The 68,880-nt window shown below is 55.0% G+C and overlaps 3 protein-coding genes and 1 pseudogene across 3 annotated transcripts in view; 3 read left to right on the forward strand and 1 right to left on the reverse strand.

Annotated features, from left to right (window-relative positions):
• The first annotated feature begins 2,366 nt into the window (after positions 1 to 2,366).
• Positions 2,367 to 27,188, forward strand: GSPT1 (G1 to S phase transition 1). The gene is made up of 15 exons (XM_056107417.1): positions 2,367 to 2,657; positions 12,105 to 12,146; positions 12,235 to 12,276; positions 13,967 to 14,191; positions 15,227 to 15,260; positions 15,997 to 16,074; positions 17,047 to 17,227; positions 19,002 to 19,156; positions 19,277 to 19,417; positions 21,356 to 21,449; positions 22,149 to 22,229; positions 24,002 to 24,175; positions 24,893 to 24,982; positions 25,282 to 25,450; positions 26,681 to 27,188. Exons 3-15 carry the CDS (start codon positions 12,255 to 12,257, stop codon positions 26,731 to 26,733), a joined length of 1,497 nt encoding a protein of 498 aa, XP_055963392.1. The 5' UTR covers positions 2,367 to 2,657; positions 12,105 to 12,146; positions 12,235 to 12,254; the 3' UTR covers positions 26,734 to 27,188.
• LOC130016709 (uncharacterized) lies at positions 25,801 to 25,914 on the reverse strand (annotated as a pseudogene).
• A 6,173-nt stretch (positions 27,189 to 33,361) lies between the features above and the next one.
• RSL1D1 (ribosomal L1 domain containing 1) lies at positions 33,362 to 39,671 on the forward strand. Its single transcript, XM_056107418.1, has 9 exons — positions 33,362 to 33,487; positions 33,872 to 34,011; positions 35,428 to 35,566; positions 36,077 to 36,225; positions 36,309 to 36,410; positions 36,950 to 37,043; positions 37,154 to 37,279; positions 37,718 to 38,395; positions 39,313 to 39,671. The coding sequence occupies exons 1-9, from the start codon at positions 33,392 to 33,394 to the stop codon at positions 39,631 to 39,633; spliced, it is 1,845 nt and encodes a 614-aa protein (XP_055963393.1). The 5' UTR covers positions 33,362 to 33,391; the 3' UTR covers positions 39,634 to 39,671.
• A 25,851-nt stretch (positions 39,672 to 65,522) lies between these two features.
• Positions 65,523 to 68,880, forward strand: part of ZC3H7A (zinc finger CCCH-type containing 7A) — a 36,450-nt gene continuing 33,092 nt past the window's right edge. Inside the window, exon 1 of the mRNA XM_056107408.1 lies at positions 65,523 to 65,542. The gene's annotated coding sequence lies outside the window, so the exon portion shown is untranslated. The remainder of the gene's footprint in view (positions 65,543 to 68,880) is intronic.

Genomic DNA, 68,880 nt, shown 5'->3' on the forward strand with positions numbered 1-68,880 from the left:
TTGATAGTTAAGTTTTAGGCATAATGTTCTGACTCTCTAAATGTGGTCAAAACAAACAGCTCCTATTTAGAACTAGATTTTAGACCTCAGCATGAGGTTGGTTAAGCAGCATTTTATGTTCTGTGAATTCATGCCAATAACCCAGTAATCTAGCAAGTTAGTCACCCTTTGTAGGCACCTTGGCAGGGTAAAAAAAAAAAATGAGATGTTTTGTCTGTCACGGGCTCCTCCTGGGTGAGTTACAGGAAAAAGTGACAGACTCAGGGCAACTTCGCTTTCCCTCTCCTTTTTCTTATTTTTCCTTGGGCGTCGGTTGGGGCCACACCAGTGATGCTCAGGGCTTATTCCTGACTCTGCACTACAGGGATCACTCCTGTTGGGGTTCTAGGGACCCGATGAGGTGCCAGGCATGTAGGTCAGATGGCAGCGGCCCTCTTCTGGGCATGCTTTCAAGACTTTTAGGGTGGTTCTAAAAACAGCGAAATTCTACTTTCTCTACAGAAACTCTAGATGCAAAGATAGAAGGAACGCTTTGCTTTAGTGACTAAATAAGTAGTTGGATTCTTAGAACCTTAGGACTAGGGGCTGGAGCGACAGCATAGCAGCTAGGGCATTTGCCTTGCACACGGCTGACCCAGGTTCGATTCCCAGCATCCCATAGGGTCCCCCGAGCGCCGCCAGGAGTAATTCCTGAGTGCAGAGCCAGGAATAACCCCTGTGCATTGCCGGGTGTGACCCAAAAAGCAAAATCACAGATCACAGATCACAAATCATCCTGTTATTCGTCGATTGCCTCGAGCAGGCCCCAGTAACGTCTCCTTCATTCTAGCCCTGAGATTATATTCAAGGCTCTTTAGGAGAATGAGACCCATCATTGTTACTGGTATTTGGCATATTGGGTACGCCACGGGGAGTTTGCCAGACTCTGCCAGGTGGGCAGGCTACATTCAGGAGCCTGCCAGTCTGTCAAAGTAGGAATGAGATGTCATAATAAATGCCATTTTATTATGACATCTCATTCCGAAAAAGCAAAATAAATAAATAAATAAATAAATAGACAGAACCTTAGGACTAGAAATGACCTTAGAACTGTGACAATCTCATTTTTCAGGGGGGGAAAAAAAAAAAGAGTCTAGAGATGCTAAGGACCGCCCAAGGCAGCTGCTGAGAGCGAATGACCACTGGACACAGAATCCAAATTTTTGCGGACTGCCTGGTTTTATTTTGCGTGGATCTTTTTTTTTCCTTCCCTTCCGCTCCCAATGGGACACCAGGAGAAGAGTGCACCAAGACAACCACCCCCACCCCTTCACCTCGGGAGGAAGCTGGCTGCACCCCCTGCAAGCATCGCCCCCCGGGGTGGGCCTGGGTGCACGTGGGCGCCCGCGGGCGGTCCCGCTGCATCCTGCGAGGGCCTGGCCGGCTCGGGAGGGGCGCAGGGATGGCAGAGTCTGGACCCGGCCTTTTCCAGAGACGAGCCGGGCAGTGGGTCATTGCAACGCGGCCGCCGGCCGGTGCCCCGGGCCCGAGCCGCGCACTGCGGGGTTTCCGGTCCGGCCGCCCCCTGGGCCCGGGGCGTGCCGGGCGCCGGGCGTCGGTGCAGGGGAGGCGGCGGGTGGGCGGCATCGGGCCCGGGGCGGGGAGCGGGAAGGCGCCCAAGGGAGACGCACCAGGTGGGGCCCGCGGGGCGCCGAGGAGGAGGGGGCGGCCCCGAGCGGGGCGTGCGCCCTCCGCGGCCTCCCGCGCCCCCGCGCCCACCCGCCGCCGCCCGCCGAGGCCCTGCGGGGCCGGCCCCGCCCCCGAGCGAGCCGGTGACAGGTGGGGGCCGCCCCGGGGCGCCGCCGCCGCCGGCCGCCTCCGCGTGCGCGCGCGCGCGGCCTGCCGGGAGCGGGCGCCACTTCCGGCCGCCGCCGCCCGAACTCGGACTCCCGTCGGCCCCCGGGGCCGCGCGGGGGCTGCCGGGACTCGTAGTTCTCCCGGCCGGGGCTGCGGCTGGCCGGAAACGGGCCGGGCCGGGGCCGAGAACTACCGCGGCGCGGGTACGGGTGGCCGCGAGGGGCCAATCCGCGCCGGGCGTGGGGCCGGCGCGGCCGGAGGTGGTTGGGTGGGCGGAGATCCGCGCGCACCGACACGCGGAGGGTTGACGAGGCGCCGCCGCCGCCGTCGCCGTCGCCCTCGTCGCCCTCGTCCCCGTCGTCGCGAGCGGCCGGCGGAGCCCGAGCGAGGGCCGCGACGCCGCCGGGGCCCGAGTCGCCGCCGCCGCCGCCTCCGTGCCCGGCCCGCCCGGCGCGGCCTGCCCCGCGCCCGCCCCGGCCTCCCGCCCCGCGCGCACGCCCGGACCCGCGCACCCGCCCGCGCCCCGACCATGGACCCGGGCAGCGGCGGCGGCGGCAGCGGCAGCAGCGACTCGGCGCCCGACTGCTGGGACCAGGCGGAGCCGGAGGCGCCCGGCGCGGGCCCGGCGGCGCCCGAGGCCCCGCGGGAGCCCCTGAGCGCGGCCTTCGGCCGGCAGCTCAACGTCAACGCCAAGCCCTTCGTGCCCAACGTCCACGCCGCCGAGTTCGTGCCCGCCTTCCTGCGCGGCCCGGGCCCCGCGCCCCCGCCCGCCGCCGACCCCCAGCACGGAGCCGGCGGCGGCGGCGAGGGGGGCCCCGCGGGTAAGGGGCGCGCCGGGGCGGGCGCGGGGAGGCCGGGGGACCTGGACGCAAGTACCAGCGCCGGGTCGGGGCACGTGGCGGGCCGGGGGTGCGGGGTGGGGGGGCGCGGGGAGCGCGGGGAGCGCGGGGACCACCCCCCAGCCGTCCCCTCGGCCCCTGGACGCTGGCACTGCGCTCAGCCGTCCGGAAGGAATGAAGCCCGACGTGCCTCGCAACGCGCCCGCGGTGCAATTTTGGAAGAGGAAAAGGGGCCTGGTTCGGTCCGCCACGGCCTTATTATTATCATCATCATCATTATTATTATTTTTTTGATATGCATCTTCTTGGGAGGCTTGCAGAGGGTCGTGTGCGCCCCCCCCCCCCCCCGCTTCCTACCCCCACCAGTGTCGAGGCCAGGCTGGGGAAGGCTTTTCTTTTTTTCCTTTTTTTTTTTCCCTTTTTCTCCTTTACGGGGGACTCCGTTCCATTCTCGACGCGTGAAGTTCGCCCCCCTCCCCCCCATCTCCCCCCCTTATTTTCAGCTCTTTGGGGAGGGGCGCGTGCTCGCGCGCTCTGCTCCTCCTGCTCTGCCCCTGCGCCCAGGGACGCGGAGCGGTAATTTCTGTGGCCACCGGGCGCCTCTCACCTGCTGTCCTGCCCGCGGACGTGCTGTCCCCCGTCTCGGGGTCCCTCGGGATCCCCTGGGATCGCAGGCCCCAGCTCCGGCTGCTGCCCGGGGCCGAGTTTTTTTGCAGGGCCGTCGCTGCCCCTTGGCCCCGGTGGATGATGATGATGCGTGGACTTGGGGGTCGCAGAGGCAGAGGTCCGAGCCCACCCCGGGATCCCTGGACCTGGCAGGCCCCAGCTGCTCTTCTGGCGATGGACAATCTCTTTTCAAGACCCCGTGCCAGGGTCGCCAGGGTCGGAGGGGCTGGAGGTCTCTGCGGCTGTGGCTGGCTTTTGCGTCTGAGCGGTTTGGATTTGGTTGTTTATTGGTGGGTCATCTCCTAGGGGGCCCGAGTCTCTTCCTTGTGGACCGGGAACTTGGGAGCTTGTATTCACGAGCCTGGATCCAGCCCTTTTGGCTGCCCAAGCAGGTTCCCCGGCAGATCCTGAAAGCGCCTGCCCCCAGCCGTTTCCTTCCTGGCTACCCAGGAGCCCTGGACTCCGTGTCCAGCCAGGCCACAGCCTGGTACCCCACTGGGGGACCAGGCTTGCCTCTTACCAAGAGGACCGTCGGCTCTGGTCCTGGTACTTGCTGAAGCAGATTTTACTCTCCCCCCTGCCCCCTGTTGCTCTACTCGCTGGAGGCCTCAAAATGTGTAAGGGAGTGGTCCGGCAGGGACCGGAGCATAGTCCAGCGCGGAGAGGGCCTGCCTTGCATGCAACTAGCCAGCTTCCACCCCCAAATGTCCCGTGTGATCCCAGGTGTGACCCCAAAACAAAAAAAAAATCACCCAATTTTTTTTCTTTTTTAGTAAAAGTCTATTTTCAATGTCGCTGGCTTTTCCAGCTGTTTCTCAAAAATGCTGGGTAACTTTGCTTGGATTTTTTTTTTCCACTCATGGTGGTGCCTGGGTTTGAACTCCAGCCCCTGGCACTGCATGTCTCCCTAGCCCACGGGAGGGAAGAAACAAGGAAAAAACACCCACGGTTTGTAAAAAGAATGGGGTTTCCCACGTGGAGTCCCCTTGTACGTGGCTCTCGCTTCTGTTAGTGTTGCAGTGCCCTCTTGTCTGTAAAATTCTGCCTGTCGGACAATATTTGGAAGTAACACTGAGGTTAAAGTTTAGAAAATGGGAACGACCGTCTCTCCAGCTGTTCTATGCCGCCTGGGATCACTGCTGGTGACACTGGCCAGGGGACCAGGTGCCGCTCTGGGCCTGCCCCAGGGCCACCTCTGTTCTGTCAGGGAATTGAACTCAAAGCTTCATGCATTCTGCCCCTTTGTGGTTGCCCCACTCTTTTTTTTTTTTTAATAATAATGAGGTAAATGACAGAAACCAAATTTCTTTATTGTTAAGCCATTGCTGAAATGGTGCCAGGTGTGTATTGAACCGGGCTACTGTCATTTTTCATGGAAAAGGGCTGCTTATCGCCTCATTTGAGGGCCCACACCCAGTGGTGCGCAGGGGCTTGAACCCGCAGCCCTCTCTGAAGCGCCTTTGTTTAAAAACCGTCTCTCGTGCCACCATAGAGCAAAGCACTTCTACCCGCGTGGTTCACCTTCACGGATCGGCAGCCCTTCCCGTCGGCTTCCAGAATTTGGGATCCAGTTGATCTTGGTCTCTGGAAATTTAGTGCCCGTTTCCAAGGAGATGGTGTAGGCAGGCCTTGTTGAAGTGTAATTAAGTGTAAGTGGTTTGAGTACATTTTCTTCAGAACCAAATTGACTCGAGTGATGACCTGCAAAGTGTAGTGGCCCTGAAATGAATGGAAGACAGGAGGGATACGTGTACGGGGCAGACGGTTCCTTTCCTGGGCAGGAGAGTTGATATTGGGCGTAAGGCACTTGATTTGGCTGATCCGGTGCGTGACCCCTGAGCACAGAGCCAGGAGGAAGCCAGGCACTGCCAGGTGTCCATGTACCCCACCCCCCAAAAAAGACCAGTTTATTTTTTTCCTTTTCTTTTTGGGTCACACCCCAGCTATGCTCGGGGGTTACTCCTGGCTCTGCACTCAGGAATTACTCCTGGCGGTGCTCAAAGGACCATACGGGATGTCGGAGATTGAACTTGGGTCAGCTGCGTGCAGGGCAAACATGCTGCCCACTAGAAGACCACAGTTCCTTTGAACACTTTCTGTGACACACGCTTAGACCGTGCCTGGTGTTCAAGGGCTGTTCCCAACTTTTCGCGTGAGACCACTTCCCGCAGGGACTGCCGGGACCGTCGCGTGGCCGTTCTGTGCTCCGACCCACTGAGCCGTTTCCCTGGCCCCGGTCTTGTCGTGAGCTGAGAAACAGGTTTAGCCATGTCCCTTTGGTGCGCGGTGTCTTTGTCTGTGTGGACTGCTGCGTCGAAGGCAGAAACTGCCTCATAAGCCGAACTTGACTGCTTGTGGGTTGTAAACAGAACATCGCCACTCGTGTTTCTCGAAGCAGAAGGTTGGGCCTTACGGAGCCTGGGTAGGCTGGGGACCCTGGTTCAGGTGGCCCGCTGCTGTCTCAGCAAGGGGCAGCACCGACTCCGGCTTCTTTCCTAAAGATACTGACCCGCAGATACTCGCCCTCAGTGCCCCCCAAGCCCACGGCAGACACTGTTCCTAGAGCCTAGGGTTTTGGCATGTGACTGGGTGGGGGCACACACATTGGGGTCGGGGTTTGCTCCCCCCACCCGCCCCAGCGCTTCCTGCCAAACCCGCACCCTTAGGACGCCTGAGGGGAGGACTGGGCCCCAACACCGCGGCTTGTTTTGTGTGGGGGGGGCCTCCCTGGGCAGTCCTGGGGCTGGCTTCAGCCCGCCCTTTTTATTCTGTCTCTGTTCATCTTTTTGCTCTGGGGGCCACACCCAGCGATCCTGGTGCTGGGAGAAGCGTCTTGGGCGATTCTGTGTATATTAGTTTCAGTCTTCTGCTTTTCTGGATTCCTCATGTGGAGAAGACCCGGGCGATACATTGTTCAGTCTTTGAGCTGCTCTGGCTCCATGGGGAAGTGGCTTTTGGTGGGAGGTGGCGGTGAGCGCGGTGCTTGAGGACCCTAGATGAGTTGCCAGGATTCAGCCAATGTTAAGCCCTATCCCATCTCCCGGGTGGCATATAACCAGAACCTGACGGTGGCCCAAGGACCCTCGCAGAAAGGGGCCAGGACCTGGGCTTCTTTCCTCAAGCCGCTGATCCCCTTGGGGGAGGGGGGGTACATCGCACCCTGCCCTCTACCCTCAGCTCCTACCCCAGTAGAATTAATTACTTTTTTTTTTTTTTTCAGTTTTTCTTGTTTTGTTACTGTCTGGGGGCCAGGCCCGACAGTGCTCAGGGGTTACTCCTGGCTCTGCACTCAGGCATGGAACCCGGGTTACTGCGTGCCAGTCAAGCGTCCTCCCTGCTGTACCATGGCTGTGGCTGGCCCCTTCCATTCATGGGGGTTTTCTTTCATTTTGTTTTTTGTTTTCTTTCTGGGTCCCACCCAGCGATGCTCAGGGGTTCCTCCTGGCTCTGCACTCGGGAATCACTCCCGGCGGTGCTCGGGACCATCTGGGATGCTGGGAATCGACCCCGGATCTGCCACTTGCAAGGCGAACGCCCTGCCCGCTGTGCCATGGCTCCAGCCCCTCCCTCCATGTTTTCAGTTCCCCTTCCCGTCCCCCCTTTCTGCTGCTGGGAGCTGATTGAGGCTTTCCTGCACACTTGGCGGCTGTGCTTCCCGGGGCCACCAGCTCCCCTGCACGGGCGGGAGAGGGCACGCTCTGAGGATGCCAGGGTCCCAGACGGCCGTCGGTGAGTGGGCTTGAGAATCAGGCTTCCGGCCCCATGCTTGCCGGGCAGGCTTGTGCCACTGAGCCCGCCCTGGCCCACCGCGCTACCTTAGTTCTGATTTGTTTGGGGGCCACGCGTTGTGGTGTTCAAGGGGGTTCGAGGCTCCACCGGCCTTGGTGCTGTGCACCCAGCCCAGAGCCCCCACATCCCCTCGAGTGCTCCCTCTGCACGCCGAGAGCCCGGTGCTACTGTCGCTTTCCAGCAAGCTTAGCACCAGTCGGCCCGGTTACCTCTTGGGCGCTTGAATTCAGGATTTCATCATTCTCCGAATTTTTTGGCTTTTTAAAAATCTGGGGCCTGAGAGGTAATGCAGCAGCTAAGGGGCTCGCCTTGTGCACGGCTAATGCAGGTTAGGGTTCCAGCGTCGCTTGTGGTCCCCTTCGTCCTCCGAGAGGGACTCCTGGTGCAGAGCCAGGAGCAAGCCCTAAGCACTGCTGGGTGTGGCCCCAGCCCAAAATAATAATAACCCTTTGGAGGCAGAATCTGGCCGCCAGTGGGGCTGGGATGATAGTGTGGCCGGGAAGTCACTTGCCTTGTGTGCAGATGACCCGGATTCAATCCCTGGCATCGGAGATGGTTTGCCAGACCCTGCCAGGAGTAATTGCTAAGCGCCTAGCTAGAGTGACCCAAGTATCAGATGCGACCCATAAACCAAAGACTAAATAAAAGGATTCGGTCACGAGTTGAAAGTCGACTGTTCTGGGGTCCTCACATTCCTCTCACCCCACAGTTACTTAAAAGTTGAGTCGTGGGAGCTCGTGCCATAGCACAGTGGATGGGGCGTCTGCTGAGCATGTGGCTGGCCTGGGTGTGCCCCCCCTTGCCGTTTTTGTTTGTTTGTTTTTAATTCAGGTTTTGTCCTGGTTTTCAGTAGATTTTGACAAAGATTGGCCATAGATTTATTTTTCTAGAGTGGTTCTGTTTTAAGAAGGGAATTCAGGTTTATCCGGCCCTTGTTTCAGTGCCCCCATTTGGACCAGTTCCCTTTTTGATCTCAGTGTGTAAAACCAGTTCACCTGCTTTGAAGGCGAGAGAAATGCTTAGTAAGGACTCGGTGAGGATCTTCACTTGCCCGAGTGGTGACTCCAGATTCCAAACCCTGTTTCGCCTGGGTCACGGGAACGAGCTGGCTTGAGAAGCTCGGCACTGGGGCCACAGCTGTGGGCCAGCCTCACACGCAGTCAACCCAGGTTGGATCCCCAGCACCACCAGGAGTGACCCGTGAGCATCGCTGGGTGTGACCCAGAAAGCCGAGGGGCGGGGAGAGGCGGCAGCAGCAGCTGCTCGGGGTCCGTCTTGTGCTCGGTGGCTTCTTGCTCTCGGGTTCCCGGGGTCACCAGGCCACCCAGCGCTCTGTGGGCTGCCTGCATCAGGCTATGGCTCAGTCAGCAGGGACCGTCCCCTTACCTTCCTGTGTGTTACTGGAAGCGTCAGGGATGCTTCCTAAATAAGAGCACCTTAGGGTTGTTGGGGAAGGAGAGGAGGTTGTTCTTTGTCTACAGAGAGTCCGTTCGGGTTGCTGGAAGGCCCAGCTTTGTAACAGAACGATGGGCCCAGAGAGCACCAGGGCTCAAAGAGACCCTCGCAGTGTTAGTCTCATCTTCACATAAAGAAGCCAAAGCTGGGACTGGAGGCCTGGGGCAGGGGCAGGGTGTTTCCCTTGTGACCAAACCCAGTGCTGCGTATGTTTCCCCCAGCTACCGTATGTTCTCCTGAAATACTGCCAGGAGTGGGCCTGAGTGTCTGCAGGTGTGGCCCAATACCATTGTCCCGTGGTCCGCAAGAATCCAAAGCCCGAGGCGAGTGGCTAGGTGAACACTCCAGAACTGATAATACTGAGGTGACAGATCCTTTCCTTGGATTACATTTCCTTGGATTTGACATTCAAAGATCTAGGGGCATGCCGGAGCAATAGAACAGCAGGGAGGGCTTTGGCCTTGCACACGCCCAACCTGGGTCTCGATCACCAGCATCCCATAGCACTGCCAGCAGTCACTCCTGAGTGCAGAGCCTGGAGTAACCCCTGAGTATGCTGGGTGTGGCCCAAAAAGCAAAAAAATAGATTTCAGGGGCCAGGGAGACAGCCCTGGGGGCTGAGTGGAGACCCTGGATGCCAGAGGCCTGGCTGGACACCCAGAGCACTGCAGGGCATGTCCCTAGAACCTAAACAAACAGAAGCTGAGTTTGACTGAGACAGTCCTGCGGGCATGGACGGGGCACTGCACCATAGCTGACCTGGGTGGTGCAAGTCTCACTGCAGCAGTGCATGGGCTGGAACTTGGCTCCGTGGTGGGGCCCTGGGTTTGATGCCCTGACACCGGAATTATTGACTATTTGTGGTGATGGAGAATTGCTTCTGCATTTTAGGAAAGACTTCCTGAAGTACCCTAAAGTGAATACGTGTGACAGCTCTGTTTCCCAGTACCTGTCAGGTGCCCTTCTATTTGTAGAGTGTTAGGTCACGGGGGGTGGCACTCCGCGCGGCCCCTAGAGGACGCGGACTGCAGGTAGAACCCGGGCTCCTGCCTGCAGCGTGTGCGCTTGGCCCCGGGGGCTGGCGCTCGGGCTCCTGGAGTGGCAGGTCATCCAAGGCGGAGGCGGGGGTCACCTCTCTCGTGTCTGCGGAGCGTGCCAGGGACCTGCTCTTCCCGGTCCTAATTGGTGCATATTTTGTATGCCCCCGCAATTTTTGGTGGATGGTACGGTCATGTGACCTCATCGAAGGGCGGACTTCAGTGCTGGGGGGTGCGGGCACTTGGGATGTCTGGGGCCAAGCCTGCTTTGGCTTTGTGCAAGGCTGGTGCCCTGCCCGCTGCACTCTCTCTCTGCACCTCCTCCCCATTTCTTTTTTGCTTGGGGGGACGCTCAGCAGAGCTCAGAGCTTACCCTTGGCTCTGCACTCCGGGATCACTCCTGGTGGGGCTCAGGGGATTGTCTGGGGTGTCGGGATTGAACCCAGGTCTGTGTGCTAGGCAAGAACCTTGCCCACTGTGCTCTCTTGCCAGCACCCGCATTTTAACAACTTCGCTGTCTAGGCCATCCTCTGTGCCCAGGATCTCTGGTGCCGCGTCATTGACGGCTCATTCACCTCCCTTGATTGCCAAGTCTGCAGGACCAGATAATCCTGCAGGACCAGGGAATCGGTGGCACACTGGGGTAACTGCCCCCTGAAGTGATTGCTCGAGGTGAGGGCGTGGTTCTGAGAACGGAGGACGCCTTTGAAAGAAGATGCTTCAGTGATTCCATTCCTGGGGGGCTCGCTCTCTGCCCTGTGCCTAGTAGACTTGACCCCAACAGGCTCACTGGTCTTCAGGTAGCTAACCAGGAACGGGCTGTGGTGTGCACCCCGAGGAGACGGGAGCGGCCTGAGGAATCCCCACCCGCCTGAGCCAAGGCCCTGCTCCGGCCTAGGAAGCTTTCTCCGACTATGGGCGACTCCTCTGGGGAATTGCTTAGTCTTGGATTCTTGGGCAGACAATGTTCGAGGGGCCTGAGGTTGCTCACGGCAATACTCAGCTGACTATGCGGGCTCCGTGATTCAGTGCCCAGCGACACAGCTAGGCTAGGGTCATGTCGTGCCAGCTTAACCCTGGAGTTGAGCATGTGGTCGCGTATCTCCACCATTGCCGCTGCCTCCCGGACCTGGGGGGCTTGAAGGACGGGGGTGACCCTTCTACTAGATGCTGGACCTGGCTTTGGTTTTTTTCCTTTTTTTTTTTTTTTTTTTTTTTTTTTGGTTTTTTGGGTCACGCCTGGCGATGCACAGGGGTTCCTCCTGGTTTTGCACTCACTCCGGAATTAACTCCTGGCGGTGCTCAGGGGACCATATGGGATGTTGGGAATCGAACCTGGGTCGGCCGCGTGCAAGGCAAACGCCCCCCTGCTGTGCTATCATTCTGGTCCCCGAGACTGCGTACGGCCCCTTACCGTGTATTTGTGGGAACTATCATTACATATATATGAAGCATTACCTTCTCTCAGATTCTAACCTTTATTTAGCAAATAAATCTTAAAAGCTGAAGTTGGGGTTTTGTTTGTTTTGCGGTTTGGGGACTGACCATACTCAGTCCTGCTCGGGGGCTCTTCCTGGCTCTGCACTCCAGAGTGAGCCTGCATTGTTTAGGGGACCGTGTGGGGTGCTGGGGGGTTCAAATCTGAGCCTCAACACATGTATGCAGGGCAGGCGCCTCACCTGCCTGTTGTGTGTCTGGCCCCCGGTTGCCTGTGGAGCACACGAAGGAGGAGTTCGGGAGAGTCAGGATGCTTTGATGATCCATTTCGGTTGCTGAAGATGTTTCATTTATTCGTATTTTGTCTTTCTTTCCAGAACACTCACAGTGTTTTGAGGGTCATTCTCAGTGCTCAGGACCATGTGGTGCCAGGGATTGAACCTGGGACTCCCACACGCAAAGCAGGTGTTCCAGCCCTGTGCTGGAAACATTTCCAAATCGTCAGTAATTAGACAGATCTAGTACAGAGGGAGGTGCTGGCATCACATACGGAGCCCCAAGAATCGTCTGGGGGTCCCTGAGTACAGAACTAAGAAAAGCCCTTTGGGGCACAGCTGGGTGTATCCAAATCCCCACCCCCTCCCAAAATAAAAATAAGAAACAATAAAAGGTTCTATGGTGGTATATTCCTTAAGTAGGCTACATAAGCCAACGTGGCCGACCCGAGTTCGATTCCTCCGCCCCTCTCGGAGAGCCCGGCAAGCTACCGAGAGTATCTCGCCCGCACGGCAGAGCCTGGCAAGCTCCCCGTGGCGTATTCGAGATGCCAGACACAGTAACAACAAGTCTCATGATGGAGACGTTACTGGGCCCGCTCGAGCAAACCGATGAACAACGGGAGGACATGACAGTGACCAGCCACATAGAGACTTTGGACTTTGAAAACCTTTGTGAGTGCCGTTGAAGTTGACTGTTGAAGGTTTCGTTGTGGCACTGAACTCCTTTTTACGCTGCCTTTTAAGTAAAGTTTATTTCCATTACACAGCGCCCGGGGATCCTTCTCAGGAGGAGCCATCGTCGTGTGAAGGTAATTTCCGATCCGCGATCATGGCCTGCCTGTGGTGCCCAAGGCTAGACGCCGCTTTGTAAATATTATGTCTCCATTTCTTGTCTAGGTTCGAACTCAGCTGTTAGCATGGAACTTTCAGAACCTGTTGGTAAGAAAATGTCTGACCCTATTAAACAGTCATGTGAAGCTTTCTCTCTCAAGATTGAAAGTGCAGGGGCCGGAGCGAGGGTACAGTGGGAGGGCGTTTGCCTTGCACACGACCGACCCGGGTTCAATCCCCAGCATCCCATATGTTCCCCTGAGCATCACTGGGTGTGACCCAAAAAGCAAGAAAAAAAGATTGCAAGTACAAATGTTCTGGAGTTCTGGTAATTGCAGGGCCTTCGTTTCAGACCAGTGTTGGGGCCGTTGCCATTCGGGTTGGCATAGGGCTTAGCATTCTGGGATAACCGCATTAATGATGGCAGCGCATGCAAGGAATTGAGTTCCAGAATAACGCTGAAGTCTGCTTTAACAGATGATGTTTGTTCACAGAATTCCCGAACTTCCTCCTAGAGCTTTGTTCTTTCCGTTTTGCACAGGGGTGCATGATCTCAGCCCAGTGGCCGTGTGCAGTGGGATGGCTCTAAAACCTTGCACAGGGGCTGGAGCGATAGCACAGTGGGTAGGGCGTTTGCCTTGCATGCAGCAAACATGGCCGACACAGGTTCGATTCCCAGCGTCCCATATGGTCCCCCGAGCACCGCCAGGAGCAATTCCTGAGTGCATGAGCCAGGAGTAACCCCTGAGCGTCGCCGGGTGTGACCCAAAAAGCAAAAAAAAAACCTTGCACATCGGAGGCTGGTGCTCTGCCAGGTAGGGCACATCTAGCGGGTATTGGGGTCCGTTCCTGGGCTTCCCACGTGCAAAGCCTGTGCTTAACCCTTGGAGCTATCTCTCCAGTCTAATGTGATTATTCTTACAGAGCTTTAAAGGTCCAGGGCAATGGTACAGTAGGGAGGGCGCTTGCCTTGCATGCTGCCGACCTGGGATTGATCCCCGGAACCCCAGGTGGCCCCCTGAGCACTGCCAGGTTTAACCCAAAATTTAAAAAAGCTTTATAGTGCCGTGGCATGAAAGTTGATACCGGGGCTGGACATAAGACAGTGAGCTAGGTGCTTGCCTTGGGTGTAGCCGACCCAGATTTGATCCCTGACAGTGCCGGGTGTGAACCAGAAAACGAGAGGGAAATCGATGTCAGAGTTGTATTCCTTGCCAGAGACACGCACAACGAAACTTCAGGCCAGAGAAACGAGCAGCGGGGTTAAGGTGTCAGTGCCCTGCCTGCGCCTGGCCCAGGGTCCATCTGTGGTCCTGGTGGCCTATGACTGGGACTGAGCAGCGCGTGTCTTCGGCCCTAGCGTTGGACCTTCTGGCCGAGTTGGCCGAGAATCCCCACGAGTGGCCTGAGCCCTTCCCACCCCGCCCCTGCAAGAGAAGAAAAACTCGTGTCTGCCACGTTTTTCTTGTTTCCTGTTGTTTACATATTTTTCATTTTTGTTTCTGTTTGGGAGCCACGCCCGCAGTGCTCAGGGGTCCCTCCCGGCTCTGCACTCGGGAATGACTCCTGACGGTGCTCGGGGGACCCTATGGGATGCTGGGAATCGAACCCGGGTCGGCCGCGTGCAAGGCCAACGCCCTGCCCGCTGTGCTATCGCTCCAGCCCCCACGTGAAAGATGTTTCTGCTTAAGTGTCACACCAGATCTTCTGAAATAGAATGCTGGTTGTCTGAAAGTCTCCGTTGTATCCAGAACGCGTATCCCTTCCAGCACTAAATCCGGTCCTCTGGTCTCGGTAGAAAACGGAGAGACAGAAATGTCCCCAGAAGAATCCTGGGAGCACAAGGAAGAGCTCAGCATGGAGCCCCGGAGCGGGGGATCCTCCGGAGACGCGCGGCCGGCCGAGGAGAGCGCCCAGGAGATGATGGAGGAGGAGGAGGAGATCCCCAAGCCAAAATCGGTGCTCGCGCCTCCGGGGGCCCCGAAGAAAGAGCATGTGAACGTGGTCTTCATCGGGCATGTTGGTGAGCTGCCGTCAGTAGCAGGATGGTGGGCTACGCCAGGGAGTGTCACAGTCTCTGTCTGTGTTGAACAGAAGAGGGTTCGGGGTGGTTTTGTGTTTGTTTTTGCTTTTTTGGTCGCACCTGGCGATGCACGGGGATTACTCCTGGTTGTGCACTCAGAAATTACTCCCTGGCAGTGCTCGGGACCATAGGAGATGCCGGGGATTGAACCTGGGTCGACCGCGTGCAAGGCAGATGTCCTGCCCGCTGTGCTATCGCTCCAGCTCTGGTTTCTTCTTCTTCTTTTTTTTTTTCCTTAGCTGGCAAAAAATTGCCGGTGCTTTAGTTCTTCGAAGTTGAACAGATCAGCAGTTTCATAATGAAAGCTGGGGGTTTATTTGTAAGTCCTGCATGATGAGTCTTGGACCACTTACTGCGTCCTGGAAGAGGCAGGTCTGAGTTTTGTCTGTGTGAGCTCAGTTGCCTGTCGATTTCGTGGCCCTGCCGCCACCGGGGCAGCTGACTCCTGTGTAGTGTAAGGAATGAGCGATTCCGAGTCATTCCTAAGTGGCTTCTCGGGTTACTGGTTTGGTACAGAAAGCGAAACAAGACCTTGTTTAGTTGACTCGGCTTGACCTGACCCCAGATTGCGAGGGTCATGTGCACCTCCCCCCTTTCCCCTCCATTCACTGCATATGATGGAGGGACGCGCCTGAAGGTGTTGAGAGAGAGACAGTGGGCCTGGCCCGAGCCCCCAGCCGCACGCCTCGCTCTCTGGGGCTCCCTCTATCTTTTTCTGGCCCTCCCCTCCCCTAATGCTGAAAGCCAGGGAGTAACAGAATTGAACTGCCGGTGAAGTAGTTCTAATTTAGAACTGAGCTGCAGAGAATTCTAAAAGGCGCGTCTTGTCAAGGGAAGGGCACCGCGTGTCCTGCCCCGTCTTTTCGGTCGCTTTTGCAAGACTTGCGTGCCGGAGGCTGACGTCCAGTGCTGTTGGTGTAGCTGGGAGCTGGTGGTCTGTTTGGTATTGGTTGCTGATGCTGATGTTCCTTTCAGATGCTGGCAAGTCCACCATCGGAGGGCAGATAATGTGAGTATGTTGCTTCTTGGGCATTTTAAACGCGGGATGTGCCGTGATACAGAGGACATGGAGAAGCTGACACGTGCCCTGGTCGACGCTAGAGGGTCTTTCTCCGTTCTCATTTTCCTGGGGCTCATAATAAACTGCTCTTCTGTTTAGCGTGTGGACTTCTCCTCTCTGTTTTTCGGACTTACTCAGAGAGACAGATATCCTCTGGCTGACCTGCCTATACTGAAGAAACCAGGAATGAAAACCCCCGGGTTGGCCTTTAGTTGAGATGTAATCAGTACCAGACTTCTGATGAAAAGGTCTTATATTCCTAACCCTTCCTAATTTTATTTGTGCCATCGGGGCCTCTGGGATAAGATACTCAGGCCACAGTGCTCTTCCCAGAGTGTCCTGTCAGGGACCCGCCTTCTTAATATAGGCGGGGTTACATGGTAATGTGATCATGACGCTATCTGCCAGCATTCACCGCTGTAGTGACATGTCTCTCTCTCTCTCTCTCTCTCTCTCTCCCCCCCCCCCTTTACATCGGGGGTGAGTCTATAATTGTGATTTTTCACTGCCTTTGTGTGGGGGAGGTGATTTAAGACCATGTAATACCTTTTCAACAGAAAGTCCATGATTATTTTAGGGTCCATTTTGACTTTACAGTGGCTGTTTTCTGGAGTTGAGGCTCCCCTTAGCTCTAGTTTCTGTGGTTTCGCTAATTTGTGAATAATGAAATGTCCAATGTTTTTAGGTATTTGACTGGAATGGTGGATAAAAGGACACTTGAGAAATATGAACGAGAAGCTAAAGAGAAGAACAGAGAGACTTGGTATAGAGCAAACTTCCTGACTTGAAACATCGCTTCTGTGGGAACACTGTCCTCTTTTGTTTTTGGTCACCCCTGGCGACGCACAGGGGCCACTCCTGGCTCTGCACCCAGGAACTACCCATAGCGGTGCTCGGGGATACGGGATGCTGGGGATCAGGGATGCGGGTTGCTGGGAATCGAACCTGGGTTGGCCGTGTGCAGGGCAAACGCCCCACCCACTGTGCTATTGCTCCAGCCCCCAGACACTCCGTTTTAAGGAGGTGCCCATGACCAGCCCACGCCTGCTATTCTGGACTTGCACTGAGATGGCTTTTAATGGCAAAGCAACACAGTTGAAAACTTGATTATTATTATTTTTTTTTTTTCTTAGTTTGGCTCACACCTGGCAATGCACAGGGGACACCTCTGGCTCTGCGCTCAGGAATTACTCCTGACAGTGCTCAGGGGACCCTGTGGGATGCTGGCAGTCGAACCTGGCTCGGCCAAGTGCAAGGCAAATGCTACCTGTTCTTCTGTAGCTCCAGCCCCTAAAATTGAAAACTTTAGCAAGCATCTTTTGTTTCCAAATGGTGACTAGTGGAGCCAGTTTTTTTTTTTAAATGCCCTTTGTCATTTGTATTACACATGTGCCCAGGTGATAAAAGTTAAACATGGGGCTTGGAGAGAGAACACAGCGGTTAAGGCACTTGCCTTTGCATGCGACTGACCCCAGTTTGAATTCCTGGCACCATGTGCCCCCGGAAGCATTGTCTGGTATGAGCCACGCCCCGAACCTCGACCCCCTCTCAGATAAAAGAAACATAAAGGAAATGGATTTTACCCACATTGACATTGGTGCTAGGTATTTTTTCTATCAGAAAGTGTAATTTTGTAAACAGTCTTTACTTATAAAAACACAAAGTTGTGGATATATGTGAAAACTCTGAGTTTGGACTACAGTTATGCTCTTCCCGTTTTATTTTAATATTTCAGGTACTTGTCTTGGGCCTTAGACACAAATCAGGAAGAAAGAGACAAGGGCAAAACAGTAGAAGTTGGTCGTGCCTATTTTGAAACAGAAAAGAAGCATTTCACAATTCTGGATGCCCCTGGCCACAAGAGTTTTGTCCCGAATATGATCGGTGGTGCGTCCCAAGCTGATCTGGCTGTCCTGGTAAGACATTTTTCATTCTCTCGTGCACTATTAGAAGCCCCACTTAAATGATGGATATTTGAAGTTGTGCTTAAAAAACCTGGCAAACATAGTGAACGTAGTCACAGTTCTCTCTGTTTTCGTTTTTTCTCATTGGGGGCATACCTTGCAGTGCTCGCGGCCCATTCCTGACTCTGTGCCCAAAGGTCGCCCCTGGCTTGGTTTGGGGGACCGTTTGCAGTGCCGGGGCTTGAACCTGGATCTGGCACATGCAAGGCAACACACACACACACACACACACACACACACACACACACACACGTGCTATTGCTCCAGTCACCCCATTCCCTATTGTCTGTAATCTGCCGGAAGTCTTTGTAATTTATAACGTTTATTAGCTTATGGATGAAAAGGTTTTTCATTCTTATTTTCTATTACTGCGTCAGAACTTAGTGTCCTTTTTTTTTCTGCTTTTTGGGTCACGCCTGGTGGTGCGCAGGGGTTACTCTTGTCTCTGCACTCAGGAATGACTCCTGGCGGTGCTCAGGGGGCCCTATGGGATGCTGGGAATCGAACCCGGGTCGGCCGCGTGCAAGGCAACCGCTCTGCCCGCCGTGCTATCGCTCCAGCCCCAGGACTTAGTGTCTTTTTAAGCAATGATTTTTCATTAGGCATTGTCAGTAAGAAAATGAGTAAGTAAGAAGTTAGTTGCAGGAGAACTTGCTGGGTGCTGAAGTAGGGGAACACAGCGATACATACAACTTTTTTTGTTGTTTCGGTTTGGGGCCACACTTGTCAGCGCTCAGCGCTTATCCTGCCTGCGCAGGGATCGAACCCAGCTCACTCGTGCGTGAGGCAAGAGCCTTTCCCACCGGACTCCCACGCCAGCCGGGCCACACCCAGCGGTGCTCAGGGGTGACCCCTGGCTCTGCCCTGGAGAACTGCTCCTGGTGGTGCTCAGGGGGCCTCATGGGATGCTGGGGATCGAACCTTGGTCAGCCGTGTGCAGGCTAGTGCCCCTCCCACTGGACTGTCCCCCTCAGAGCCTCTTGGCCGAGAACAGTCTGGCCTGATCTGGCCCAGGGTACTATGCGGAGGAAAGGTGACACCAGCCAGGCCAGGCAGATCAGCTCCCTGACCCTGGAGGTCAGGAAATTAGTGTCGCAGCCAATTACTTTGCAGGAGGTGGGGGGTGCGGGGTCAGTTCACAGCCACTAGTTCACATACTTATGTGACCCCTAAAGCATCCAGGCATGCTGGATTGGGGGGGGGGCTGCAAGAAAAACGTAGTGACTGTTAGACATTGAAGCTGTTAGAAAGATTTGGTAGTATTCATTCGTTTCCTTCTGTTTTCTTTCGTAACGCATCTGATCCAACTGAGAGGTATTTTAAATTATAGACGTGTCTTCATGAGGGCCAGAGTGATAGGACCGCAGGGAGGGGGTGCTGGTCTTGCACGAGCTGACCCGGTTCTATCCTCAGCACCCCTGGCCGGTCTCCGAAGCACCGCCAGGAGTAAGTCCTGAGCCCAGCCAGCTGTAACCCCCAGAGAAACAAAAAGGTCTGAAACCGGGACCGGACTGATAAGACAGTAGGGAGGACGTTTGCCGTGCATGTGGTCGACCTGGGTTTGATCCCCGCTGGCACCTGATGTGATCCTAAAGCACCCCCAGGAGGGATTCCCGAGTGCAGAGCCAGGGGTCAGCCCTGAGCATTGCTGGGTGTGGCCCAAAAAGCAGAAAGCCAAAGAAAGGTCTTCCTGAATGTATAGAACTAAACTGCTGCTTTGGAATAGGTGATTTCTGCCAGGAAAGGGGAGTTTGAAACCGGATTCGAGAAAGGGGGCCAGACCAGAGAACACGCGATGCTGGCGAAGACGGCGGGCGTGAAGCACCTGATCGTGCTCATCAATAAGATGGACGACCCCACCGTGAACTGGAGCAATGAGAGGTGGGCCGAGGCGGCCGGCGTGTGTTCTGCGCTTTCTCCCCCCGCCCCCAGACCTAATGTAACGACAGAGCTTGAATGCTTATGCTTTGGATTTTGACGATCATTTATGAATATCCCCAGATACGAAGAATGTAAAGAGAAGCTAGTGCCATTTTTGAAAAAAGTCGGCTTCAACCCCAAAAAGGACATCCACTTCATGCCTTGCTCGGGTCTGACGGGCGCGAACCTCAAGGAGCAGTCCGATTTCTGTCCCTGGTACAGGTGAGTGCTCCTTTGGTCCTGGGGAGGCACTTGGGGGGGGGGGGGGGGACTGTGGCTGCGCTCACAGTGCTCAGGGGTCGTTCACGGCCACAGGGCTTGGAAGGAGACCGTGCAGCGGGTCCCTCAGTTCCTGAGCGTCTCCAGCCCCGAGGCAGGCTCCAGGGGCTGGGGAGATACTCTGATGCTTTCCATGCTGGGGGCCTAGGTATGGCTCAGAAACCGAAAGCCAAACTGAGCCAACAAAGGGCCAGGACTTTTGTCCAGCTTGTCACTGGGTTGGCGTGGTTGCTGAGTTGTGTGTGCTAGGACCCGAGTTCTTGGAGAGTGGACGTGCAGGTGTTTTTTCATTTCATTGCGTGATGCTGGTTTCGTTTCGAGTGTGCGTACAGTGTGATAGCTAGGAATATTTTAATTCACTAATTAAAGGTTAACCCTGGGGCCAGAGCAGTAGTATAGCAGGTAAGGCTTTTGCTTGCACGCAGTTGACCTGGGTTCAATCCCTGGCATCTCAGAGGGTCCCAGGAGTAATTCCTGAGGGCAGAGCCAGGACGAGCATCACTGGGTGTGATCAAGATGCAAGAGAAAAAGGGCTAACCCTGCTATTTCCCCGTGCTGTAATTTTAGTTCTGCGTTTGTTTACTCATGTACTTAATTTAGGGTTTCGTTGTAGGGTGTTGGATTTCTTTGGGTTTTTTCTTTTTTTTACCCTTTGGTGAAGTCTTGATTACCGTAATTTTGCAAGTTTTCAAATTGGGAAGTCATCTGTTTATTCTTAACCCTCCAAGAGTGTTTTTGCTGTCCCTTCAATTTCTTCAATTTTTATTTGAATGTTTAGGGTGTTTTTTGGGAGGGTTTTTTGGGATTTTTTTTTTGCTTTTGGGTCACACCTGGCGATGCACAGGGGTTACTCCTGGCTCTGCACTCAGGAGTGTCCTGGCTGGCAGTGCTGGGAATCAAACCCGGGTTGGCCACGTGCAAGGCAAACGCCCTACCTGCTGTGCTCTCTCTCCAGCCCCTCGGGTTAATTTTTACAGGAGCAATTGGGAGTTAAAATGAGCTTCGTTAACACTATCTGTCACTGGGACACACCGCTGCCTCAACAGTACTACGTTTTCCGGTCCATGGAATGAAGAGGAGGACAGGGGTCGGGGCCATCCCTCTGCTCAGGGTTGCTCCGCGTGGTGTGCAGGGAGCCTTGTGGCCTGCGCCACCAGGATCGGCCTCGTAGACAGTCAGCATTTCAGCCCCTGGTCTCTCTCTCTGGCCCCATCCGATGGCCTTTTGAAAGTGAAATTGTGGGCTGGAGCGCTCAGATCGCAGGGAGAGTTTTTGCTGCCTTGTCTGCAGCTGAACTGGGTTCGATCCCTGGCACCCCATGTGGTCCTGAGCACCGCCAGAAGGGATCCCGAAGCACTCCTGAGTGCAGCCCAAAAACAAAAGTGAAATTGCTTATATAACCCTAGTTCCAAATAATAGAGATATTTTATTGGAACAGGTTTTCTATGTTTCTCTATGTCTTAATAGTCCTGGTAGTTTTTTCGTTATTTTGAGACTTTTATTGTGTTTTTTGTACTTAGAATTTGATGACTAGATAACATGCACTGGATATTAAATTAGTACATAGATAGACTGCAGATATCAAGTATTATTGTAACCGTGTTTTTGTGGCGAGTTACAAGTCGTGCATCTACTGACTTTTTTTTTTTTTTTAATTTTTTTTTGCTTTTTGGGTTACACCCGGAGATGCACAGGTTTTACTCCTGGTTCATGCACTCAGGAATTACTCCCGACCGTGCTCAGGGGACCATATGGGATGCTGGGAATCGAACCCGGGTCTGGCCGCGTACAAGGCCCTACCCACTGTGCTATCACTCCAGCCCCACTACTGACATTTTAGAACTTCTGTTGACTTAAATGGCTTTGGTTCTGTATTTTCAGTGGATTACCATTTATTCCGTATCTGGATAACTTGCCAAACTTCAATAGATCCGTCGATGGACCAATCAGGCTGCCAATTGTGGATAAGTACAAGGTACCCAGATATTTAAGAAATTGGGTTTTGTGGGATATGAAATAATGGTTTTGTTTTTAAGTATAAAAGGGACACATTTATTGATGTTGTTATTTAGTGGGTAGACCATGATTTATACAGATAGCTTGTTTAACAATTTCCCAGTGAGTCCGTGAGCACTTTGGGGGGTGTTGGGCAGCGGTGGTCCACGTCCAGCAGTATTTGGGGGACCTCCCCCACGTAGGGCATGCCCTCAGTTCTTTGATCTGTATCCACCCCTGAGTGCTCATTGGAACCAGAGTCTCCGCAGTATTGGCGGCTAATGGCTATTTTGTTTGAAAAGCCAAATTGTTTGGGGTTGCAGAGAACCGCAGGTCAAGAGCCGGCCCTTGAGTGAACCCCAAGTACAGAGCCAGGAGCACGCCCGGTTGGGTGTCCACGTGTACCCTAGCCCCCCAAAATCAGGCATTCTCTCTCTTGATTTTCCATATGGGTAAATGGTGTTAAGATTTTGCTTGGGGCTGTAAAACTTACATTGAATGCAGCCAACCTGGGTTTGATCCCCCACGTCCCGTTTGGTCCCCCGGGTACCACCAGGAGTAATTCCTGAGCACAGAGCCAGGAGTAGCCCTTCTGAACATCGCCAGGTGTGACCCACAAAGAAATTTGAAAAAGGAATGAAAGTTTAAGATCGGCTGTCTGTCTCTTTTCCCTCAACAGGACATGGGCACGGTGGTCCTGGGGAAGCTCGAGTCGGGATCCATCAGTAAGGGCCAGCAGCTTGTGATGATGCCCAACAAGGTAAGAGCCGGCCCTCAGCCTCAGGGCCGCTTTGCCGCGGGGTCCGGGGGGCTCAGTCTTTCACCGATGCCATAAACTCGATGCCACACAGTCAGGTGATTGCTGAGTCTGGTATCACTTAGTCAAGTGCCACTTCCGGTTGGCTAGTTGTGGGCAGTAGATGGGTCCATGGCTTTACTGTATTGGTTGTTGACCCACCGCTCGGCATCCAGGAAGCTGCTGTGCAGAACCAGCACAGCGCAGAAACCAACCGCAAAGCCCGTGATATTCAGGAAGGTGGGATGGTTGTCGGTATATCTGGGCGGGAACTCCTCTTGGCTGCGTGTTTGTGTCTACCCCTCAGTCCTGGTACGGAGCCTGGTGGGCAAGCGTGAGTCTCTGGCTGGGGCGGCAGAATGTTCCCCCTCTGGGCCGGGTCGCAGGAGCACGTGTGGCCGAGTGTCGGCTCGGAGCAGCGGCCGGAGCTGCCGTGGGGTGGGGGCGAGCAGTGGCTGGAGGGTTCTGGAGGATTCTGGTGTGAGGCCAGTCGGTGGGTCCTGGTCACTCGGCCTCTCTGGTCTCAGTGGCCAATGCTTTGCCTTCTGGCCCATGCTTTTAAAGTCCGAAGTATCTCCAGGGACAGAAATGAATAAAATATGGGGATGCTCGTGACAGCTGCGTTTATTCCTTCCTAGTCAAGTGCTCTTGTTGATTTTTTTTTTTTTTTGGCATTTCGGGTCACACCCAGCAATGCTCGGGTTCCTCCCGACTCTGCCCTCAAGAAGGATCGAACCCGGGTCAGCCACATGCAAGGCAAACGCCCTCCCCTCTGGGCTGTCGGGTCGGTTCCCGTATGGTTCTTAAGTTGAGTGGTGCAGAGTTTTGAGAGGCGCGTGCCAGCCCTTTGAGCTTTTGCTTTGTTTTCTGTTCTTGTCAGGGAGTAGCCTGGCTGTGCTCCGGTAGGGGACACCAGAGGTGACACCAGGGTCGCCAGGTGCCAGGCAGAGTCTCCTCCGAGACCCTGCGGCTCATACCCGGGATGGAGAAGGTAGTGGAAGCCGTTTGTGTCGTCAGAGCCTGAATTTCCTTCTTGCCATAAGTCAGATCCTATCGTCAGAGCTTAATTTGAAAAAGAGATGGGAAAGGCAAATGCTAGCCTGGACTGTGCTCTGCTTGGGAGTTGTTAGGTTGGGGTACGGAAAAGATGACATTTAATCAGCACTTGTATTTGGAGGGTGTGATTTTCAGGAAGCTCATGTCCTATGAATATAATCAGGTTTCATACCAGCGGCGCTATTTTCAGAGTGAAGAGATGGCTTCAACGTAGGGTGCGTGCAAGTCCCTGGGTTTGCATGCTGGAACTGCGGGGCCCCCACACCCGCTGGGGATGGCCCTGAGCCCTGCACCTCTGCAGGGTGCACAGCTCACCTGCCAGTAGCGGGAGCACCAGCGGGTGTGGCCCGTGTACAAAACAAGAAAGAGTTTGATGGGCTGGAGTGATACTACAGTGGGGAGGGCGTTTGCCTTGCACACTGCTGACCCGGGTTCAATACAGGGTCCCCTATAGCATCCTATAGGGTCCCCTGAGCATCGTAGGGTGTGACCCAAAAAGAAAAAAAAAACATTGGATCCCTGTCACAACCAGAGAGTGAGACTCAGGGGCCCTTAGGGACTGTCCTGGTGACATTAAGTCTCAGCAATTGTTCCCTAAAGCCTCTGCTCTGGGTTTCTTTCCGTGACGTTACATTGCAGTGATTGTTCCCTAAAACGTCTGCTCTTGGTTTCTCTTTCAGCACAACGTGGAAGTCCTTGGAATTCTTTCTGATGACGTGGAAACCGATTCCGTAGCCCCTGGTGAAAACCTCAAAATCAGACTGAAAGGAATTGAAGAAGAGGAGATTCTTCCCGGATTCATCCTTTGTGATCCTAATAATCTGTGTCACTCTGGACGCACGTTTGATGCACAGGTGAACCTGACAGCCATAGTTCAGCGGTCGGGTCCAAACAGAGTCACTCTGTTCAGTCCCTTTGTGCTGAACACTGGTGGCAGGCCCATGACCGCGGAGGGGTGTGAAGGGGAATGAGCCGTTCCAGGTGCCAGAAATGCGTGGTCTCTGGGCGAGGAAGCTTCGCTCTCTGGCTGTTGAGAAATGGGGAGCGTTTGGCAGTTTATGTCCCCAAAAAGCAAGTGGCAGTAGGTGAGCAGCCGTGGAGAACTTCTGGGGTGGGGGGTTACGAGGAAAGGCAGTGTCGGGGCGAGGCAGGCTGAGGAGACGCGCGTGTGCGCTTGGACGGGTCGGCAGGCCAAGCTTCGTGGACGTCCCACGTACTGCTGTGCGGAGAATCTTGTCGTAGTTTATTCATTTTTCAGTCGAAGCAAAATAAAACTTTATTTTTTAGCGTTTTTGAGAATTACGTTAATTAGAATTGATAGGCTTACAGTGAATTCTCACATCGATCCCTGGTTTCTTCTCTCTGCGGTATCGTTGATGACTTTTTTTTTTATTTTACTGAATTCCTCTCAGCAAATAGCCCTTTTTTTAAAAAAGAAAATATATACACGCATATATCTTTTTTTCCTTCTCGAATCACTGTGAGTTACAGTCACGAAGCTTTCCTGGGACCCTCGGGGACACTCCGGTCTGTGCTTGCCGAGGGCTCAGGATCGTGCGTTTCTCTGACAGATCGTGATCATAGAGCACAAGTCCATCATCTGCCCCGGCTACAACGCGGTGCTGCACATCCACACCTGCATCGAGGAAGTCGAGATCACAGTGAGTCTCTGGAGGGCTGGCCGGTTACTTTAAGATGGTTTGGGGGGTGCTGGATGGGGGGGGGGGGGGCATATATTTTGTTTTCGCTTCAGGCCGCACCCAGCTGTGCTCAGGGTTACTCCTGGCTCTGCGTTCGGGGGTCACTCCTCTGGCTCTGGGCGCGGCGTGAGGGGCTGGGGCTGGAGCTCGGGTCTGCCGTGTGCCTGACCCTGCCTGCCGGACAGTCGCCACGGCCTCCGGAGTGTTTTTTGGCGTGCCTTTTCGTCTCCCTGATCTCCCGTCGCCTTCGTCTCGGCTAGGCCTTAATCTGCTTGGTAGACAAAAAGTCCGGAGAGAAGAGCAAGACCCGACCCCGTTTCGTCAAGCAAGATCAAGTGTGCATTGCGCGCCTGAGGACGGCTGGGACCATCTGCCTTGAGACCTTCAAGGACTTCCCTCAGATGGGTCGCTTCACCTTAAGAGACGAGGGTAAGCTGCGTCGTGGTGACACTGCGTGTTGCAGGGGCAGAATGAAACTCAGAGTGGACAGAATGAACTTTCTTGCAGTAGCGTTCTGGGCGTAGGAGAGAGAATATCGAAATCTCTGTTTTGTTAAGTAAGTCAGGTTTTTAGTTGCTGTTGTTTGAGCTTTCCGCTTAGTCTCATTTTTTAGTGAAGCAAAATAGCTTTCACTGAAAGAAAATTACTTAGAAACATTTTAGGAGAAAGAGGACTTGTTTTTTGGGGTTTTTTTTGTTTTTGTTTTTGTTTTAGTGAAACACCATGAGTTACAGTTATAGACTTACAAATTTTTGTGCTTGGGTTTCAGTTATACAGTGATCAAAAATATTCGCTTCACGAATTTGCATGTCATCCTTGCACAGGGGCAAGGATGCTAATGTATGGCCCCTGTATCGTTCCAATTTTAGTATATGTGCTGCCGAAGCGAGCACTTGGTTTTTGTTTTGAGGCCGTAACTGGCACGCTTCCGGACCCGTTGTGGTGCTGGGATTCTAACGGGTCAGCTTCTGTGCCATCCCCAGCCCCTTGAACTGGGGTTGGAGGAGGATGTGTTTGGTTCGGCTTTGGGGTCAGTCTCTGTTGGTGCCAGGCCAGAGTTGATGGTCCAGCAAGTTGGGCACTTGCCCGGCTTCTCACGCGGTTCCTGGAGCACCACCAGGAACGGTTCCTGAGTTCAGAGCCAGGGATGATCTCTGGCCATCGCCGCGTATGCGGCCCCAAAAGTCAGAAACAAAACATGAGTGCCCAGTGGTCCCGGGGACTGCTCCTGCCCTGAGCCATCTCTCAGCCCTGAGGCTGCTTGCTTGGTTTGAACTAAATTTGATGGGGCTGTAATGAGGTTTGTCCATTTCTGCCTACTTCTGGGTGAAGCTGGACATTTCTTGCAGCAATAGTTTCTTTCATATCTTGATAACATCAAAACATTTCTCTGTGATAAGACAGCAGGTCGGGCGTTTGCCTTGCACGTGGCCAACTCAGGTTCAATCCCCAGCATCCTGTATGGTCCTCCGAGCACCACCAGGAGTGATTCCTGAGTAACCCCTGTGCCTCGCCAGGTGTGACCCGGAAAGCAGAAAATAAATAAACCCGACTGAGAGGCATGTTGCCATTGTAAAATAGATTTTTCATGGTTGAAAGTAAACTCTGTAACCTTGCTGTTACCTACTGAAAGGGTGTCCTTAAAACTTTCCTTTCCAGGTAAGACTATTGCGATTGGAAAAGTTCTGAAACTGGTTCCAGAGAAAGACTAAAGCATTTTCTCGATGACCCTGCACAATGCTGTGAGGAAAAGTGACTGCAGAAGCCGACTTCACACCGCCTTCTCTTCCTTTCTGCCCGTTGACCAGCCTCTCCCCATACTTCGCAAAGAGAAAATTCACAGCAAAAGTCCACATTATGTCAGCTTTCTCATATTGAGAGCTCTGCTATGCCACTGTTGAATTTCTCCCGGATTTTTTTTTCTTTTTTTTTTTTCTTTTCCTCTCCTCAAACTCCGCTTCCTTGGACAGATTTGGCAATAGCTTTGTAAGTGATGTGGACGTAGTTGCCGACAATAATGAAACCCTACAGGAATTTTTTATTTTCCATTTCCCGTCTAGGCATCCTTCGTCTCTTTTCCCCAGGGGGATCATTCGGACCGTGCGTGCGTGTGCACACGTTTCAGAGACAACCACCATGTTAATAAAATATTCGATTTGAAACCTTTTTCGGTATTTGAATTGCTTTGGAATAACGTTTTTTAATCTGGATAGAACAGTGTTGCATTCGCTATTTGACTTGACCAAGTAATCGAAGACATTTTATCGCTTGGATTTTTTTCTAAACTCCCTCCCTGTCCACTCCTTCCGGTGACGCATTTTACAGTGTTCCCGTTGGTACCGAAGGCAAGACTAGGACTGGCCCCTCTGGCGGTCAGCATGGACTGAATCGGTGGCACCGTTCCATCAGTTCCTTTCTGCCCGTTTCATAATTTAACATTGTGTCTGACACTCATAAGCTGTTCTACATACTGTCGTTGGCATAGGCATAATGAAGTGTGCCCTGACCCAAAATCCCATGAGCTCCTTAAAGTAGTGGACTTTATGTCCCCCCCAAATTGAAGCCTGGCCAAAACGCCTTCCTTAGTATTTTATCAGTGCTGTACACTTCCGGTCTGGACACCGTCTCCGTGACAGCACCAGACGTACGGATTAAGCAGTTTTTTCAAGGCTGAGCCATCCCTTGCTGGTTGCTGCTGACGACAGTCGGCAACTGAGGCATCGTCAGAATCTGCATGCTGAAGTTAACGCTAAATGCGATCAAGCACAGAGTCAGTTACTGGGAATTTGTTTTTCTTAAGTGTCAGTGGAATTTGCTCAACCTTGAGACAGCTGAACCACAGTGCAACGTTCTGGGTGCTTCAGACTGAAGGTGAATGTCCCACAGTGATTCTCGTCAAAGGCTTTGACCTTTTTATGGCAGCAAATGGGAAATGGGACAAGTTCTGGCTTATGGACCATCAGACTCTTGCTAAGTGTTGTCGCTTGTTTGCAATGGAACCTCTTGCAGATTAGGTTTAACTCAAATAAGATACTTTGTAACTGTCGTTAATGAGACCCTTTCCCGGATATTTTTTTCTTAATCATAATCTCGCTCAGAAATGCCTAGCCAGATTATTTCCAAACACAAAACATTCAGCTTATTCCTATCTTATTTTCTGAACTCTAGATTTCCCGTTTGTTTTATGAATAAGAGTAATTACACGGGCAGAGTAAAATGATCGTCCTGCGCCTTCCTGTAACTGTGCTCTTGGCCCTTAAATTGCATGAAATTTCAATTTCGTTATGTCTGCAAATCTGTAGGCTCTCATTTTTCCGCGAAGTAGAGAAGATTTAGTCAGTGCGTAGTTAATTCTTTGTATTTCCCGGCTAGCAAGAAGAACGTACTGGCAATTGCGGGATTTTAATGAATCCGAAAGGTCTGGAGCCACTGGAATTATTCCCAAAGATCGCCTTTTTTTTTTTTCATTGAGTACACTAAAAAGACATTAAAACATGTACGCTTTTAGAAAGTTGCGTGCATGTTGCCAAGACTCTTTAAAATGGACAGATAGAGGGGCTGGAGCAATAGCACAGTGGGTAGGGCATTTGCCTTGCACGCGGTCGACCCGGGTTCGATTCCCAGCATCCCGTATGGTCCCTTGAGCACCGCCAGGGATAATTCCTGAGTGCAGAGCCAGGAGTAACCTCTGCTTCGCCAGGTGTGACCCAAAAAGCAAAAAAAAAAAAAATGGATAGATAACAGCTATCATGGGCCCGCCTTGAGTGACTAACCACTAATGTCATCGGGAAATAATTTCACTGGCTTCTTGCTCGTTTGTGCAAGCAGATATTTTAAAAGAAACCTCATTGTAAATTGACCGCACCAAGTGTTACGGGCTTTTAAAAGTACTTTGGAAAGTAGCCTCACTTCCAGTGGATGTATTTTAAATTAGTGGATACTCTGGCTAGTTTTTGGACATGGAAACAAACAAAATGTCTAAACAGAATTGGCACTACGTGGAATGTTGAACTTGAGATGCAGGTTTCAAGCACTGTCTTCTTTTTCTTCCTTTTTTGGTCTTACATTTCTATGATTCACAAGACAAAGATAGGATAATTGGCTGAATATTTGGGATATTCCAGAGCTTAACATTTTCCCCCTACCTTTAGCCTCTACATTTTATTTGCATCTTTTTTCCATTAATGATATCTTTTAGGCTACATTAAGTATTGCCTCTTAAATTAATGAGCAGAAATGAAGAGAAGAAAAAAACGCCATTTTAAATCCTTGCTTTTCGCACAGATGAGAAATACAGCATTTGTTTCCAATTTGCAAAACAAAATAAAAAATAGGTGTTCTCAAATAATTAAGCCCGTGTATATTTGGATTTGAAAGTCTCTAGGAATGGTATCACCAAATAAAAAAATTCTGTAAAGTGTGAGAAAGTACAAGTTCCCTGTATAAGGGAGACTCATACTTGTCTGCCGATGGCATTAAGAGCTGCTTAAGACATGGCTTGGACTTGGCCCAGAATTCAGTGAGCAGTTCCTGGCATCCTCTGAGCCGCAGGCCTTTTGGGTCAGTGCCGCTTGGCCTCAACGACTCCCAGGTTGAACCGATGAAGAAAAATCTGCCTGGCCCCCCAGCAGCCTTGGAGGACTTGAGTTTGGACTGTGATTGCTCCTCCAACTGTCTTTGACCTTGACCTGTCCCATGATGGCCCTCCAACGCGTGGACGATGCCGCAGACGGCAACTTCGCTTCCAGCAGAGGCCGGTGGCTGGCCAGAGGCCAGAGCAACCTTCTTGCGACCTTGAAGCCCTTGGCCAAGATCCAGGTTTGGGCACGCGAGCCCGATGGTAGATGAGTGTGTGCGTTGTCCTTTTAGCGTGCTCCTGCCTTCGCAGAAGAAACTGTGCCATGCCCGTCTCCCGGCCTGGCCAGCTAGACCGCCATCAGAAGGGTTGGGGGACTTGTTCCCGGTTCCTTTGTTCAGTGGTTTTAGCCAGATGCCATCTGCACATGATCTTGTTTCTTTAGAGAACCTTCCACGACAGCTCCTTGTCCATTACGTGGAATTAGACTGTACAACTTGAGACTTCCTAGCTTTGAATGTAGCGGTTCGTGTGTGACATTAGTTTTCACAGAAAGTGAAATAGAGCTTTTAGTTGCCTGGGGTGGTACTGGGGGTTCAGTCTGAACCAGAAAGCTGGCAAGATTCAGAGAGGGGAGATGTGATGGGTAGAACTGGAGGATACTTCTGATTTATTCCTGGGTTTCAGAATCCTGGAACCTGCCAAGTCTTTGGGTCAGAAGTTCCACACGCCTCTGACCCTGTGTCCTTGAAGTGCCCATGGGCCAGCTGAGTTTACTAGGGAATGTAACAGGGACCTGGAGGCATGGGGACTGAGACCTTTAAGTTCTCTGAATAAAGGAAATAGCAGCTGGACACCAAGGCTTTCTTGGACCACCCCTGGAATGAGGTCCATCCTCTCTGCCTTGTCCTCGAGGCCTTTCAAAGGGACCATGGAAGCCCCGGGTGCAGGCGTCCTGCCTCCTGAGGCCCCTCTCAGCCAGGCAGGGCACAGCCCCTCTGCCTGGGCTTGCCCTGGAGGAAACACGGATCTCTCCACAGACAGATTAATTCCTAGCTCTGAAGGAAGCAGTGAAAGGGAACTAAGGAGTTCACGGTTTACCCTGATCCCAAAGCATGGCTGCCCGCGCTCAGCAGGAATCCCAGGGAAAGGACCCTTGTCACGATTGGTAGCTACCCGCTGTGCGTGGGGTGAGGAGAAAGCCCTGAGCTCCTGCAGTGACGCAGATGACTAAAGTTTGAAAATGTTGCTTTTGTAACAATAAAAATTGTCATCTTTCCCTTTTGAAGATTTTGTGCGTCTGTTTCTGATCCGCTGTACTTGGACTGTGTCTGCGGAATGTCTTTCCCTTGTGCCCAGCGTGGGGCCATCTCCCCGTGGCCCCGTGTGCTATGTAAACGTGGGGTCTGCTGCATATGTGTGCGAGGCCTCTGGTGGATATACGAGGACTGAAACAGCAGCGAGCACTCAAGGCGGGTGGGGAGTGCTTTGGAATCACTCGTGATCGAGTTTGAGCAAACAGCGGTAGGAACTGTGAGTGGCTGCTGTCCTCAATGGAGAACCAGGAACTTCTACATTGAGGCTTCGGGTTTTGGTTTTGGGGCCTCACCCGGCGATCACCAGAGGTTACTCCTGACTCTGTGCTCAGAAACCACTCCTGGCATTGTTCGGGGGGACCATACCGGATGCTGGAGAGTGACCCCAGGCCAGCCATGTGCAAGGCAAACATCCTACCTGCTGTACTATCATTCCAGCTCCATGTTTTCTGTTTTCTTTCGGGACCACACAGCAGTGCTGGGGGCCATCTGATGGTGTTCAGGGGACTGTGGGAACTGCACCCAGCTCTCTTATGTCTGGGATTTTTAATAATGGTGAAGAGGGCCAGAGAAAGGTGGGGATGAAGGACCTTGGATGTGGCAGACCCTCATTCAAACCCCAGCAACGACCTCAGGTTCCCCAGACACCACCAGGAACCAGGAGTGGCCCCAAAACAAAATCCAAAATAATAATCAGGAAAGCAAACAGGGCTGGCTCCTGGAGTGCTTGTCTGTCTCTGCTTGTGGGTTTTTCCACTCTGGAGAAACCCATGTTCTCTTTTAAACATGAGCTTTCTTGCTTCATTAAAAAAAAAAAAAAATTAGTCCTCGGAATGGTAGCAAAACGTCCCCTTCTACTCACCTCTGATTATTAATAATAGAACTAGGATGAATTTTTGCTTTAACTATAGTCAGGGGGAGAGAATCACATATTCACTCTGTACGTGTTAAGCATTAAACATTGTCTTAGTAGGGCATTTGCCTTGCACATGGCTGACCCGAATTTGATCCCAACAGCCCCAAGCACCACCAAGAATAATTTCTGAGGACAAGCAAGCGTAACCCCTGAGCATCGCCAGGTATGACCCTCTCCCCCCAAGAAAAAAAAATTAAACCACAAGTCTTATGTTAAAACTTTTGGGCCCGAAATAAAGTACAGCTGGTAGGGTGTTAGCCTTGCGTCCAATCTGGGTTTGGTCCCAGCACTACATATGGTCCCCCAAGCCCCACTGGGAATGAAACTGGGCACAGAGTAAGCCCTGAGTACTGGGTGTGGACAAACTGGCCTCCCACCCACCAAACACCTCATTTGAGCAGGCTTGTTATCAAAGCAGGAGTTCATGCAGGAGTTGAAAATTGAAGCCTTGTGACATTTCCCAGTAATTACTCACACCTTCCTACCCACATTTTTTTTTTTTTTGAATGATTAGGTTTCTAACCTAGCCCATCGATGGGTCAACAGAACCTTGTGAAACATGGTTAGGCATCAAACTATGCATCTGACCACAAAAGTCTGCCCAAGGAAACAAAGTTCTCAATGTGTAGCTTTGTAATAGATATGTTACTCCCAACCTCAAATGGTCAAATGGTACCAAAAGAGGATACGGGGCTGGAGCGATCGTACAGCGTTTAGGGTGTTTGCTTTACACGGGCCGACCCGGGTTCGGTCCGCACATGGTCCCCTGCGCCCTCCAGGAGTAATCCCGGAGGGCAAGGCCAGGAGGCAGCCGGGAGGAAGCCTGGTGCTCCCCAGTTGGGCAATGACAGAGGTCCCCACCGCCCTCGCTCGAGAAAAGAGTCTGGGGGCTGGAGCGATCGCACAGCGGGTAGGGCTTTTGCCTTGCACGCGGCCGACCCGGGTTCGATTCCCAGCATCCCATAGGGTCCCCTGAGCACTGCCCGGAGTAATTCCTGAGTGCATGAGCCAGGAATAACCCCTATGCATTGCTGGGTGTGACTCAAAAAGCAAAAAATAAAAATAAAATAAAAATACGTCATGGGGCTGGAGCAATAGCACAGCGGCCAGGGCGTTTGCCTTGCACGCGGCCGACCCGGGTTCGATTCCCAGCATCCCATAGGGTCCCCCGAGCACTGCCAGGAGTCATTCCTGAGTGCATGACCCAGGAGTAACCCCTGAGCATCGCCGGGTGGGACCCAAAAACCAAAAAAAAAACCAAAAAAACAGTCTGGACCGCTGCACGGGCTGGCCAGTCCCCGCGGTCGGCGGCCACGAGGCGCGCGCGAGGCGGTCGTCGCCGGGAGATGACGTGACCGGGGGTGGGGCGGGGCCTCCGGCGCGCTTCGCCCGCGCGCGCCAATCTCCGGCCGCCCAACGCCCCAGCGCCCGCCCCTCTCGGGCGCTGCTCCCGGAAGTGACGCGCGTGCCCGCCGCCCGCCCGCCCCCTGGCTTCCGGCCTCGTGCGCGCCGAGTTCCGGTTCCGGGCAGCGGCCGGGGAGCGCGCACGAGGTGGAAGCGACATGGACAGGGCGACTCGGCTGGCTGTGGCCGCCGCCTCCGCCTCGGACTCCGCCTTGGCCCGACTGACCTCATCGGGCCGGCTGGACGAGGAGCAGGTGCGGGGGGCCGGGGGGCGGCGGCCTGGGGGGCCGCGGGGGGCCCGGGGGCCGCGGCGAGCCCCGTGCATCGCCCCGGCCTCGGCCCCGTGCATCGCCCCGGCCTCGGGGGAGGACGCCGCGGACGAGGGTCTTCGGGAGACCCACCCCGGGGTGGGGGGCCGCCGGCTGCAGCGGATCGAGGGTCGCAGGGAGCGTGCAGGGAGGGAGCTCGGGCGCTTGGCCCGGACCGGGGCGGTTGGGGCAGGGGCCGCCCTGCCCAACGCGTGGACCCCCCCAGGCCCCCGCCCCTCCCCGGGAAAAGTCCAAACAGCGCAAAAAAAAAAAAGAGAGAAAATGCGCAGGGACGGGGGAGGCTCAGGTCCTGCCGCATCCGCTCTGCAGGTGAAAAGGGCCGTGGAGACGCTGCAGGCGCGTGGCAAGGACCGGAGGACCGCGGACGGGCTGCTCTTGAATGAGAACGAGAAGCTCTTCCTGATGGTGGTGCTGTGGAAGATCCCCAGCAAAGAGCTGAGGGTCCCCCTGTAAGTGCTCTTTTTTTTTTCTGCTTTTTGGGGCACACCTGGCGGTGCACAGGGGCTACTCCTGGCTCATGCACTCAGAATTGCTCCTGGCGGTGCTCGGGGGGCCGTTTGGGATGGTCCAGGTTCCTCCTGGCTCTGCACTCGTGCACTCAGAAATCACCCCTGGCGGTGCTCAGGGGACCCTATGGGATGCTGGGAATCGAACCCCGGTCAGCCACGTGCCAGGCAAACGCCCTCTCCGCTGTGCTATTGCTCCAGCCCCGGCTGTAAGTTCTCAGTTGCCACCTTGGCTCCTCCTCTCCGCCTGGTACATCCGGCGCGGGGCCCCCTTGACAGTTTCCGACGGGGACTTGGCAGAAAGGAAGCGAGATGCAACCCAGGGCATGAGGATACGGATCGCTGGGATTTTCTAGACATTTCCACTGGCTCATTCCTGAGGCTTGGGGGACAGCTGAGACCGAATCTTATCATTCATTCATTCTTACGAGGCCTGGCTTTTAGACTAAACAGCTTTTGTTTTCCTAAATATCTGTTTGGCTTCCTTGGGAATCTGGTTCCAGAGTGAGTCGGATGACAGCCCGGGAGGGGCTTGCCTTGCTCACCTTGGCCCAGGTGTGATTGACAACACTGGTCCCTAAGTATAGGTCCCTAAGTACTGGTGGGTGTGGCCTCAACCCACTTCCAAAAGAAGTGTGTCTGTGTGTCCGTCCCCCCTCCCCCCACCACCACCACCACCACTTTTTGGGTCACACCCGGCGATGCACAGGGGTTACTCCTGGCTCTGCACTCAGGAGTAACTCCTGGCAGTGCTCAGGGGACCATATGGGATGCTGGGAATCGAACTTGAGTCGGCCGCGTGCCAGGCAAACGCCCTACCCGCTGTGCTATCGCTCCAGCCCCAAAAGAAATCTCCAAGGGGCTGGAGAGATAGTACAGTAGGTAGAACACTTTCTTCACGCACGGCCAACCCAGGTTTGATCCCCAGCGTCCCATATGGTCTCCCGAGCACTGCCAGGAGTGATCCCCGAGCATCAATCTTCATATACGACGTTAAGTTCTCCACTGACAGTCTCTTTCTATCCTGCACTGTTTCGTTAAGCACTTGTACTTGATTCACCATCTCTAGATAACGTGTGTGTGTTGGGCAGGGTGGGTGGTGCGGTGCTGGGCCTCCCTGTATTCCGAGCATGCACTACGGGCCTCTGAGCCGTCTCTCCGTCCCTGGGGATCGGCCTGTGATGTCCCAAGTGCTCACTTAGATCACAGGGTTCATGGCAGTGGCAGCACTTGGGCTGTGTGCTGGGGATCTCTGTGCCATGCCTGATACTGTGACAGCGTGTGAGGGCTCCGTGCTCTGGCTTGCCTCCCCACGCGTGTCTGGTAACATCTCCCCTGCGCCCTTCCTCTTTCTGGCAGACCCTTGCCCCACAGCATTCGATCCGATTTGGCAGAAGTCTGTCTGTTCACCAAGGACGAGCCCGATTCCACTCCGGAGAAGACAGAAGGTTTCTATCGGAAGCTCTTGAAGAAGCATGGAATCAAAAACGTGTCACAGGTAGGTTCATGTTTTCAAGACGGCGTCAAGGTCAGATTCAGGGGACCAGAACCACAGGACAGTGGGGAGGGCATGTGCCTTGCATGTGGCCCGCCCCAGTTCAGTCTCCAACACCCTGTATGGTCCAGATGGACCTAGTTTAGTTGAAATGCCCTTCAGTGCAGTCCCGCTACCTAGCATTTCTCTCCCCTGGTGGAGGGGCTCCACTTTCTTTCTCGTTCTGTTCTCTACGCCTGGTTTCATCCGCCTCACTAAGGACTTTCCTCCCGTGCCCTCGAGGGGAGCTGCTGTCCTGGCGCCCTGGGCCTGGGTGACCCGCGGGTGACTCCGCCCCATCCTGTGGGCCATCCTCCAGGGCATCTCCGTGTCCCCAGCAGGGGCTGCCTGGTGCCCTGCCGGCCCCCTTCCGCCTTGCCCACGACACGTCCGCTCTGGCCGCTCCTGGGAGCTGGGTGCAGGCGGTGTGGGCTTTGGGGGGCAACTCCAGGGCTGCGTCTGCCTCTGTCACAGGTCATCTCGGTGCGGACACTGAAGACTGAGTACAAGGCCTTCGAGGCCAAGCGCCGCCTCCTGGGCAGCTTTGACTTCTTCCTGACCGACGCCCGCATCAGGCGGCTCCTGCCCACCTACCTGGGACGCCACTTCTACAGCCGCAAGAAGTAGGCCTGGGCGGGACGGCGCCCCCACCCCTGCCCCGCGGCCACACCGTCCCCGGCCTCTGAGCGCCGCTGTGCCCTTCCAGGTTCCCGGTCCCTGTCAACCTTCAGGCCAGTGACCTGTCGCGCGAGATCACTGAGACTGTGAACGGGACCGTCCTCAACATCTCCAAGGCTGGCTCCTGCAGGTGTGTGGGCCTGCGCCTGGGGGTGGCCTTGAAGAGTGCCCGTCCCTGTGCTCCGCACATCCACCCCCGCCCCCCAGCTTTCCAGGAGGCGTGCACGCAGAGCCCGGCCATCAGCCTGGCTCCCTTCAGCGCCCCTGCTGTAACCCCGGGTGGACGGGTACTTCTGGGCTTGGTTGTCCTCTGCTCCAACAGGGGTGGGGGGTGCTGGGGGCTGGCTGTGGGGGTGAGAGAGAGCTGAGCCGTCTGCAAAGGTTGGAGCTGCGGGGAGAGGGGCGTGCCCTGAGGCAGGCGTCGGGGTCACCCCCCCCATGGAGTGGTTTCGGAGGTGGGCGTTCCTAGAACGTGGGCTGCCTTTCACCAGTTGCACGATCCGAGGGGGGGTGTTGGTCATCGCAGGAGTTCTGTGAGCAGAGGCCCCGCCCCCACTCCTGCCCCTCCAGCTATATGCACGGTGCCCGGGGTGGGGGTTTCCTCTTTCTCGAAGCCTCGGGAGTGGCCTCGGGAAATAAAGGCCTTTGCTCCGGACCCTGGTTTTTCAGCACCGTCCGCGTGGGCCACAGCGGGATGGCGGCGCGCTGTGTGGTGGAGAACATCGTGGCTGTTGCTGATGGACTCGCTCAGAAGCTGCCGGAGGTGCCGCCTGCCTGGGCCGGGGGCGGAGGGTGGGGTGATGGGCTCGCCGCGCTCTCGGGGACCGGCCTCCACGCCGGCCTACGGGGTGACCCCACTCCCTGCCCTTCCAGAAGTGGGAGAGTGTGAAGCTCCTGTACGTGAAGACGGAGAAGTCGGTGTCCCTGCCCATCTTCTCCTCCTTCGTCAGCGTCCAGAAGGACAAAGACCTGCAGCTCATAGCAAAGAAGAGGGAGGATGTGAGTTAACCGGGGTCACCGGTGGCACTCCAACCTTGAGGCGGGGGCAGCGAGCAGGGTGCGGGGCCACCCCTGTCGTGTTGCCCAGCCCTGGGTGGCAGCTTCGTTAAGCTGCAATTCAGGGTTGGCCAAATTCAGTCCCCTACGTGGCCCGGAATGGCCCCAAAACAACGAGAAGGTGTGACCCCTATCCCGTGGGGCAGGGTGGGGCGTTCCCCACCCACCTCTAAATGATGCAGGCCTGGTGTGTGTCCAGCAGACCCGTGGCCTTGGCGGCTGCCCCCGTCTGTCACTGGCTTTGGTGGGGCTGCTCAATGCGACAGAGCTGGAAGTTGGGCTGCCGGGGTTGGGGGAGCCGCAGGTGCCGGCCTCCTGCCGGACGCTGCTCTCTTCAGCACCTGCCTCTGACTCGAACCTTCTTTGTCTTCTGGGCGGTAGAAAGAGAAGCAGATAAAACGACAGAAAATTGCCAAGAAACGAGAGAAGAATAGACAGAAGAAGCTCAGACGGGCCGCCAGGGCCGCCTTGAACCAGGCCCCCAAGGCAGAGGCCCCCGAGACCAGTGCTCCTCCGGCGAGCGCCCCCGAGACCAGCGTTGCTTCGGCAAGCGCCCCTGAGACCAGTGCTCCTCCGGCAAGCGCCCCTGAGACCAGTGCTCCTCCAGCAAGCGCCCCCGAGACCAGTGCTCCTCCGGCAAGCGCCCCCGAGACCAGTGCTCCTCCGGCAAGCGCCCCCGAGACCAGTGCTCCTCCGGCAAGCGCCCCCGAGACCAGTGCTCCTCCGGCAAGCGCCCCCAAGACCAGTGTTGCTCCGGCAAGCTCCCCCAAGACCAGTGCTCCTCCGGCAAGCTCCCCCAAGACCAGTGCTCCTCCGGCAAGCTCCCCCAAGACCAGTGCTCCTCCGACAAGCTCCCCCAAGACCAGTGTTGCTCCGGCAAGCGCCCCCAAGACCAGTGCTCCTCCGGCAAGCGTCCCTGCGGTCCCGAAGGCTGGCCTCGCGGAGAGCCGGGGAGAGGAAGGCAGAGAAGAGGCCCAGCCAAGCGGGCGCGCCGAGTCCGAGGAGGAAATCCCAACGCTGGTGCCCATAGGAGCCGCGCCCAAGGGGCCGGCAGCCAAGGTTCGTCCCTGTCCCGGGAGGAGAGCGCGGAGGTCCTCCCCTTACTGGTCTGTCCCGCGGCGGCGTGCGGGCATCCTGGCATGTGACCAGGACACTTTCGATGCTGGTGTCAACACGGCATTGGAAGGCCCCGGGGTGAGGAGCAACTGGCCCTTACTGATCTGAGTGTGTTGCTGAGACCACGCCTTGGGGTTGGGGTTGGGGTTGGGGTTGAGGCCGCGCCACACCTGAGCCGACTTGAGTGACTCATGGCAGTGTTTGGGGTCCTTGGGGGGCCGAATGTCGAGCCCAGTGGCGCTGCGTGCCAAGCACGGCCCTGTGGGCTCTCCCCCTCCCCCCCACCGTGGGTCTCAGCAGAAATGGCGTTTGGGGGTCTCTCGGAAGCAACAGCAAGAAGTGAGGCCGTTTGTATGTTGGGGGGCCAGGGGCATTCTGCCCCCAGCAGCGCTCAGGCTTTCTCCCAGCAGGCCTTGGGGGGTCCCATGGGGCTGGGGTGCAGAGAACAATCTCCAGGCCAGCTGCGTGTGCGGCAGACCCCAGGGCTCAGTCCTCACGGTGCTCTCCAAGCCTCCTGCAGTCTCCAGTGGGATTCGGTTGCTTTTCCCAATGTCACTGAGGCACCAGCGAACACGGCGGGCCTGTGGCTGCGCAGGGTTGGTCCCGGCCTTCCCTGTGGCCCCCGAACCCCACCAGGAGTGATCCCCGAACACCAGTTCTGACACCAGAACAGGTCCAGACCCCTAGTGCAGCAGGGAGGGCGCTTGCCTTCAGGCCGCCGACCTGGGTTTGATCCCCATCACCGGTATGGTCCCCCGGCACTGCCAGGCATAGTTCCTGAGTGGAGGGCACATCCAGGAGTAGCCCCTGGCACTGCCAGGCGCCTGCCCCTCGCTCCTGACTTGACTTTCCTCCCGCAGCCACAGAAATCCACCCCCAAGAAGCCTGCTCCGGAGACTGCCAACACCCCCCTTGGGAAGAAGAGAAAGTCCCTCCCTGCTCCCAGGACCCCCGCGGCTGCCCAGCCTGGCACCCCGGCTAAAACACCTGGAAAGAAGCCCCGAGTCACAGAAGAGGCCGAGAAGAACAAGAATCCCTCCGTGGGGAAGAGAGTCCCAAGGCCACAGACTCCAAAAAAGCCAGAGGCCAAGTTCTTCACCACCGCTAAAGCCTCTGCAAAGACGCCCCGCACCCCCAAGCGCCGCACACCCAGCAAGCCCAAGGCGTCCCCCAGCAGCTGAACACCTGCGTGCCGTGTCTTATCCGCTATTAAAGTCTCTTATTGGAGCCTGTGTGTGGGGTGTTGGCATGAAGGCCTGTGGGTGAACTCGCGGGCACCCTTTCTCCCCAGCTGGGACGGCGGCGTCACCACCGGGCTGGCACCTACCACCCGACCACCCCCGTTGTCCCGATGCCACTTCCCGCGGCTTCCCTTGATGCTGGTGCTGCTCTGGGCTGGGGTCGCACGCTCTGCGGGAGGGACTGGAGCTAACCGGGTCTCGGATCCTCCGGGGAGGTCGGCTGAGTCAGGGTCCCTGGTGCCGGGACGGAATTGACCCCTCCCCCACAGTTCTGGGGGCCTGGAAGTGGGGCTCGAGGGGCTGTGGCTCCCTGGGTTCCAGGTGGCAGGAGGTGAGGGGCCCTTGCGCAGACAGCAGCTTCCCAAAATCCTGGAATCAGACCCCGTTTGTGAGGGGGAGGGATTCGGTTCAGAAACGGTGAAAACCTGGATTAAAAGCTTTAGTTACCAAGTTCAAGTGGGCATTTTAGTAGCACAGATTGACTGGTATTAACTTTTCGATTATGAAAGCATCTTGAATACAAAATAATTTGTAGCTCCCCTTGTGCTGTGGGGCTGGAGTGATAGCACAGCGGGCCGGGCCTTTGCCTGGCACGCGGCCCGACCCGGGTTCGATTCCCAGCATCCCAACAAGGAGTAACCCCTGTGCGTCACTGGGTGTGACCCAAACAGCAAAAAAGAAAAATGCACGTACAGGAACATGGCAGTAGCACAGTGGGGTAAAGCATTTTCTCTGCATACTGCTGGCCCAGATTCAGTCCCTGGCATCCCGCATGGTGCCCCAGAGTCTTCTAGGAGTGATTCCGGAGCACATCAGATGTGGTCCCCAATCTAACACGCGTAGGGTGATGGTACGGGGGGGGCGGGGGGACACTTGCCTGTTGTGCAGCCAACCTAGGTGTGACCCCTGGCACATTATACGGCACCGCCAGGGGTGATCTTTGAGAGCACAGGCAGGTATAAGCCCTGAGGATCACTGGATGTGGCTCAAAAACAAATTCCCCCCCCCCAAAAGAAAAAATCAAGATTTTATTAGCTTTCTTTTCTAGGAACTGATAGGGTATGGTAAGTGTTCGATTCTTAGTTCCGGGAATGTGTCTGAGGATTCAGCTGTTTGAATTAAGTCCCTTTGGCTAAGTGCAGTTGCTTCTAAGTGGCATCCCAGGTTTGCGCCCTGAGAGACCAGCAGGACAGTAACGGGACGGTCACGCTTGGCAAGATCTGAGTATTAGAAGTAGGGAAAGGATTTTTTTTTCTTTTTGCGGGGGCGGGGGTGGGTATACCCAGCAATGCTCGGGTTGGTTACTCCTGGTTCTGCCCTCAGAGTGAGAAATTGTTCCTGAAGATGCTGGGGGACCATATGGGATGCCAGGAATTGGGCCCTGGTAGGCCTCCTGCAAGGCAAACAAATGCCCTCCCCTCTGCATGTTGCTCCAGCCCTTTTAGGAATATCCTTGAGAATCACCTTTCAGTATCATTATTACAAACCACAATGCCCAAGAGGAGAGAGAGAGAGAGGGGAGCACCTGCCACAGAGGCAGGCAGGGGGTTGGGTGTGGGGTGATGGGACGCAACATGATGTGGGAACACCGGTGCTGAGAAGTTTACACTGGTGGAGGTTTGGGTGTTGTTGGAGTACTGTGTAACTGAAACCCGATCATGAATGAGCAGCTTTGGAAGGATCTATCCCACAGTGATTCAAAAAAAAAAGTGCTCCCTTAACCCCTGACCGCCCCCCCCAGTAGGGGTAGGTACAGCCCAACAAACCACATGCAAGATCCCTGCAGCTGAGGACGAAGGGACTGCTGACCCTTACACCCTGTCCCTGCTACTGACCTCTGTCCTTTATGGACCTTAAAGGCTTAAACAGTCCCCTACGATTTCATTTGAGTTCTCACTCTGGGCCCTGGGGTTGGCAGTACTGTTTCCAGATTTCAGGCCCAAAACGCGCCAATGCCACATACCTGCGTCCTCCCGTGGCCCTCCCCCAGCAGAGCGTCCTGCTGCTGGAAAGTTCTAGTTCTTGTTGCCTTTGGGCCTTTGTTACTTAGCACGTCTCTATATCCCAGTTATGAGAGAGACTGTTCTGTCCTTTAAACTGTCCCTGACGGGGGTTCCACGCACACACACCCCGCCCCCACCTGCAGTGAGCGCTACCCACCGTGTGTCTCCTGTCACCTACCACGTCTTGCTTTCCTGGTAAGACTCCGAACTATCAGCAGCTCCTGCCTGAGACTTGAAGGAATCAGCAGGTGATGGAAAGGCCACTAGCCAGTGTCGGTCAGAGAGGGGCATGGGACCCATGGGACCTCGTCTGTGGGGACCCTGCTTTGGTTCCCTGCGCACTGCTGGGTATGGTCCAAACCCACAGCCGCAAAAAAAGTATCAGTGATGGGATTTTTTTTTTGGGGGGAGGGGTTCACACCGGCGATGTACAGAGGTTACTCCTGGCTCTGCACTCAGGAATTACTCCTGGTGGTGCTTGGGGGACGTATCCGATGCCAGTGTACGTACATTGAAAGTACAGACAGCCATCCTGAATAGGGTTGGCAGGACACTAGATGAAGGACAACCATGCGAGCAAGCCGGGTTCCGCAAAGGATTCAGCACCATCGACCATATCCACACGATAACCAAGCTCATTGAGGTTTCTCGGGAGTTCAAGATGCCACTCTGTCTAACGTTCATTGATTTAAAGAAGGCCTTAAATCTGTTGAGATTGAAGTGGTCATCGAAGCTTTAGCCAAACAGGGCGTTCAAACTCAGTACGTCAGGATCTTCCGTGAGCTGTATTGCGGATTCACTTCAGGGGGGTGATCATGGACTTCAAGGGAGGGGTTCAGCAGGGTGATACTATTTCACCGAAACTCTTAAGTGCTACCCTCGAGAATGTCATGTGATGACTGGAATGGGAGTGAAGATAGACGGTCGGCAACTACACCACCTCCGCTTTGCTGATGACATTGTTTTAATAACACCAAACATCAGCCAAGCGGCACAAATGCTGGCCGACTTTGACCGTGAGTGTGGAAAGGTTGGACTACAGCTGAATCTCACAAAGACAATGTTTATGAGAAACAGCCTCGTTCCTGACATTTCATTCGCTCTCAATGGAACGACCATCTCCGAATGCAACAGCTATGTGTACCTAGGTCGAGAGGTCAACATGACAAATGACCTGGCACCCGAGCTGCGCAGGAGGAAGAGAGCGGCTTGGAACGCCTTCAAGAACGTCGAAGAAATAGCTAAGAGGACGAAGAACCTCCGGCTCCGGGCACATCTCTTTGATTCCACTGTTCTTCCTGCATTAACATATGCCTCAGAGACCTGGGCCCTACGCAAACAAGATGAGAACGCCATTCAGGTCTCCCAAAGAAGAATAGAAAGAGCTATGCTTGGAATATCACGTTTCACTCAAATGAGAGAAAGAATCCGGAGTTCTGACATCCGTCGACGATCAAGGATCAGGGACGCTGTCTCATATGCCAAGGTGTCGAAAATCAGATGGGCTGGTCACGTAATGAGATTTAAAGACGACCGTTGGACTAGAGCTATTACTGACTGGATTCCATGGAACATCAAAAGATCGCCTGGCCGCCCACCTATGAGATGGTCAGACTTCTTCAAGACCCTGAATGATGGGTTTGAAGCTCTTCATGTTCCTAGAACGAGCAGACGCCATTGGGCTCCATTAGCACGCGACAGGGACAAATAGAGACGTTACTGATGCCCGCTCGAGCGAATTGATGAGTGACAGGATGTCAGGTGATCAAGTGGTGCTCAGGGGACCCTATGGGATGCTGTGAATTGAACCCGGGTTGGCCGCATGCAAGGCAAACGCCCTCCCCACTGTGCTGTCACTCCAGCCCCAGGATCACTTTTAATGCAATGCTATTGAAGAAATTAAGGGCAGAGCATGGGGGTGGGGGGTCGTGTGTGACCCTATTATGGCCTGGCCCAGCTCTGAGGTGGAAACCACCCTCGTCTAAGTCGGGACGGGCTTGTCGTTGGAGTTGGATCCCCCGGCTGTGTGTGATTCTGATGGCGCATCTCCTGGGCATCACTGTGTCAGGAATATTCTTGAACTCATGGTCAGAGCCATAGGACAGCGGGTAGGGCGTTTGCCTTGCACGCGGCCGACCCGGGTTCAATTCCCAGCATCCCATATGGTCCCCCAAGCACGGCCAGGAGTAATTCCTGAGTGCATGAACCAGGAGTAGCCCCTGTGCATCGCTGGGTGTGACCCAAAAAGCAAAAAAAAAAAAAAAATGCTGACGAGATAGTACAGCAGCCCGGACACTTGCCTTGCCGGTGGCTCACCCAGATTTGATCCATGACACCCCATATGGTTCCCCCCAAGCCCTCCAGGAGTGATGCCTAAACACAACCAGGAGTGACCCCGAGCACAGAACCTGGAGTAAATCCTGAGCACCAGGTGTGGCTCCAAACTGAAAAATTTAAAACAAGGAAAATAATGTCCAGGCTTGGGTCAGCAGTACCAGGTGTGCTCCTGCCTCCGGTTCAGTGCTCAACACCAGGCACCTCCCCTGCCCCCGGCTCAGGATTCAGGGATCAAGGGGCTGGAGCAATAGCACAGCGGGGAGGGCATTTGCCTTGCACACGGCGGACCCAGGATCAATCCCCAGCATCCCGTTGGGTCCCCTGAGCACCGCCAGGGGTGATTCCTGAGTGCAGAGCCAGGAGGAACCCCTGTGCATCGCCGGGTGTGACCCCCCAAAAAATCAAACTCAGGGATCAAAACTGGGGCCCCAACATGCAAAGCTATCCCCCCCCCCCCCACCAAAGCCTCATGCATGCAGAGCTGGTGCCTTGCCACGGAGCCCCAGTGCCCGCCCCGTCCCCGGGCTTCTTCAGTAAGAACATTTGCAAAGGCTTCTCCATGTTTCCTCCTTAAATTCTGATCACTCAGAACACGGAGAAAATGGGAGATTCTCGGGCGGGGGAGGGGCGAGGAGCCAGCGGCTCCCAGACACCCTCGCCTCCAGAACACAGTCAGGCCGGAAAGATGCTTTCCTCAAGAACCAGGTGATCCCCTGGCCACGGGCGGCCGGGAGAGGCTGGTGGAGAGGGTGCGGGCACTATGGCAGCTGCCCAGGGACCTCCCTCGCGCCTCAGCCGCTGAAGCCCCAGGAAACGGTCAACTCAAGGACGGCCAGGGTATGTTTGGCTGATGCTCGGTACTGACTCCTGGGTCTGTGCTCAGGGGACAAGATGTGGCGCTGGGGCTGGAGCCCGGCTCAGCTGTGAGCAAGCCAGACCCGACCTTTGCGCTGAATCTCTTCAGCCCACAGAAGCGTCCACACCCCTCCTCCCCTCTTACATTCAATGGCCCAGTGAACTACTTTGTACACTTGGCGCTCTTTCTTTTTCTTTCTTTTTTTTTTTTTGGCTTTTTGGGTCACACCCAGCGATGCTCAGGGGTTCCTCCTGGCTCTGCGCTCAGGAATTACTCCCAGCGGTCTAGGGGGACCAATACGGGATGCCAGGGATCGAACCAGGGTCAGCCTCCTGCAAGGCAAACGCCCTCCCTGCTGTGCTGTCACTCAGGCCCCCATTCGGCGCACTCTCACTCCCTCTCCTTCTGTTTCTCTCCCTCTCCTGCTCTCCCTCCCTCTCTCTCTCTTTCTCTCTCTCCCCCCTCTCTCTCTTTCTCTTTCTTATCTCTCTCTCTCTCTCTCTCTCTCTCTCTCTCTCTCTCTCTCTCTCTCTCTCTCTCTCTCTCATTCCAGACCTGTGGAACTGAGGGATATTTATGTGATTGAAGAATTTAACAACGGAAGCAACCTTAATCTGAATGTCTGAGCACTGTGCTGGGGAGGACCCAGGTTACTTCAATGAGCCAATCAGGAGCTTCATTCATTCGGTCCATCACACCCCTGGCCGAGTGGCTTCTGGCTGGCCAAGGAAGGACGTTCCCTGCTGAACAGATTCTGGCAGTTTCCTCCTGGTCTTTTACTAAAAGAGCTGCATGTCGGACCAGGTGAGGCGGCCCATCATTTCTTTCATGAATTAAATCAGCAGCTTCGCAACTGCTCACTGCGCCCGCCGGTCCCTTTAGGATGCTTTGCCGCGTTACTGTGCAGCGTCGGGCATTTTATTTCTTTCCTTAGGCCTGTGTCTTCTGTCCTTACCCGGAATTCTTTTCCAGTAGATTCTCGCCTTTGTCCTTGATTGGCAGTTCTTTGCTATTTTAGAGACCAACTTTTTTTTTTTTTTTTTTTTGCTTTTGGGGTCACCCCCGGCGATGCTCAAGGGTTACTCCTGGCTCTGCACTCAGGAATTACTCCTGCAGGTTGCTCAGGGGACCCGATGGGGGATCGAACCTGGGGTCCGTCGTGTGCAAAGCAAACGCACTACCCGCTGTGCTATCGCTCTGGCCCAACTTCTTATTTCTTTCTGTATGTTTACGTTCTAAGATCCAAACAGAACAGCGACTGTAGTTTAGTGAGATCTTCTGTTTTGTTTTGGGGGAAGCCACACGCCGTTGAGCTCAGGGCTTACTCCTAAAGGCACCCAGCAGACCTCCTGGGATGCCGGGTATCAGACCTGAGTTGACTGCGTTGCAAGGTGAGCACCCACCCCACTGTACTGTCTCTCCAGCCCCCAACCTAGTGGGATCTTCACAGATCACAGATCATCCTGTTATTCGTCGATTGCCTCGAGCGGGCCCCAGTAACGTCTCCTTCATCCTGGCCCTGAGATTATGTTCAAGGCTCTTTAGGAGAATGAGACCCATCATTGTTACCGGTATTTGGCATATTGGGGACGCCACGGTGAGTTTGCCAGACTCTGCCGTGTGGGCAGGCTACATTCGGTAGCCTGCCAGTTTGTCAAAGTCGGATCTTGAATTCTGAAATATGTTCTCAGGATGGGGAACGGGGTTCACATGACAGGAGCGCAGACAAGGTGCAGGCGCCTGGCTTGCTCCTGGCCGCAGCCCCCAAACTCACCAGGGGGAGCCCCAAGAGTAAGGGAGGAAGGAAAAAGCCGATGACAGGCAAAGAACACCCTGAAGGGGAGCCTGTTGCTGCTCTGAATCCAACACAAAGCCCTACCTGAAGGGAGGAAAAACAGGTTGAGCACAGCAGGGAGGGCGTTTGCCTTGCACTCAGCTGACCCAGGTTCGATCCCCAACATCCCATAGGGTCCCTCAAGCACCGCCAGGAGTCATTCCTGAGTAATTCCTGAGTTAACCCCTGTGCATTGCTGGGTAGGACCCAAAAAGCAAAAAAGAGAAAGAAAAGAAACTACGGACCTTTACACACACACACACACACACACACACACACACACACACACACAGCCCAGGGCTCCCTGCTGGGCACTCCAGGCCCTGTCCCCCAGCACAAAGCCAGGACTGAGCCCTGAGCACCGCTGGGTGTGACCCGAAAACAGAAAGGAAAGGGAGGACACAAGATGTACATTGTTCAGAGTCTGGGTTTTTCGTGTAGGGGAAACCTGGAGCCATGTTCTGGTCAACCTGCAGATTCCCAACGGCCCCCAATGCTGTCGCTCTGTGTCGGGGGAGGGACGGACACTGGCGCCCGAGCACAGGGCACAGCAGGCTTGCCGTCCATGTGTTCGCCAGACGTGTCAGGAAAACGCTGGCGGGGCTGGCAAGGTAGACCAGCAGCCTGGGCACTTGCCTTGCGTGTGGCTAACCCAGATTTGATCCCTGGCACCCCGTAAGGTTTCCCCCAAGCCTTCCAGGGGTGATCCTTGAGCACAGAACCAGGAGGAAGCCCTGAGCATTGCCGGATGTGAAACCCCCCCCCCCAAAAAAAAAAAACATAAATAAATTGAGTAAAATGATGGAGTGTGGGCTGGAGTGATAGCACAGCGGGTAGGGCATTTGCCTTATACACGACTGACCTGGGTTCAATTCCCAGCATCCCGTTGGGACCCCCGAGCACCGCCAAGAGTAATTCCTGAGTGCATAAGCCTGGAGTCACCCCTGTGCACTGTCCTCCCATTGGTCATCGATTTGCTCGAGCAGGCCCAGTAACGACTCCATCGTGGGACTTGTTTCTGTGTTTGGCATATCAGATATGTCATGGGGAGCTTGCCAGGCTTTGCCGTGTGGGCGAGATACTCTCGGTAGCCTCGCTGGGCTCTCTGAGAGAGGCGGAGGAATTGAACCTGTCTCGGCCGGGCTGGCCGCATGCAAGACAAATGCCCTACTATCACTCAAATGCCCTACTGTGCTATCATTCCAGCGCCCAGGATGGCCGAGTGGTCTAAGGCGCCAGACTCAAGCACCCCTGTGCATCGCTGGAAAAAAAAAAAAAAAGATGGAGTGGCTAGGAAGATGGCTCAGGGGTTAGGGCCGTGCACAAGGACAGGGACAGGGTCGATCCTCTGCACCCCATGTGACTCCTTGATTCCCACCAGGAGTGACCCTCGAGCTCAGAGTCAGGAGAAAGCCCAGAACCTGGCCAGATGAGGGCCCCCCATTCCCGGAATCTCACTGCTGAGCTCCCAGGAGTGTCCTGGGGCGGGGAGGGGACTCTCCCTTTCTCCTGGGGTCATTCCCCGGGCCTCTCCGTCTTTCTGCCTCGGGGTCTGCCGGCTCTTTCTCTTCCTGCAGCCGGAATCCAGGATGCAGCTGCCGGAGCAGGCGGCCCCTGACGCGGCCCCGACCCAGAGACGCAGGCGGAGAAGCCATATCCGCGAGGCCTTTGCCGGCTGTGGCCTCCTCTCGGCCGCCATGGGCTTCCTGCTGGTGGCGTGTGGCATCATAATTAATACATGCATGGAGACCCTCAGGACCTTCTTCATGGGCATCATCCTCATCATCGGGGGCGGCCTCCTCATCTTCCTCGGCCTGCTCTCCCTGTGGGACCCCCACTTGGTGGCCAGTGGGCCAAGAACTCAAGCAGCAGAGGCACCAGCCCAGGATGCCCCTGGCGGGCTTCTAGCAGCTGAGGGTCTCCCTAGCCTGGAGATTCAATCGGTTGACTCTTGATACTTCATGGGCAAATAAACTCCAGCCTTCCCAGGCTTTTCCTGGTTCCGGTTGTGCTCTCTGTCCCTCTGGTTTGAAATCAGCCCCTCTCGAGGCCTGAGCGAAATAAATCACAGGGGATAGCAAACTTGTCCTGCCTGCAACCGACCCGGGTTTGATTCCCGACACCCCATTAGGGCGACTGATCCCTGAGGACCACTGGGTGTGGTCCCCAAATTTAAAAAAAATAGCATCTCTCCACCTGTTAGCAAACTTGTCCCCTGCCTGTCCCCTAGACAGTCCCCTAGTCGAATGTTCTGACCCCAGTTTCTCATTTTGGTCTGGTGGAGTCACACTGGGCGGGGCTCAGGGGATCGTATGAGGCTCTGGGTGGGGATTATTAAACGGTTGTCACCTGTGTGCAAGGCAAGTACCCTCCCCACTGTGCTGTCGCTCCTGGGGGGACATGGTCTCATCTCAATGGTGGCTGCCCCTCCTGTCACCAGTGCCATGCTCCGACACCCCAAGGCTGCCGCTACCCGTTCACTTCCTCTCCTCCCTCCCTCCATGCACCCCGACTTCTGGCGGACCCGACTTTCTCCCTGTCCCTTTTGGAACCTGCTTCTTTTTTTTCTCTCTCTCTTTTTGCTTTTTGGGTCATCATACCTGGAGATGCTCGGGGCTCTGCACTCAGCTCCTGGTGGTGCTCGGGGGACCCTATGGGATGCCGGGGATTGAACCCAGGTCGGCTGCGTGCAAGGCAAACGCCTTCCCCGCTGTACTATCACTCCAGTCCCAGGTCCTTAGTTTCTCTCTCTCTTTCTCCTTTATTTTTTTTTAATCCTGTTTGTTTTTCCACACCCAGCAATACTCCTGTCTCTGCACTCAGAAATAACTTTTGGCGTGACCCTATGGGATGCTGGATCGAATCCGGGTCAGCCGCGTGCAAGGCAAACGCCCTCCCCACTGTGCTATCAGTCCAGCCCACTCCAGCCCCGAACCTGCTTCTGTATCATTCAACTTGTGGCCTGTCCACCCACATCCGTGAATCCACTGAGGCCCGAGGCTGTGTGCAGAGCACGTGGGAAGGATGAGTCTTCAAAACCAACAGACCCAAGCACCGACCAGAGAGCAGGCCACGTCGGCCACTGGCCAGCCCCATCCCGGCCACCCCCGCCCCCAGAGGGCCCCTGAGCCCTGCAGGAGTGAGCCCTGGGTACCACTAGGAGTGGTTCTGCCCTCACTGTTCCCCGCAGAAGCAAAACTAGGCTGAGGGGAGCTTGAGTGGTAGCACAGTGGGGAGGGGGTTTGCCTTGCACGCGGCCGACCCAGGTTCGATTCCCAGCATCCCATAGGGTCCCCCGAGCACCGTCAGGAGTAATTCCTGAGAGCAGAGCCAGGAGTCGCCCCTGAGCAACGCCGGGTGTGACCCAAAAAGCCAAAAAATAATAATAAAAAAAGCTCTGGTTGGGGCTGGAGCGATAGCACAGCGGGTAGGGCGTTTGCCTTGCACGCAGCCGACCCGGGTTTGATTCCCAGCATCCCATATGGTCCCCTGAGCACCGCCAGGAGTAACTCCTGAGTGCAGAGCCAGGAGTAACCCCTGAGCATCGCCGGGTGTGACCCAAAAAGCCAAAAAATAATAATAAAAAAGCTCTGGCCCCCTCCCCCACCCCAGCCCCTCTGGAAGTGCGGAGCCAGGAGTCGCCTGAGCACCGCAGGGTGTGGCTCTCCCCACCCCAAATCCCAGCAGAAACACAGCAGTGTTTAGCCCTGGGCCTGGCCTTGGGAATTCCTCACTCTGGTCCCTGCCCCGCCTGGCCCAGGCCCTTCCAAGGCTCCAGGGAGCTTCTGCTCAGGGCTGTGGGAAGGCCGTCTCCACAAACCCTCCCCTTGGATTGAACCCCTCCTAGTCTATGCCCGCGGGCGGGCGGGAGGCCAGGCCACGGTCGCTGGGCCGCTCCTCCGAAGCACCTTTGGCCGTTCTGTTCGGCGAGCGCTGCGGTTCTCGGCAGGTAAAGGGACCTGGAGTTTCCATGGGGGCTTCGGGACAATAAGGCTTGGGAGCCTCACGCAGCTGGGCTCTCACGTCTCTCATGACTGGGGGCGCTGAGTGCAAGGTGGTCCTCCTCCCCACTGTCCTATCGCCCCAGCCTTGGTTGGTTTGGGGGACACATCTGGCAGGAACTTGGGGGCTATTCCCGGGGACCGCCCGGGCTTTCCACACACACAGCAGATGCGCAGCTGCTAGCTCGCTCCCTGCCCAACTCTCACTCCAGGGGGAGGCTGGGGGCTCTTTCTAGGGCCTCAGCCCACGGCCAGCCTCCCATGGGGCTTTTCCAACAGACACTTTGTTTCTCTTTGTTTGGGCAGAGTGTGGCCACACCTGCCAATGTTCCAGCCTCATTGGGGGCCTGACGGGAGGGAACCGCAGGGAGGGCGTTTGCCTTGCACGCGGTTGACCCAGGTTTGATCCCCGGCATCCCGTAGGGTCCCCTGAGCACCACCAGGAGTAACTCCTGAGTGCAGAGCCAGAGCAACCCAAAAAGAAAGAAAAAAAGGTGCCTTAGGTGCATGCCCGGCTCTGCACTCAGAGATCACTGCTGGCGGGCTCAGGGCACCCTATGGGATGGATTGAACCCGGGCACTGCCCTCCCTGCTGTCTGATCAACCCGGGTGTCTGTTTTTTCTTGCTGCTCTCTCTCCCCATCTTTTTATGAGGGCTCACCTGGTGGTTCTCAGCCACTGGTGCTCACGGGCCCAGATTTGGTGCCGAGAACTGAACCCAGGTGAGCAAGCACACCCCCCCGCTAACCCCCAGTCCCCACCCCATGCTAAGGCTCCAGCCCCTCTTCTTTTTTTCTTTTTTTTTTTCTTGTTGGTCACAGCGATGCTCAAGCATTACTCCTGGCTCTGCACTCAGGAATGACTCCTGATGGTGCTCAGGGGAGCCTATGGGATGCTGGGAATCACTCCTGGCGGCGCTTGGGGGACCATATGGGATGCCGGGGATCAACCCTGGGTCGGCTGAGTGCAAGGCAAACGCCCTCCCCACTGTACTACCGCTCTGGCCCCACGTTTCTTGTTTTTAAATTTTACTTTCTGGCTGTGCTCAGGGATCTCCCTTGGTGGCCCTGATCCCTAGGGGTTGCCGAGGATTGAACTTCGGTCTGGCGTGTGCGAGGCAAGTGCCCTGCCCCATGTACTATCTCTCCAGCCCCTCCTGTTTATGAGGATTAAAGGTGTCTTCCTTTTTTTTTTTTTTTTTTTGCTTTTTTGGGTCACACCCGGCGATGCTCAGGGGTCACTCCTGGCTCAGGCACTCAGGAATGACTCCTGGCAGTGCTCGGGGGACCATATGGGATGCTGGGAATCGAACCTGTGTCGACCATGTTGGCTGCGTGCAAGGCAAACTCCCTACCCGCTGTGCTATCGCTCCAGCCCCAGGTTAAAGGTGTCTTCTATGTGGATAAGATGGACCCACCTGAGGCCAAAGAGAGGGTCTAGTGGTTAGACACACCCTCAGCATGAGCCGTGCCCAGACGGGGTCCCCTAGCCTCTAGCGGTGCAGCAGCCCTGGAGGCCAGCCCCCAGGAACCGGGAAAGCTGCAGGCTGGGCGCAAGCTTGGCATGGGGGAGGCCCAGCACCCACCCCTGGTGCTGTAGGGTCTCCTGAGCACAGAGCTGGGAGAGCCTCCGCTACCATCTCCAGGAGAAAACATCACGCTGTCAGCCAGATTTGGGAACTCTTGCCTCGGGCCACCAGGATACATGAGACTTTGCCTGGATCTCTTTCATTTTAACTTTGGGGGCCCACAGCTGGTGGTGCTGAGGGGCTACTCCTGAGTCTTTTGGGGGAGACCACGTGTGGACTCTGCCGTGAGTGAGAGAAGCGCCTCCTTCTTCCCCAGGCCCCAGCCCTCGTGGGTGGGAAAAGCAGGACCTTGGCCCCCCAGCAGTGCCCTCGGGCCCAGGGACTCAGGACCCCTGCCTTTGGGATCTATGAGTCCTAACGCTTTCTTCTCCCTGTCTCTTTTTTTTTTTCTTTTTGGGTCACACCCGGCGATGCTCAGGGGTGACTCCTGGCTCTGCACTCAGGAATCACTCCGGGCGGTGCTCGGGGGACCCTATGGGATGCTGGGGATCGAACGGGGGTCTGCGAAAACACCGTGCTGTCGCTCCAGCCCCTCCTCCCCATCTCCTGCAGGCCAGCTGCACCATGAACTGCCCCGCAAGAGACTCTGGCAAGAGCGGGTGGCCGAGCTGCCTGTGTGGGCCTCACAGATCCCGCCCACTGGTCCTGTTCCTCCTTTCTGGAACCTTCCTTCTCGTCTGCGCCTTCGGCCTGGCTGCCTACTCACTGACGCAGCAGATGTTCTCCTTTGCAGCCGCGATGGTCGCCGCCTCGGCCACCTTCCTCCTCGTCCTGGTGGTGGCGAGCGTGAAGAAGGCGCTTGGGACGCCTCCGGGGGACGCCTGGGGGTACAGAATCGAACTGATCGAAGTTTAGGCACCCGAAGCCTGGGACCCTGGGCGCCTTGGGATGTTTCTAAAGACTCTTGAACATCGTGTTTGTTTTGGTTGGTGGGGGGCCGCACCTGGCAATACTCAGGGTTCACTCCTGGCGGTGCTTGGGGGGTGGCGGGGGGACCCTATGAGACGTTGAGATCAAATCCAAGTGCCTTCTCTGCTGTCCTGTTGCTCCAGCCCCCGTCTCGGGAACGGTTTCCAAAAGAGCGCGGATGGTTTGGGAAGATTGCTTTTCTCTCTTGTTCTGTGAAGTTTCTTCCGTGGACAAATGTTGATCAAAGACACGCCGCAAGCAGACCAGTTTCCTCCCAGATGTGTCTTCCTGCTATTTCTTTCTTTCGGGCTGTGGCATGCACGCCCGACTCTGTGCTCAGGGATAACTCCTGGAGTGGCTTGGGGGACAGTATGTGGCCCTGGAGATTGAACCCAGATTTTTTTTTTTTTTTTTGCTTTCTGGATCACACCCGGCGATGCACAGGGGTTACTCCTGGCTCTGCACTCAGGAATCACTCCTGGCAGTGCTCAGGGGATCATATGGGATGCTGGGAATTGAACCTGGGTCGGCTGCGTGCAAGGCAAACGCCCTCCCTGCTGTGCTATCTCTCCAGCCCCTGAACCCAGATTTTTTTTTTATGTTTTTTTTTGTTTGTTTGTTTTTTTGGGGTCACACCCAGCGATGCACAGGGCTCACTCCTGGCTCTGCACTCAGGAGTTACTCCTGGCGGTGCTCAGGGGATCAGATGGGAGGCCAGGGATTGAACTCAGGTCAGCCGTGTGCGAGGCAATGCTCTCCCCGCTGTACGATCGCTCCTCCCCGTGTTTGTATTTGTTTTAAGGCCACACTTGGCAGTTCTCAGAGCTTCCTCTTGGCTCTGTGCTCAGGGCTCATAGTTGATGGGGCTCAGGGGAACATATTCAGTGTCAGAGATCAATCCAGGTCAGAAGCAAGCAAAACAAATGCCCTACTGCTGGATCATCTTCGTGGCTCCAGAATTATTATTATTATTTTTTTCATCATTTCATCATCCTGTTATTCGTCGATTGCCTCGAGCAGGCCCCAGTAACGTCTCCTTCATCCTAGCCCTGAGATTATATTCAAGGCTCTTTAGGAGAAAGAGACCCATCATTGTTACTGGTATTTGGCATATTTGGTACGCCACGGGGAGTTTGCCAGACTCTGCCCTGTGGGCAGGCTACATTCGATAGCCTGCAAGTTTGTCCAAAATTATTATTATTATTATTATTTAATTTTTTTGCATTGCCAGGGGTAGATTCCATGGTTGAATGCAAGAGTTTTACCACTGAGTCATGTTCCTGACCTGGAAAGAATGGTTAAAAATAATAAGGTTTTTTTTTGTTTTTTTTATTTTATTTTTTTTAATTTTTGGGTCACACCTGGCAATGCTCAGGGGTTACTCCTGTCTCTGCACTCAGGAATTACCCCTGATGGTGCTCCGGGGACCATATGGGATGCTGGGAATCGAACCCGGATCGGCTGCGTGCAAGGCAAATGCCCGACCCGCTGTGCTATTGCTCCAGCCCCCTAAAAATAATAAGGGGTTGAGGGCTGGAGCGATAGCACAGCGGCCAGGGCGTTTGCCTTGCACGCGGCCGACCCGGGTTCGATTCCCAGCATCCCATAGGGTCCCCCGAGCACCGCCAGGAGTGATTCCTGAGTGCAGAGCCAGGAGTGACCCCTGTGCATCGCTGGGTGTGACCCCCCGAAAAAGGGGGTAGATGCTTGCCGCATTATCTCTTCAGGACCCTGCGTTAGAGTGAGTGGAATTCAAAACTTTATGGACTAGCATTTCAGAGAGGTAGTACAGGGCTTACCTTGCATGCGGCTGACCGATGTTCGATCTCCACCATCCCATACATTTCGATCTCCATACATCCCATGCATTTCTCCAAACACCGCCAGGAGAAATTTCTGAGTGCAGAGATAGGCATAAGGAATCACTGGATGTGACCCAAAAACTAAGCAACGGGGTGGGGGGACCTTATGGGATGTCAAGAATCAAACTCGGGTCGGTCGCATACAAGCACCCGACCTGCTGTTTGTCATTTTTTGTTAATTTGCTTTCGTGCCACTTCTGGAAGTGCTCAGAGTTTACTCCTGGTTCTGTGAGTGGGGATCACTCCTGGTGGGCTTAGGGAGCCATATGTGACGGCAGGGGTCAAGCCCAGCTCATGTGGTGCTGTCCCCCCAGCCCTCGTTTCGACACCCCTTAAAAGGCACTGGGGACTTACCTGTGCATTTCTCAGCAAGTTCTAGTGAATCTATAATTGTTTCTAAATTAAAACTTTTTTTTTTTTTTTTTTTTGCTTTTTGGGTCACACCTGGCGATGCACAGGGGCTCCTCCTGGCTCTGCACTCAGAAGTTACTCCTGGCGGTGCTCAGGGGACCATGTGGGATGCTGGGAATCGAACCCGGGTCGGCCGCGTGCAAGGCAAACGCCCTCCCCGCTGTGCTGTCTCTCCAGCCCCAAACCGTGTTTTTTTTTTTATAAGGGTGAAATTGAGGGGCTGGGGTGATAGTACCAGAGGTAACTTGTTTGAATCTAAGACGCCATATGTGGCTCCCTGAACACCACCGAGTGTGGCCCCCAAACAAAAATAAGTTAACTAGTATTAGAATACAAACTACTGAAGCGGTGGTGGTGGTGGGGGGGGATGTCAGTTTTTCTATTTTCACATTCGAAAATCGAAAAAAAAAAAAAAAAAACCCCAAAAACCTTGTAATGATAATAGTTGACCACAGGGTGGCAGTAGAGGTCCGTGTTAGCCCTCTGGGGGCGCTGTCGTCGGAGGAAGGATTGTGCAACATTAGAGGATACAGTGTGGCGGCCGCTGAGAGATACTGTAACGGGAAGGTGCTTGCTTGCCAGGGGTCCACTTGGATTGCATCTCCAGGACCACTGAAGGTTCCCGGAGACCCACCAAGAGTGATCCCTGAACATTGTCGGTTGTGGCCCCCAAACCAAAAACCTCTTAGTGTCAGCTTGTTGTAGGGACCCCTGGTTCCTTCCCCTGCAGGGCCGGGTGTGGGTATGAAGAACAAAACTGAAAGTAAAGGGCTTTCGGCGTTGGCTTCGGTGTATAAAGGCCGGTTGATTTTTTTTTTTTTCCTTTTTGAGTCACACCCAGCGATGCACCGGGGTTACTCCTGGCAGTGCTCAGGGGATGCTGGGAATCGAACTCGGGTCGGCCACATGCAAGGCAAATGCCCTGCCTGCTGTGCTATCTCTCCAGCCCCCCGGAATTTATCTTTAACCTTTTATTCGTGTTTTATCTCTCATTGTTACATTCCCCAGGTCAATCTTGCTTGGTTACTTGTAAAGTCAAAACTTTTGGTGATTCTGGACTTTGTATCTATAGTGTATTAAAGTACTATTGGGCCGGAGTGATAGCACAGTGGGTAGGGCGTTTGCCTTGCATGTGGCCGACCTGTGTTCGGTTCCTCCGCCCCTCTCCGAGAGCCCGGCAAGCTACCGAGAGTATCTCGCTAGCATGGCAAAGTCTGGCAAACTACCTGTGATGTAGTCGATATGCCAAAAATAGTAACCACAAGTCTCACAATTTGTTGTGAGATGTTACTGGTGCCTGCTTGAGCACATTGATGAACAACAGGACAGTGCTACAGTGCTGAAGCATTATTACTTGTTTCTCTATTTATTCTAAAGCCTTTTTCTATTTTACTGTAGATCAATGTTCTTTTCTTAAACACAGAAAGACCATTAATGCCGTACTCCTAATATTTGGGAGTTGGTTGACTCTGAAAAATGTCTACTCCTGGGCATTCATCATGATTACTCGACTCAAGTGTCAGTTGCTGCATTTCCTAACATCCCAAGAGGGGGGAAGGCACCACAAGCCTTGGATGGACCTGGGAAAACATCGAAGCTACCCCAGCTTTGGTGGGACAGTCTAGAGAGCATCAAAGCCTGGTTACGACTTGGAGATGGGACCCCCCATGGGGAAGGACAAGCTGAACTGGCCTGAGGACTAAGTCTGGGATTTATGGTAAAATCTTTGCTTTCTCTCAGAGCCTAGGTAACTAAATTTTGGATCTGTATTTCTTATTGTGTTTATCCAAATAACTGTAAGCATTAATAAGAAATAAACTTAATTGTTTAATATGTACAACTAAAGGGAAGGAGAAAAGCAATATAGATGTCCCTGGGAGATAGGGCATCTCCTAGAGTTAATCCCCCCCAAGAGAATTGTCTCTGTCCAAATGCTTTACTTCTCTAAGTGATGAATCACACCGACATGCAGTCCTATTTCCCTGACCCCTTCAGATGTGCTGTAAGTATGCTGCTAGCATCTTTGCATCCAAGGGGCCATTTTGACCATCTGTGGTCCCTGTCACTTTGTTCCTCTGCTGATGAGGCCTGGGGTGGGGGTTCTCGGTCACCAAACGCACGTATCATGTACCCATACTTTGAACTCACACAAGGGGACGTCGCTTAACTTTCTTCCCCCACCTTTTACTCAGTTTTTTTTTATAATGTTTTATTTTGGGCCACACTCCGTGATGCTCAGGGGTTATTCCTGGCTCTGCACTCAGGAATCACTCCTGGCGGTGCTCGGGGGACTCTATGGGGTGCCGGGGATCGAACCTGGGTTGGTCACATGCAAGGCCAATGACCTCCCTGCTGTCCTATCGCTTTGACCCTTTGTTTTAGTTTTGCTTTTGTGCTGCACCCACTATGATCAGGGCTTATTCCTGACTGCACTCAGGGATCATTCCTAGCATGGCTCAGGGGACCACACTGAGTGTTGGGGACCGTATGGTTGCACGCAAGGCCAGCGCCTCCCTGCTGTACTCTCTCCCAGCCCCCAGACTGCTTTATTATCATTTCCCTTAACCTCTGTGCTGTGTCTGGAGAACTTGACTATTTCTCTGGGTACTTTTTGCCTTCATAGATAGATCCTTGGGGATGGAGAGACAGCAAGGTGAGCGCCCTGACCCCTCTACCATGGCTCCAGCCCATGGGGTCAAAGCTCTGAAGAGTTTCCTAAATTGCCTTCATGAGGCATTTTGTGTCCAGTGATTCCTTTCACGTATTGATTAATTTTGCTTTTGGAGAGCCACATTCATCCAGTGGTTCTAAAGGGATACTCCCGGCTCAGTGCTCAGAGGTCACTTCCAGCAATGCTGAGGTGCAGGGGATCAGACCCAGGGGTCAGGGCCAGAGTGGTCCTACAGCAGGGAGGGCGTTTGCCTTGCACGTGGCCGACCCTGGTTCGATCCCCGACATCCCAGGTGGTTCCCCAGCACCGTCCTGAGTGCAGAGTCAGGAGTAACCCTGGGACAAAAAGCAAAAAATAACAAAACAAAACAAAACAAAACACCAGGGGTCCTCTTTCTCTCTCCTTTTAAATTTTATTTTTTTGCATGTGACCTTTTTATTTTTCCCACATCCTGGCAGTGCTTTGGGACCCTTGTGGGGTGCCAAATTTGAGTCAACTTAAGCAAAGGCTTACTCGCTGTGCTGTTCTCTGGCTGTCCCCTGCTTTTATTTTCAGAGTGGTGAAAAGTCCAGAACACAAGGGTGGGGAGTGGTTATTCCAAATCACCTTGACCTCTGTGCAGTACAGACTAGGGAGCAGGACCGAGGACGTGCTGCTCGGGGCCATGTCCCATTGTCTGCCTGGCCCTCCCCGCCTGCCTTTTTCTCTGATCTTATCAGCTTAATTTCCTGCGGAACCGGCACCTCCCTCCCAGGACATCTCCGTCCCTGCAGTGGATGCTAGATCCTCCGCGTTGGATTTCCAGGACTAAATATAACATGCGCCACCCATTCTTTTGACTTTTCCTGTCCTTCGAGAGCCTTCTTCCTTCAGGCAAACTTCGTGGTAACTTTTTTTTTTTTAGCTTTTTGGGTCACACCCGGCGATGCACCGGGGTTACTCCTGGCGGTGCTCAGGGGACCCTATGGGATGCTGGGAATCGAACCCCGGTTGGCCACGTGCAAGGCAAACGCCCTACCCGCTGGGCTCTCTCTCCAGCCCCGGTGGTAACATTTAAATTTTTTTTTCTCAGAGAGGCTGGAGCGATAGTACAGCGGATAGAGGTTTGCCTTGAACGCGGCTGATCCGGGTTCGATTCCCAGCACCCCATAGGGTCCCCCGAGCACCGCCAGGAGTAATTCCTGAGTGCATGAATCAGGAGTAATCCCTGTGCATCGCCAGGTGTGACCTCAAAAGCAAAATAAATAAATAAATAATAAAAAGACTTTTGGGGCTGGAGAGATAGCACAGCGGGCAGGGCGTTTGCCTTGCACGCGGCTGACCTGGGTTCGATTCCCAGCATCCCACATGGTCCCCTGAGCACTGCCAGGGGTAACTCCTGAGTGCAGAGCCAGGAGGAACCCCTGTGCATCGCCGGGTGTGACCCAAAAAGCAAAAATATATATATATATAAAATAAAACTTTTCCCAGAGGGTGGGCTGGAAGGTGGGCTTGGGGTCAGGGGCGCAAGCAAACGCCAGATTCCAGGTTTGAGCTCTGGATACTGTCAAGCACTCCCAACACCGCTCGGAACCCCAATAAATACGATTTTTTAACAGGCTTTGCCGAAAAGGCTCCCGCTATCCCAGCCCCTTAAGTAGGCGGCTGAATGTGCGGGACCGTCAGGGTATTGGGGACGGCGCAGGCCGAAAGCGAGGAGGTTCCCAGAGAGGATGAGAGCGGGAAGAGAGACCCTCCGCCCGCGCCTCGGGGGGCGCAGATGTGCGTTCGCGGTCGAGCATCCTAAGGGAGAAGCGCCCCGCTGCCCGCGGGTGCAGGGCTGAGCCCCAGCCGGCGAGCCAAGCGCCGTCCTCAGCAGAATTGTGTAACAAGCCCCGGGCGTCCGTGATTGGCCAGATGAAACATGACACTGGCCTCTGTGATTGGGCAGACGAAACATGCCCCGGCCTCTGTGATTGGTCAGACGAAACATGCCCCGGCCTCTGTAATTGATTGGCCAGATGAAACATGACACTGGCCTCTGTGATTGGGCAGATGAAACATGACTCTGGCCTCTGTGATTGGTCAGACGAAACATGCCCCGGCCTCTGTGATTGATTGGACAGATGAAACATGACACTGGCCTCTGTGATTGGGCAGATGAAACATGCCCCGGCCTCTGTGATTGGTCAGACGAAACATGCCCCGGCCTCTGTGATTGGGCAGACGAAACATGCCCCGGCCTCTGCGGTTAGGCAGATGAAACATGACACTGGCCTCTGTGATTGGGCAGATGAAACATGACTCTGGCCTCTGTGATTGGTCAGACGAAACATGCCCCGGCCTCTGTGATTGGGCAGATGAAACACGCCCCCTCGGTCCTCCGTGATTGGTCAGACCACCCAGCGCTGGCCAATGAGAGCCTGGTCCAGGATTCTGCGTGACGTGCCTCCGAAGGAATCCTGGCGGCTGGGGCTTGGAGGTCCCAGGAACCTGGTGCAGCAGGAGGTAGCAGCTCGGGGTACCCCCATCCCCTGCACCCCGTGCAAGGTGGGACCTGCCCAAAGAAAGGGCTTTGATCACATCTAGACCAGTTTTCTCTGGACTGTATTAAATCACGTGAGCTCGTAAATTTCCTCCTGGCCGTAATCTCCTTTGAAGTGCGTCTTTACTTGAAGGATCACTTGCAACAGAAAAGATTCTTGACGTAGACGTCGACGAGCTCCTTTCGAGACAATACCAGCAGTAGTCTACTGATGCCAAGGATAGGGGTGAAGACTGCACAGAGGAGAGCGGGGCATGTAAAGACCTCCAGGCTTCTGTCCGGAGCCCCTTTCCCACGGAATAGCAATGCAAGCCTGAGTGAGTTTCTTCTTCCTAAACAATCAGTTTTACAGAAATCCTACTTTGGAAATCGTCTTCTGGAGAGCCTTGGGGAGCGCTTACTGACTGTCGCAACACCTCACCCTGCAGCTTGTCGCCAAGTACTACTCCAGATTATAAGGCTATAGATTTACCAGCGGGTTACTTGCCTTGCACCTGCCAAAGGACTTTGGTTCGGTTCTTGGTACAGCAGAAGGCTCCCTGTAAACCATCAGTACATACACTCAGGCTCCCCTCCCTCCCTAGCTCCTCCTCTCCAAGAGCAGATGTTCAGTGTGTGTGTGTTAATGGTTAAGGGCTAGAGAGAACGCACAGTGGATTAAGGTGTTTGTCTTGGGGCCAGAGAGACAGGATAGCCGGGTAGGGCATTTACATTACATGCAGCCAACCCAGGTTGAATCTCTAGCACGCCATATGGGCACCCACCAGCCTGCCAGGACTGATCCCTAAGTGCAGAGCCGGGAGTAAACCCTGAGCACTATCAGCTGTACCCCCTTCCCCCCCAAAAAAAGATAAAAATTCTTATTTGCATGCCACTGATCCCAGATTGATCCTCAGCACCACATATGGCCCCCTGAGCACTGCTGTGGGCCACTCCTGACCACAGAACCAGGAATAGGCCCTGGGCACTGCCCAGTGTCCAGATTCCAAATCCCACCCTCCCCAGCCCCAATCCTAAATTGTAGGGCCAGATAGTGTAGGGTATAAAACACATGCCTTGCACGTGGTTCACCCAAATTTAATCTCAAGCACTACCAGACATGATCCCTGAGCACAGAACTAGGGGTAAGCCCTGAACACTGCCCAGTGTGTGGCATCCCAAATCAATATTTAAATTAAACAAATAAAATAAGTATGTCACCTGAAACCTAGTTAGGCTTATTTATTTTGGTTTTTGGCTTTTGAGCACCACCTGGTGATGCTCAGGGGTTACTCCTGGCTCTGCACTCAGGAATTACTCCTGGTGGTGCTCAGGCGACCATATGGGATGCCGGGAATCGAACCCAGGTTAGTCATGTGTGAGGCAAAGTGCCCTCCCCACTGTACTATCGCTCCAGCCCCAGCTCATTTGTTTTATTTTAGAAGGGAAGTAGAAGATGTAAGTCCATCCTGTAGTAAGCCACTATGAAATAAATTTATATAAAACTTCTGGTTGGTTGGTTCTTTTTTTCCTTCCAAAGACATACTCAAGGATGTTTGTTTCTTTGCCCAGAGGTGCCCGTGACCATGGATACACTCAGAAACCTCTTCTGATGACACAAGCTGAAAGGGAAGCATGCTGGGTGGCAGAAAATGGAGCTGGCTTTGTATATTTTATTTATTGATTTTGGCTTTGGGGCCATATCTGGCTGTTCTCAGAATTTACTCCTGGCTCTGTGCTGAGAGCTCACTCCTGGGAGTCCTTGGGAATCCTCTGGGGTACTGAGGAATAAACCTCGGTCAGCCCCATGCGAGGTGAGTGCCCTCCCCTCTGGACCATCACTCTGGCCCCTGATGCTGAGTATTTTAAATCAATATTTAAGATGTATATAGCACAACAGATGTCCATGATTCAGAATGTGTTTACATTCATTCCATTGTGTTTTTTTTTGCAAATGTCTTCAAAATCTGCCCATTTGAAACCTTTGTACAAATCAGCAGAGAATGGGCAACGCCGGTGTGGGTTTGTGCTAAGTACATTTCATAACAATTTCACAGAAGCTTTGGACATGCTTTTGGAAACATTCATGCAGTTACTCCTGGGAGTACTTGTGCATTTTTTTCTATTTATGGTTTCTGAGAATTTCCTAATACGTCTTGGCACCCTGACACAGGAGATAAAAGACTGACTAAAATTTATGATCCTTGAGCATGTTAAAAAAAGAAAAAGAAAAAGAAGTTCGCACTCTTGGAGATTGGTTAAGGGAGCCTGGCCACAGTTTCCTTGTCACTGAGACCAAAATGTCCTTTATTTTTTATTTTTTTTTTCAAAATGTCCTTTAAATGACAAAGTGGGGGTGGATTTTCTTTGGATTTCATGTCAGTTCTCCTTACTCACGCCTATCCCAGGCTGTCTCATGGTTGATAAACCGTTTCCGGTCACACATCCCAACAGATCAAGTTCTCTTCTGTGAATCTTCATCCTCCTGGGGGCTCTGGGGTGGGGGGTGGGGTCCTTCCTGTTCTGTCGTTGATCTCCCCAAACCAAACCTTATGGGGATATTTAAACAGAACACCTAAAATTTCTTTTCTTTCTTTCTTTCTTTCTTTCTTTCTTTCTTTCTTTCTTTTTTGGCTTTTTGGGCCATACCAGTGATGCTCAGGGGTTAGTCCTGACTCTGCACTCCGGAATCACTCCTGGTAGTGCTTGGGGGACCCTATGGGATGCCGGGGCCCAAACCCAGGTCGGCCGTGTGCAAGGCAAACATTTTGCACACTGTACTATGGCTCCAGCCCCAGACGCCTAAAATTTCAGTCTTGAGTGTAGGAACCAAGATGCCCGGGGAGCTGCGGGGATGCAGCCAACTGCCCTGAATAGAATTGGCACTTCTGCCGCCCAGCAGATGGGCTGGCCTCCCTTCACTCATCCACGGCTCAGGAGGACCTGGTCCAGGTGGCCGGGGTTCTAGAGCGTGGAGGGAGTGGCAACTATGCATGGAATTAAATTCATCACCCAACTGAAAAAACGAACAACAACAAAAATCCCTGATGTCTACTCACTTGAATCTTGGGTACATTATTGGTTTGGGCTCCCTACCCGGTGGTGCTCAGTGGCTAATCCTGGCTCTGCACTCAGGAATTACTCCTGTGGGGCTCAGGGGACCCTATGGGATGCTGGGGATCAAACCCTGGTCACAGCCACCACGTACAAAGCAAATGTCCTACCTGCTGTGCTGCTGTGCTATTGCTCTGGTCCCTGCTTTTTCTGGTTTCTTTTTCTTTTCTTTTCTTTTTTGTTTTCTTTCTGAGGTTGCTGGGGGAGGGCTCCTTACTCTGTTGGGGGGTTGTCTCTGAGTGCTGGTGCCAAGCCTGCTGCATTCAGCCTGTTGACCCATTGTTTCTGCCTATCCAGACATTTTCAAAGCCCGAGAGCACCCAGTAAGTCCTGAGAGAGAGTGGCATCAGGCATAAGCCACGCTTTATCTGTGCTGCAGAGTGATTTTATTTTGTTGGTGGGGGGAGTGAGGGAGTCGCTTCTGGCAGCCCTCACGGGACCAGCCTCAGGACTCCACATGTTAAGCCTGTGCTCCGGCTCACCTCTCCAGACCTCTGGCTTATTTTGAAACCAGGCTGGAATTTCTGGCAGTGCGGGGCTTGCGGAACACAGGGTGACACTCAGCAGGGCCTGCCAAGCAGCTGAAGCCTCGGGCTAAGATCTTTGCAACCCCCACAGGGCGGGCAGGCTTCTCCCTTCCAGTTCATCCCCTTCCTGGCCCCAAAGGATCAGACACAGGTGGGTGTCCCCTGCAGTGGGCCTGCGTAGCCATCCCTTTATTTTTTTAACATTTATTTTGTTTGCTTTTTTTTCCTTTTTTTTTTTTTTGCTTTTTGGGTCACACCCGGCGATGCACAGGGCTGACTCCTGGCTCTGCACTCAGGAGTTACTCCTGGCGGTGCTCAGGGGACCATATGGGATGCTGGGAATTCAACCGTGCGCAAGCCGGGCGCCCTCCCCACTGGACTCTCACTCCCGTCCCTTACCAAAAAAAAATTGTCCAAGATTTTTTTCGCGATCCGAGGTCGGTGGGGCCTGGAAGGCCACAGCTGAAGACACGTCTGCCAAGCCCAGGCGAGTTGGTCCGTGGAGATCTGGCCAGGGCAGCTCCAGATCCGGCTTTGTGCTGGGCCTGGACGAATGAAGTCCCCCTCCCTGTCACTTCACGCCCTTCGGGGCCCGCCCTGTCCACCCCGCGCCTCTCCTTCACCCTCGGCAATCTGGGCGCGTCGGGGGAGGTGGGGTGCGGGGCTGGGCAGTGCCGCCCCGGGCAGGCCCGGGCCGAGCGGGTGGGGGCAGCGGACGCGGAGGGGCGGGTCAGGACAGCGAAGCGGCTGCAAAGGGGCGCCCTGGGGGGCACGCACGCCGCGAGGGATCGTTAAGTGGCCTTTGAAGGGACCCCAACTAGGTCAGCCCCGGGGGCGGGGGCCTCCCCGCTGCGCGCCCCTGGGCCGGCCCGGCCCCCCGCGGCTCTGCAGCGGGGCTGGGCTGCCGGGCTCGACTGCGCCACTCCCTCGGCTCCCGTGGGCGGGGTCCGGCGGGCGCCGCGGCCCCGGGGCGGCGGGGGGGTGGGGGGTCCCGGGCGCGCGCGCGGCCCGACGCGGCGCGACGCTCCGGGCTCAGCCAATGCCGTGGCTCGCGCGCGGCGGGCGCGGCCTCCGGCCAGCAGGGGGCGCCGCGCCGGGCGCCTCCGAGCCGCCGCCGCCGCCGCCCGCGGGAGGAAAAGCCGCGAGGAGCGCCCCGGCCGCCGCCCCGCGCCCCGCGCCCGCGCCCGCGCCCCCCGCCGCCGCCGCCGCCGCCCCGCGCCGCCGTCTCCGCAGGTGGGTGGGCGCCCGCCGCGCGCCCCCGCGTGCCGCGCGCGCCCCCGCGGCTAACGGACGCGGGCGGGGGAGGGGCGCGGGGCGCGGGCGCGCGGGGTCCCGAGCGCCCCCGGAGGGGCTGGGGGCGGCGAGGGGCCGAGCCGGGCCGGGGGTCGCCGCCGCGCCCCGGCCCCCCGCGCGCACGCCGGCCGCGGCCTCCGGGCCCCTCCCGGCCTTTGTGTGCGCGCGCGGCCGGGGGCGCCGCCTGGGGGTGGGCTCCGGGCCGGGGGTCTCGGGCGCGGGCCCGGCGGCTCCTTTTGTCCGGGGCGCGCGCGGCCGGCCGGGGGCTGCCCGGGCTGGGGGGCTGCGGCGCGCCGGTGCGTCCCGGCGATCCCCCCGCCCAGACCCCGGCGGGGGTCTCCTCCCGGCCCCGGGGCGTCGCGGGGGCACCTGTCAGCGGCCGCCTGGGGGGCTTCCCGGCGGGGCGGGTGGGCGCAGGGGTGTGGTCAGGCCCCACCGCGCGGGCGCCCCTCCGCCGCGCGCCTGCGCCCTGCGCCCCGCGCCCCGCGCGCCCCGCCCCGTCCGGGCACCCGGGCGCTCCCCCCGGAGGTGGACTGGGCACGGCGCGGCGACCGAGGTGCCCGCCCGGGGCCCGCGGAGCACCCCTGGGTCCGCTCCCGAAGACGCGCGCGCTCGCGGGGTGGGAAGCCCACGGGGCCGGGGGCGCGGGTGGTGGCCGGCCTGTGCGGCCTGGGCTCCCGGGACCTGGAGGGAGACGGTTCATCTGTCGGGTGTCTTGCTCTTTTATTGGCTTTTTGGGTTTTTTTTTTTGCTTTTGGGGTCACGCCCGGCGATGCTCAGGGGTCCCTCCTGGCTCATGCGCTCAGGAATCACCCCTGGCGGTGCTCGGGGGACCATATGGGATGCTGGGAGTCGAACCCGGGTCGGCCGCGTGCAAGGCAAACGCCCTGCCCGCTGTGCTCTTGCTCCAGCCCTGTCTTGCCCTTTTAAGTACACTTTTTGGCTTTTCAGTTTTGGGAAGAGGGGGCGTGGGTGCGGGCGCGGGCACAGCCCCGGGCTCCCCGTTCGCTTCTGGCGGGAACCGGCGGGGTGCCCCCCGGGGATCGGGTGTGGGGAGATAGGCTGCCTTGGCCGCGAGCACCTTAGCCCCAGGACTGTCTCTCCAGCCCTCCCCCGCCCTTTTTAAAATTTAATTCGATGATTTTTTAAAAGCCGGGCTGCTTGCAAGTGGAAGAATGAGTGCCCGCGAGTCGGACCTGGGACCGCGCTGGGCGGGCGCCCCACCCACCCTCCGGGTGTGGGCAGGGGCCCTGGGTGCCGCCCCCTGCCACCTGCTTGCCTTTTCACTGCCCCTGTGGTGGCACTTGGTCTCCCGGTTCCCGGGATAGCGCCGCCCACCCCCACCCCGCACTCCTGATCTCACCCTCGGGCCCCCCTGAACCTGCGCTCGGATTGCACAAAGCAGAGCTGGCCCTGATTGGCCGAGCGGTTCGAATTCATGGGGCGCGTTTTTCACCGTTGGCATTTCCCCTGGCTGCCCTGTGGGTAACCTGAGGCTGGTAAATCTGGTAAATCCCGACCGGGATCTGCTACCTAAGTAAAATTCCCGGGGAGTCCTGCCCAGGGGTGGGGGTTTCTCATGGCAGGGCCCCAGCTAGAGTGCAGTTCCTGTCCACAAGCGCGGGGCCAGTCCCAGGAATCCTGATTGGATTGACCTGTCCGACTGCCCACTTGAGAGAATCAGCCCGGAAGGAATCTCAGCTCCTGGCCCGAGCGTCTGTTGGGAAGTCTGGGCCAGCCAGCAGAGGACCAGCGAGAGACAAAAGACTCTGTTCAGACTGTCTGGGACAGGCTTCCTGGAGAACACTTCATTTCTTGGGCATGGTTTGACTTTTATTTTTTTTTTATTTTACTTTTGTTTTTGGGCCACACCCTCTGATGCTTGGTGGGGAGGGCCATATGGGGTACCCCAGGTTGAACCCTGGTGGACCATGAACAAGCCAGGTGCTCTCTCGGCTATAAATCATTGCTCCGGCCCCAGACTTTTTTTCCTGACTGACATTCTTGGGATTGGAAGTGACATTTATTTTCTTTAATAGAGGTATTTATAAATTAAGGGGGAAAAATTTTAGGACACATTTTTATTTTGTTTTCGGCTTTTGGGGCACACCCAGCGATGCTCAGGGGTTACTCCTGGCTCTGCACTCAGGCTCTGAACTCCTGGCTGTGCTTGGGGACCATTTGGGATGTTGAGAATCGAACCTGGGTTAGCTGTGGGCAAGGAAAGCTCTCTACCCACTGTACTATCTCTCTGGCCGTTTAGGACGCATTTTTGGGAGAGAAGTACCAACATATTCGTCCAGAAGTTAAAAAAATTAACGCCTTTGATCATCTGTTTTAATCCACCAAAAAATGATGTTTTATGTGACGAGAGTTTTTTGAAAAGGATCAAGGCCACGTTGCTGGTCCAGCGGGCCCAGTATCTTTGCCTTGCACACGGCTGACCCGGGTTCCATCCCTAGCAACCCCTCTGGTCCCCTGAGCACCAGGAATAATTCCTGAGCATAGAGCCAGGAGTAACCCCTGAACACCACTAGGTGTGGCCCCCAAACCAGAGCAAAAACCAAAAAGAAAAAAGAATCAAGGCCACAAACTTCCCTACGAGGTTTTGTCCCAGCAAGAAATTAAGCTTTTTTTTTTTTCAAGCAATGGATTTAGTTCATACAAATTTCATCTCGTGTCCAGTGAAACCAAGGCACCGACCATGTCTTGGCCCCTGTCAGAGAGGACAGAACGTTTCTCTTTGGCACGTAACTGAATGGAAATGGGTGTCCTGGCGAGCGGGGCCACCCAGCTGCTCTTGCAGTCTCCGCAGCCCAGGGAGGTCTGAGCTGGCCACGCGGGGTACCACAGAGACTTCTCTTCCCACAGATTCCCCCCAACTTCCTGAGCTGTCCCCTGTGGCCTGGCCGGCCTGGCCACTGGTCCCCTTGTCTGGGGACACTGAGCTTCTTCTTCGTAGCCAGAGGAAACAATCTCATAAAATTGCCAGTGGGAGGGTCCCTTTGGGGGGGGCACTAGGACATTGGGGCGCACCAGTGCTCTGCTGTCTGGGTTCATCGTGGCTGAGGGCTGCGTTGTGACCACTCGCTTTTCGGGGTGCTCCCTCGCCTGCGGGATTCGGAATGTGTCGCAGTGCTGCTCTGCGCCACGGCTGTTACTTGTCTGTGCCGTGGTGCAGGGAACAGACCGGGGAGTGAGTGCTGGCTTCGGTTTCCTTCCAGAAGAGTTCAGGGCAGAGCCACATTCGCTCGTGGTAGGCTCTCGGTTTCCCCGCG

This window comes from Sorex fumeus, unplaced genomic scaffold, assembly GCF_029834395.1.
Source record: "Sorex fumeus unplaced genomic scaffold, SorFum_2.1 ptg000165l, whole genome shotgun sequence".
NCBI lineage: Eukaryota > Metazoa > Chordata > Mammalia > Eulipotyphla > Soricidae > Sorex > Sorex fumeus.

Coding starts and splice junctions, on each gene's coding strand:
- GSPT1 (XM_056107417.1), top strand. CDS start 12,255: ATGGAACTTTCAGAACCTGTTG. Junction 12,277..13,966: donor GGAACTTTCAGAACCTGTTG/GTAAGAAAATGT, acceptor TGGTCTCGGTAG/AAAACGGAGAGACAGAAATG. Junction 25,451..26,680: donor CTTCACCTTAAGAGACGAGG/GTAAGCTGCGTC, acceptor TTTCCTTTCCAG/GTAAGACTATTGCGATTGGA.
- RSL1D1 (XM_056107418.1), top strand. CDS start 33,392: ATGGACAGGGCGACTCGGCTGGCTGTGGCCGCCGCCTCCGCCTCGGAC. Junction 34,012..35,427: donor AAAGAGCTGAGGGTCCCCCT/GTAAGTGCTCTT, acceptor TCTTTCTGGCAG/ACCCTTGCCCCACAGCATTC. Junction 37,280..37,717: donor TAGCAAAGAAGAGGGAGGAT/GTGAGTTAACCG, acceptor TCTGGGCGGTAG/AAAGAGAAGCAGATAAAACG.